We start from the raw sequence: 72,089 nt of genomic DNA on the forward strand, positions 1-72,089 counted from the left end.
CGGTCTGGCGCTGCCTGGGGCCTAGAGGAGATGCTGCCCTGACACAGGCCCACCTGGGTGGGAGCTGGACTGTCAGAGGCTGGACGGCCTTTCCGGCAGCACGTCTCCCCTCCCCTGCTCTTCCGAGTCTTTTCTTCCGAGTCGGGGAGGGGACAGTCCTTTTAAAGCATGGGGAATAAACATGATGCCCCAGGAAGCTGTGTTGCAGACACTCTTGTTTTGCCTCCCCCTGTGTGGAACTGGGCCGTGCATGCTCCAGTTAGAGACGCCAAGTGGTCCTTGGAATTAATCTGAGCAACTAAACGGAAAAAACTACCTGAGAAAATTATCACGTGACTCCCGACACAGCCACAGAGGGGAAAGGCTTGAGCTGCACTGCAGGACAGGAATACGGAAAGTGTGCTAGCTTCCTGCGCTCGTGTTCCAGAACATTTTCAGAAGGACTGAGGGGAGCTCCCAGGCCTTTACTAGCAAAACAGAGTCTGTGAACCAGGCTGCGTGGGCAGGTGGAGAAGGCGGCGTGGGCGTGGCCGTCCCTGCGCAGCTGTCTCCTGACCGTCGCGCAGAGGGCCTTTCCACGGCGAGTTCCCCTGTTTATAAGGGGCGGTGGAGCAGCCCCTCTGAGAGGCTGGACCATGGTGGGAGCTGCTGAGCAACTAAGGTCCTGGGGATGCTCCTGTGAGCCACATATCCCAGGGGGAGTCAGGAGGAGACACAGCAGCCCAGAAGTTTGAAGGCCAAGGAAAGGGCCTTTAAAAAGGTAAGTTCCAGATTGCCAGGAAGAGGTGTTTCCACTTTAGGTGGTGAGTCTGTGTGTCAGCTGTCTGTCCCCGCGCTTGCACATGGGCTCCTGGAAGCCCTGGGCGGCTGCACATGGCCCAGGCTCTGTGTGCCCGGCTGTCACCACGCAGTGACGCTGCCCACGGGTCCACACCGGACCAGTCGGACAGGGCCCTCCTCCAGGCCCTGAGGACGGGCTGGGAAGCAAGAGGAGGGCTGGGACGTGGTGGGGGCCCTGCTGTACCCCCTTGTCTTCCCAGTTCTGGTTTTCTTTGCGCTAAGCAGCCCAGTGTGCGGTTAACCAGTGCTGCACTCCTTGAAGTCTGTCCACAGCTCTCATCCCCTCCCCGTGAGTCCCAGTTCCTCACGGGGGTTTTGGGGTCCTCTGTGGCCGGCCCCTGCAGGCCCACCGTGCAGGTCCCAGTCCAGCTGGGAAGATGAGACGGACCCAGTGACAGTGCAGTCACCAGTCCAGGGACCCAGGAGGACACACAGCACAGTACGTGCTCCCTGCAGGGGTGGGGTCAGGGCAGCTGCTTGAAGGAAGTGGGTCCCCATGCATGGGTTTGACCACAGGGACTGGAGAATAGGCATCCGGGCAGGACGAAGCTGGAGTGTCCGGTGCACACAGGACTGAGGCCGGGGAGTGGGCGCTGGGCTGGCTCCCTCTCTTCCAGGACCACCCCAGCTGGCGCTTTGTGCTCTGTGTCTCCAAACTGAAACACCCCCCAGCTCAGGGCTGGAAGGCAGTCCCATGACAGACACTGGGCTCAGGAGACTGGCTGCTCTTCTGTGAGCCTTGGGCTGGGCTGGTGGGGCTGCGGCTGCCTCGGGTCACTCTCATTGTCCCCAGCTCCGTCCCACAGGGACTGAGGGAGCAGAGGAGCAAGGGGTGACACGGGGGCCTTCCACCGGACAGGACACCTCTGGCTGCCGATGCCCATGGGCTCTGCGGGGCTGGGGGAGCCTCCGTGTCAGTAACGCAGCCCTGCCAGCAATCTGTGATCAAAACTCACGAAAGGCACCCGCCAGCCCGTGATTTTCAATTGATTCCTAAATTATAAGTCACTTTATGCAATTGTATCTCTTATAAAACATGGCTTCCAGGTGGAGAGTGGTTGAGGGTGGAGGAACATTAGAAGGGTGGATCCCAGGGCACGGAACCCTGCCATTCAGCTGGCCATGTGCCTGACCTCCTCTGCAGCCAGGCTGGTTGTGCGAGCAAGCTCTTCTTCCAGAAGGGAAGGGCGTGGTTTGTACAAGCGCTAGAATCTGCCCTAGGAGAGAGAAGTAGACCCCTCTGCCCTGCCGCTGGGAAGGGGAGCTCTGAGGCTTGTCCGTCTGTGTGGACAAGGCACCTCCTTTGGGACGACAGGGCGTCAGGGACAGGAGCCTCCTGGTCCGACCCTAGGCTGTCCGCCTCTGGACCCAGCATGAGGGGTGCCAGCTTCCATCTGCCTGTCAGCTGTGGGACCTTGATCACCTCGCGGAGCCTTGTCCTGAGCAGGAGGGCAGTGCCAGGGGATAGTTCTCGTGGCTCCCTTGAGAGCACGGCTCCCAGGAGACAGCTGCCTGACCTTTCCAGCCCCCACATCCAGGGTGACTTCCATGGCTCCAGCCCACTACCCCTCGAGGAGGCAGTCTCCAGGCAGGCAGCTGGCAGTCCAGGCCCACGACCTCTCGGCTCCAGCCAGAGCCACCTGGGGGTGACGTGGACTCAGATCTGCAGCCTGGGCTCCCTGCGGCCTCGGCTTGTTCCCTCACACTGGGGGCCCCTGGCAGTTATTTATCCCAGTCATCCCCACTGGGAGCGCCAGCCCCAACCTACACCAGTGCTTTGGAGAGGGCATTCCCTGCACAGAGCAGGCAGAAGCCAAGGGGGCAACTGAGCCTTCACACCTGGACCCACTGTACAAACTGTGCACTCAACTCCCAGGAAGGGCAGGGTTTTGGAGGGAGTGGGGTGCCACCCTCCTTGTATCCTTGTTTGGATCAAACGAGGAGGGCCAGAATCAGACTGGCAGGTGCCCCAGGCCAGGGCAGCCCCTGGGGATGGGTACAAAGGTAGGAGAAAGTGCTGAGAGTTGGTGTTAGCACAGAAGGCCGCTAGAGGGGGCTGGAGCATGGTGGAGCGCCGCCCCACCCCCCCACCCCCGCCACCCCCCGCAAGGTTCCTTGGCCAGACCTCTGGGCCCAGAGAGAGATGGGGGTGGAGATGGAGTTGGTGGAACTCCAAGGACATGGACAGACGGCCAGTGTTGGTTTCGGGGAGCTGATCAATTTAAAGTAGTGGGGTGAGGTCGGGAGGGGAGCTGCACTGAACGACTATGAAAGAGAAACAGCCCTGGCTTAAACGTGTTGTACTTCATTGAGCTTAGAGAAAGAAGAGGCAAGAAATCAGGCTGGCAGGGGCCCCAGGCCAGAGCAATCCCTGGGACTGGAGATGAAGGCAGGAAAGCCCAGGGACCTGACCTCAGGCCCTGCGGGTGACGAGGGCCAAGTGGCCCTGTGCCTGCCACCCAGAATGGAGCCCCTCCCTGTTGCCCCCTGTTGTCCAGTTGCTCAGTGGAGTCTGACCCTCATGAACTGCAGCACGCCAGGCTTTCCTGTCCTTCACCATCTTCTGGAGCTTGCTCAAACTCTGTCCATTGAGTCGGTGATGCCATCCAACCATCTCATCCTCTGTCGTCCCCTTCTCCTCCTGCCTTCAGTCTTTCCCAGCATCAGGGGCTTTTCTAATGAGTCCACTGTTTGCACCAGGTAGCCAAAATATTGGAGTTTCAGCTTCAGCATCAGTCCTTCCAATGAATATTTAGGACTGATTTCCTTTAGGATGGCCTGGTTTGATCTCCTTGTGGTCCAAGGGACTCTCAAGAGTCTTCCCCAATGTAGAGTCCAGCCCGACCACACAGGTTCCTGAAAGTGTGGCTTGGCAAAAGAATGAGAAACACTCAAGAAAATTAAAGGGGGAATTAGGGGACCAACACCCCCACAAGGTGAAGGTGCCCAAACTGATCTCAAGTCTGCTTTATTATACTTTTTGAGACCTGCTTGTACGTGTTTCTGTGAGCATAGCAGGCCAGGTGGCCATCAGTGATAACCCTGTGCAGTTCACAGTTAACACTTTTGTTCCCTGTTTTTCTGCCTCAAGGACAAAGAGCCAGTCACTCTCTCTGTGCCTCATAAGTGCCAAAGATAGGAACAGTCTGTTGATGGCTTTCTATACCCAGGCATACATCCTGCTTTCAAGATGTTTTTGTTCCTTCTTGGATTCCTTCAGAAGTCACATGCTGAGTCAGGTCCTCTCAGTGAAATTGCTTAATTCTTTTGCCAGACCTTTTAATAGGCCTGTCTCCTACACCCCAACACCACAGTTCAAAAACATCAATTCTTCAGTGCTCAGCCTTCTCTATAGTCCAGCTCTCACATCCATACATGACCACTGGAAAAACCATAGCTTTGACTATATGGACCTTTTTTGGCAAAGTAATGTCTCTGCTCTTTAATATGCTGTCTAGGTTGGTCATAGGTTTTCTTCCAAGAAGCAAGTGTCTTTTAATTTCATGGCTGCAGTCACTGCCTGCCCCCCAAAATAAAATCTGTCACTGTTTCCGGTTTCCCCCTGTCTACTTGTCATGAAATGATGGGACTGGATGCCATGATCTTGGTTTTCTGAATGTTGAGTGTTAAGCCAGCTGTTTCACTTTCCTCTTTCTCCTTCCTCAAGAGTCTCTTTAGTTCCTCTTTGCTTTCTGCCATTAGGGTGGTGTCATCTGCATATCTGAGGTTGTTGAGATTTCTCCCAGCAATCTTGATTCCAGCTTTTGATTGATCAAGCCCAGCGTTTCACATGATGTACTCTACATATAAGTTAACTAAGCAGGGTGACAAAGTACAATGTACAATGGCATACTCCTTTCCCAATTTTGAACCAGGCCATTGTTCCATGTCTGGTTCTAACTGTTGCTTCTTGACCTGCATATAGGTTTCTCAGGGGGCAGGTAAGGTGGTCTGGTATTACCATCTCGTGAAGAATTGTCCACAGTTTGTTGTGATCCATACAGTCAAAGGCTTTAACGTGGTCAATGAAGTGGAAGTAGATGTTTTTCTGAAATTCTATTGCTTTTTCTATGACCCAGCAGATGCTGGCAATTTGATTTCTGGTTCCTCTGTGTTTTCTAAATCGAACTGTACATCTGGAAGATCTTGGTTCATTTACTGTTGAATCCTAGCTTGGAGAATTTTGAGCATTACCTAGCTAGTGAGTGAAATGACTACAATTATGTGGTAGTCTGAGCATTCTTTGGCATTGTTCTTCTTTGGGATTGGAATGAAAACTGACCTTTTCCAGTCCTGTGGCCACTGCTGCATTTTCCAAATTTGCTGACGTGTTGATTGCAGCACTTTCACAGCATCATCTTTTAGGATTTGAAAGAGCTCAGCAGGAATTCCATCCCCTCCACTAGCTTTGTTCGTAGTGATGCTTCCTAAGGCCCACTTGACTTCGCATTCCAGGATGTCTGGCTCTAGGTGAGTGAGCACACCAGCGTGGTTATCTGGGTCATGAAGACCTTTTCTTTGTGCAGTTCTTCTGTGTCCTTAGTGGCTCAGATAGTAAAGAACCTGCCTGCGATGCAGGAGACCCAGTTTTGATCCCTGGGTCTGGAAGATCCCTTGGAAAAGGGAATGACAACCCACTCCAGTATTCTTTTTTTTTTTTTGAAAGGACTTTATTTTTTAATTCAGTTTTAGGTTCACAGCAAAATTGAACCAAAAGTACAGAAGGTTCCTCGCCTGGTGCATGCACAGCCTCCCCACTGTCAACATCCTGCACAAAAGTAGTACATTTGTTATAATTAACTAAAGTACATCACCCACAGTCTACAGTTTACATTGCTGCTGCTAAGTCACTTCAGTCATGTCTGACTCTGTGCGACCCCATAGGTGGCAGCCCACCAGGCTCCCCCGTCCCTGGGATTCTCCAGGCAAGAGGACTGGAGTGGGGTGCCATTGCCTTCTCCACAGTTTACATTGGGCATCACTATTGGAATTATGCATTCTGTGATTTTGAACAAATGTGTGATGATGTGTATCAATCACTATAGTATCACACAGAATAGTTTCAATGCCCTAAGAATTCTCTGTGCTTTGCCTATTTATCCCTCTTCCACCCCTCACCTCACTCCTAGCAACCATTGATCTTTTCTCTTTTTAAAAAATATTTATTTATTTGGCTGTGCTGGTTCTGAGTTGCGGATGCGGGATCTAGCTCCCTGACCAGAGGCTGAGCCCGGACCCCCTGGACTGGGGCACAGAGTCTTGGCGCTGGACCACCATGGAAGTCCACAACCACTGGCCTTTGCTTTGTCTCCAGTTTCCCCTTTTCTAGTGATAGTTTATGGTGAACGACACCAGACTTGTGGTCTCTGAAGAAGAAGATTTAACTGCAGGACCAGGGATCATTCGAGATCACTCAAAAGCTTTTGTGGAGCAAAGTTTTATAAAAGTAAGAAAAGCAGCAGAGAAAGCTTCTGACACAGACTCAGAAGGGGGACGGGAGTGCCCCCCTTGCCAGTGTGAGCAAGGGCTTATATGCTGTTATCAGACTTACTCCCACAGCAGGCACCGTAAGACAGCAGGGTTAGTCAGAAGGCCTTGTTAAAGAGAAACATATCCTTCAGCAAGATACACTGCTGTTACATAATCCTTACTATGACTAAGGAATGTAGAAAAAAAAGTTTATCCTTTCCTCTTCCTTGAGAATTCCAGACCCCTATCTCCTCCTCAAGAACCCCAGACTCCTCTCTCCTCCTCAGAAACTCTGGACTTCTTATCAACCTGCCTAGGAATTGACTCTCTCATTCCCCCTTTTTCTTTTAGGAGAATTATGTTGCCAAGGGAAAGGGGCATTGTTTTCATTCCATAACTACTTCCTGCTGTTGAGTGGCATCATCCCTAAGTTGTTGAGACAACATGTTCTCCTAACCCTCATATTGAAGGTCTCTGATTCAGGGGCCCCAAGTAATAGTTGGAGGAGGTTGTGGCACTTGTAGGAGCCTGGACAACCATTTGTAACTTAAAAGCTTTCAGATGGTTGGAAAGAAATCCAGTTACACAGTTACAGATGCAGGTAGCAAACAGCAAAAACAGAACAACAAGCAAAGTTAACCATTAGGTCCATAGTTAAGGTTCAAATGGTTGCACTAGGTCCATTTTAGGAGTGTTAGATGTCATCAGATTAAGAAGAGACATCATGTATGGTTGTTGTTGTCAAAGGTGTTCACAGACTTGGAGAAAGTCCTTTCCTTAAAGTGGAGAAACCCACCATGGGAAGTCTTCAATTGATGAGGAGGTTGAAAAGCTGAAAGCTTGTCCTGAAGATCCCAGATGAGCTCCTAAGAAGATAGTTTATGGTGAACGATGTCAGATTGTGATCTCTGAAGAAGATTTAGCTTTGGGACCAGGGACCAGGCTTGATCACTCAAGAGCTTTTGAGTAGCAGAGTTTTATTAAAGTATAAAAGGGACAGAGAAAGCTTCTCACATAGACATCAGAAGAGGGATGGGAGTGCCCCCTATGCCAGTGTTCTTGCCTGGAAAATCCCATGGACAGAGGAGCTTGGTGGGCTACAATCCATGGGATCACAGAGAGTTGGGCATGACTGAGTGAGTAACACATCACTTTACTCTGTAGTACAGGAATAACCGAATAATCTGAAGTCTGACAAAACCTGACAAAACATGATCCACTGGAGGAAGGAATGGCTAAGCCACCCCAGTATACTTGCTGTGAGCACCTCATGAACTGTATAAAAGGAGAAAAAGCTATGACACCGAAAGATGAGTCCCCTAGGTCTGAAATATGCTACTGAGGAAGAGTGGAGGAGAACTACTAATAGCCCCAGAAAGAATGAAGTGGCTGAGCCAAAGCGGAAAAGACACTCAATTATGGATTGTCTGGTGATGAAAGTAAAATTCGATGCTTCAAAGAACAGTATTGCATAGGAACCTGGAATACTAGTCCACGAATCAAGGTAGATTGGATGGGGTCAAGCAGAAGATGGTAAGAGTGAACTAAAATGGATGAGAATGCGTGAATTTAACTCAGATGACCATTATATCTACTACTGTGGGCAAGAATCCCATTGGAGAAATGGAGTAGCCCTCATAATCAACAAAAGAGTCCAAAATGCAGTACTTAGGAGAAATTTCAAAAATGACAGAATGATCTTGGTTTGTTTCCAAGGCAAAGCATTCAGTATCACAGTAATCCAAGTCTATGCCCCAACCACTATTGCCAAAGAAACTGAAGTTGTTCAGTTCTATGAAGACCTAGAAGACCTAGAACAAACACCAAAAAACAGATGTTCCAGTCATCATTGGGGGTTGGAATGTAAAAGTAGGAAGTCAAGAGATACATGGAGTAACAGGCAAGTTTGGCCTTGGAGAACAAAACGAGGCAGGGCAAAGGCTAGCTGAATTCTGCCAAGAGAATGCACTGGTCATAGCAAATACACTTTTTCAACAACACAAGAGATGACTTTACACATGGACTTCACCAAGTGATCAATACTGAAATGAAATTGATTTCATTCTTTGTAGCCAAAGATGGAGAAGCTGTACACAGTCAGCAAAAACAAGACCTGGAGCTGACTGTGGCTCAGATCCTCAGCTTCTCATAGCAAAATTCAGGCTTAAAGTAAAGAAAGTGGGGAAAACCACTAGGCCAGCCAGGTACGACTCAAATCAAATCCCCTGTGAATATGCAGTGGAGGTGATGAATAGACTCAAGGGATTAGATCTAGTAAACGATATGCCTGAAGAACTATGGACAGAGATCCATAATACGTACAGGAAGCAGTGAACAACACCATCCCAGAGAAGAAGAAAAGCAAGGAGGCAAAGTGGTTATCAGAGGAGGCCTTCCAAACAGCTAAAGAAAGAAGAGGAGAGAAAAGCAAGGGAGAGGTATATCCACCTGAACTCAGATTTCCAAAGAAGAGTATGGAGAGACAAGAAGACCTTCCTCAATGAACAGTGTATGAAACTGGAAACCATCTGAAGGGGAAAGATTAGGGATCTCTTCAGGAAAATTTGAGATACCAAGGGAACATTTTGTCCAAAGATGAGCACAATAAAGGACAGAAATGGTAGACACATAGTAGATGCTGAAGAGATCAAGAAGAGATGGAAAGAATACAAGGAAGAACTGTACAAAGGAGAGCTTAATGAACCAGATTACTACAATGGTGTGGTCAGCCACCTAAAGCCAGACATTTTGGAGAGAGAAGTCAAGTGGGCCTTAGGAAGCACTGCTGTTAATAAAGCTAGTGGATGTGATGGAATTCCAGTAGAGCTATTCAAAACCCTAAAGGATGATGCCATCAAGGTGTTGCATTCAATGTGTCAGCAAATCTGGAAGACCCAGCAGTGGCCACAGGACTGGAAGAGGTCAATCCTCATTCCAGTTCCCGAAAAAGGTAGTACCAAAGAATGTGCTAACCACTGGACAATTGCAGTCATCTCCCATGCTAGTAAGGTCATGCTTAAAATATTGCACGTTAGCCTTCAGCATTTTTTGAATCAAGAACTTCCAATGTCCAAGCTGGGTTTAGAAAAGGAAAAGGAAACAGAGATCAAATTGCCAACATTCGCTGGATATAGAGAAAAATTGGGAATTCCAGAAAAACATCTATGTCTGTTTCTTCAACCACACCAAAGCCTTTGACTGTGTTCAGTTCAGTTCAGTTCAATTGCCCAGTCGTGTCCGACTCTTTGCGACCCCATGAATCACAGCACGCCAGGCCTCCCTGTCCATCACCAACTCCCAGAGTTTGTGTGGATCATGACAAACTGTGGAAAGCTCTTAAAGAGAAGGCAATACCAGACCATCTTACCTGTCTACTGAGAAACCTGTGTGTGGGTCAAGAAGCAACAGTTAGAACCATGCATGGTTTAAGATTAAGAAAGGAGTACAACAGGGCTGTCTGCTGTCACCCTGTTTGTTTAACTTATACACTGAGCACATCATGAGAAATGCTGGGCTGGATGAGTTACAAGCTGGGATCAAGATAGGCAGGAGAAACATCAACAACCTTAGTTACACAGATAATATCACTCTAATGGCAGAAAGCCAAGAGGAACTAAAGAGCCTCTTGATGAGGGTGAAGGAGGAGAGTGAAAGAGCTGGCTTAAATCTAAATATTAAAAAATCTAAGATCGTGGCATCTGGTCCTATTACTCATGGCAAATAGAAGGGAAAAGGTGGAAGTAGTGGCAAATTTCCTCTTCTTGGGCTCTAAAATCATTGTGGATGGTGACTGCAGCCATGAAATTAGAAGGTGATTGCTTCTTGGCAGGAAAGCTATGACAAACCTAGACAGTGTGTTGAAAAGCAGAGATGTTACACTGCTGACAAAGGTCCGTATAGTCAAGGCTATGGTCTTCCCAGTGGTCACATATGGTCGTGAGAGCTGAACTGGAAAGAAGGCAGAATGCCAAAGAATCGATGCCTTTGAACTCTGGTACTGGAGAAGACTCCTGAAAGTCCCTTGGATAGCAGGGAGATCAAACCAGTCAATCTTAAGGGAGATCGACCCTGAATATTCACTGGAAGGACTCATGCTAAAGCTGAAGATTTTAGTATTTACGTCATCTGATTAGAAGAGCTGACTCACTGGAAAAATCCCTGATGCTGGGAAAGATTGAGAGCAGAAGGAGAAGAGGATGTCCAAGGATGAGATGGCTGGACAGCATCACTCATGCAAGGGACATGAACTTGGGCAAACTTTGGGAGATAGTGAGGGACAGAGAAGCCTGGTATGCTCCAGTCCATGGGGTCACAAAGAGCTGGACACAACTGGGCGACTGAACAACAGCAACAACTGAAACCTAATAATCTGAGAGCATGTATGTATTTACACATACCTGTGTTATATTTGCTTACTCCTAGGAAGGAAAGTTATGACCAACCTAGACAGCATATTCAAAAGCAGAGACATTACTTTGCCAACAAAGTCCATCTAGTCAAGGCTATGGTTTTTCCAGTGGTCATGTATGGATGTGAGAGTTGGACTGTGAAGAAGGCTGAGCGCTGAAGAATTGATGCTTTTGAACTGTGGTGTTGGAGAAGACTCTTGAGAGTCCCTTGGACTGCAAGGAGATCCAACCTGTCCATTCTAAAGGAGATCAGCCCTGGGATTTCTTTGGAAGGAATGATGCTAAAGCTGAAACTCCAGTACTTTGGCCACTTCATGTGAATAGTTGACTCATTGGAAAAGACTCTGATGCTGGGAAGGATTTGGGGCAGGAGAAGGGGACGACAGAGGGTGAGATGGCTGGATGGCATCACCGACTCAATGGACATGAACTCTGGGAGATGGTGATGGACAGGGAGGCCTGGTGTGCTGTGATTCATGGGGTCGCAGAGTCGGACACAACCGAGCGACTGAACTAAACTGACCGATATATATAATGTATATTATATACTATATATATATATATATATATATATATATATATATATATATATATAACTGAATCCCTTTGCTAAACACCTGTAACTAACACAACGTAAAACACTACTCTTCAATTAGAAATACCCCAGTTTTCAATAGAAAAAAGAGTCCACATGTCCCTAGTACAAATATTTGGAGTTATAATTCAGTTTAACACACCATTACACAAAACTGGCTCTATGCGAGTAGAAGCCTTTGTCTTCATGGACACACACGCTCAGTGTCCGGGGCGCCTGCACTTAGAGGGGCTCTGTGCTTGGTTGAAGGCTGTGCTGTCAGCATGACAGTCTTAGTAATCCTAACAGAAGGATTCCTGCATTTTCATTCTGTCCTGATCCCTGCCAATGATGTAGCTCATCCAGTCTCTGGCAATTGTGCTGTTGTAAAACTGGGGAAGGGGCCTTGATGTCAGAACAGAAAAATCTGCAGAAACTCCCTTAGGCTCATGGTGTAACCCCTGTGTCCTGGTGTAACTTTAAAACATATTTTGCTGTTAGAGTGCGGGTAATCACGATGGTGTGATCACTCACCTAGAGCCAGACATCCTGGAATGTGAAGTCGAGTGTGCCTTAGAAAGCATCACTACGAACAAAGCTAGTGGAGATGATGGAATTCCAGTTGAGCTATTTCAAATCCTGAAAGATGATGCTGTGAAAGTGCTGCACTCAATATGCCAGCAAATTCGGAAAACTCAGCAGTGGCCACAGGACTGGAAAAGGTCAATTTTCATTCCAATCCCAAAGAAAGGCAATGCCAAAGAATGCTCAAACTACCGCACAATTGCACTCATCTCACACTCTAGTAAAGTAATGCTCAAAATTCTCCGAGCCAGGCTTCAGCAATATGTGAAGTGTGACCTTCATGATGTTCAAGCTGGTTTTAGAAAAGGCAGAGAAACCAGAGATCAAATTGCCAACATCCGCTGGATCATGGAAAAAGGAAGAGAGTTCCAGAAAAACATCTATTTCTGCTTTATTGACTATGCCAAAGACTTTGACTGTGTGGATCACAATAAACTGTGGAAAATTCTGAAAGAGATGGGAATACCAGACCACCTGACCTGCCTCTTGAGAAACCTATATGCAGGTCAGAAGCCACAGTTAGAACTGGACATGAAACAACAGACAGGTTCCAAATAGGAAAAGGAGTTCGTCAAGGCTGTATATTGTCACCCTGCTTATTTAACTTCTATGCAGAGTACATCATGAGAAACGCTGGGCTGGAAGAAAAGCACAAGCTGGAATCAAGATTGCCGGGAGAAATATCAATAACCTCAGATATGCAGATGACACCACCCTTATGGCAGAAAGGGAAGAGGAACTAAAAAGCCTCTTGATGAAAATGAAAGTGGAGAGTGAAAAAGTTGGCTTAAAAGCTCAACATTCAGAAAACGAAGATCATGGCATCCGGTCCCACCATTTCATGGGAAATAGATGGGAAAACAGTGGAAACACTGTCAGACTTTATTTTTCTGGGCTCTAAAATCACTGCAGATGGTGACTGAAGCCATGAAATTAAAAGACGCTTACTCCTTGGAAGGAAAGTTATGACCAACCTAGATAGCATATTCAAAAGCAGAGACATTACTTTGCCAACAAAGGTCCATCTAGTCAAGGCTATGGTTTTTCCAGTGGTCACGTATAGATGTGAGAGTTGGACTGTGAAGAAAGCTGAGTGCTGAAGAATGGATGCTTTTGAACTGTGGTGTTAGAGAAGACTCTTGAGAGTCCCTTGGACTGCAAGTTGATCCAACCGGTCCATTCTGAAGGAGATCAGCCCTGGGATTTCTTTGGAAGGAATGATGCTAAAGCTGAAACTCCAGTACTTTGGCCACCTCATGCAAATAGTTGACTCATTGGAAAAGACTCTGATGCTGGGAGGGATTGGGGGCAGGAGAGGAGAAGGGGACGACAGAGGATGAGATGGCTGGATGGCATCACCGACTTGATGGACATGAGTTTGAGTAAGCTCCGGGAGTTGGTAATGGACAGGGAGGCCTGGCATGCTGCAGTTTATGGGATCTCAAAGAGTCGGACACGACTGGGCGACTAAACTGAACTGAACTGAATCCTATAGAATCCTGAGTTTAATCCTAAATTATTAACAATTGACCTAGACATACAGAAAGAGTTCAAACTATATCACCAGGACAAACTGTTCAACCTCAGATGGGATGGTCAGACTGAGGCCTGAGATGCGGGAAGTGTCAGGTGATATGGTGGTCTCACCATTTACCCCCTGCACTGACTGAACTTGCTCAAGGAACAGCTTTCATTGGGAGGTGGACCTTAGTCCCAGCACAAGCCTTCCCTTTGAAGGGAGCAATGCACATCTTTAAAACTGCTCAGAGATGCATAACTGATGCATCATCTTGATTAACATGATAACTTATGTCCCTATAGTTAACTAAGAAGAAATGAAATAACTATTTAATAAATCCTTATCTGTGAAAAATTGTCACGTTGACATATTACACTTAATGGACTTCCCACATCTGACATTTAAAGAATCATCCTGTAATGCTCCTCATTGGTAATTATTTGAGAAATGCAAATAAAAACCACAATGAGGTACTACTTCACACTTGGTAGAATGGCCAGCACTAAGAAATCTACAAATAACATGTGTTGCAGATGGTGTGGAGAAAAGGGAACCCTCCCACATTGTTGGAGGGAATGTTAACTGGTGCAGTCCCTGTAGAGAACAAACAGCATGGTGATTCCTCAAAAAACTAGAGTTAAACCATATGATTCAGTAATCCCACTCCTAGCCATGTATCAATGGCACCCCACTCCAGTACTCTTGCCTGGCAAATCCCATGGATGGAGGAGCCTGGTAGGCTGCAGTCCATGGGGTCGCTAGGAGTCGGACATGACTGAGAGACTTCACTTTCACTTTTCACTTTCATGCATTGGAGAAGGAAATGGCAACCCAGTCCATTGTTCTTGCCTGGAGAATCCCAGGGACGGGGGAGCCTGGTGGGCTGCTGTCTCTGGGGTCACACAGAGTTGGACATGACTGAAGCGACTTAGCAGCAGCAGCAGCAATGTATCAAGACAAAGCTATAATTCTAAAAAATGCCTGCAGTATTCTAAAGAATCTGTGCATATCAGCTGCAGATCTGACAGAAAACCTTTACTCTCGCATCAGATCAGATCAGATCAGTCGCTCAGTCGTGTCTGACTCTTTGCAACCCCATGAATCGCAGCACGCCAGGCCTCCCTGTCCATCACCAACTCCCGGAGTTCACCCAGACTCACGTCCATTGAGTCAGTGATGCCATCCAGCCATCTCATCCTCTGTCGTCCCCTTCTCCTCTTGCCCCCAATCCCTCCTAGCATCAGAGTCTTTTCCAATGAGTCCACTCTTCGAATGAGGGGCCAAAGTTCTGGAGTTTCAGCTTTAGCATCATTCCTTCCAAAGAAATCCCAGGGCTGATCTCCTTCAGAATGGACTGGTTGGATCTCCTTGCAGTTCAAAGGACTCTCAAGAGTCTTCTCCAACACCACAGTTCAAAAGCATCAATTCTTCAGCGCTCAGCTTTCTTCACAGTCCAACTCTCACATCCATACATGACCACAGGAAAAACCATAGCCTTGACTAGATGGACTTTGTTGGCAAAGTAATCTCTCTGCTTTTGAATATGCTATCTAGGTTGGTCATAACTTTCCTTCCAAGGAGTAAGCATCTTTTAATTTCATGGTTGCAGTCACCATCTGCAGTGATTTTGGAGCCCAGAAAAATAAAGTCTGACAGTGTTTCCACTGTTTCCCCATCTATTTCCCATGAAATGGTGGGACCGGATGCCATGATCTTCGTTTTCTGAATGTTGAGCTTTAAGCCAACTTTTTCACTCTCCACTTTCATTTTCATCAAGAGGCTTTTTAGTTCCTCTTCCCTTTCTGCCATAAGGGTGGTGTCATCTGCATATCTGAGGTTATTGATATTTCTCCCAGCAATCTTGATTCCAGCTTGTGCTTTTCTTCCAGCCCAGCGTTTCTCATGATGTACTCTGCATAGAAGTTAAATAAGCAGGGTGACAATATACAGCCTTGACGAACTCCTTTTCCTATTTGGAACCAGTCTGTTGTTCCATGTCCAGTTCTAACTGTGGCTTCCTGACCTGCATACAAATTTCTCAAGAGGCAGGTCAGGTGGTCTGGTATTCCCATCTCTTTCAGAATTTTCCACAGTTTATTGTGATCCACACAGTCAAAGGCTTTGGCATAGTCAATAAAGCAGAAATAGATGTTTTTCTGGAACTCTCTTGCTTTTTCCATGATCCAGCAGATGTTGGCAATTTGATCTCTGGTTCCTCTGCCTTTTCTAAAACCAGCTTGAACATCATGAAGGTCACGGTTCACATATTGCTGAAGCCTGGTTTGGAGAATTTTGAGCATTACTTTACTAGCGTGTGAGATGAGTGCAATTGTGCGGTAGTTTGAGCATTCTTTGGCATTGCCTTTCTTTGGGATTGGAATGAAAACTGACCTTTTCCAGTCCTGTGGCCACTGCTGAGTTTTCCAAATTTGCTGGCATATTGAGTGCAGCACTTTCACAGCATCATCTTTCAGGATTTGGAATACTCAATTACTCTCACATAGGAGATATCAAATTTGCCTTCACATATTGCCTGCTATATGTAGACCCTTGATTCATACTCCATGTAACCACACACTGTTATAATTAAATCCAGTTTGAATTTTAGCCTTATTTTTTGGATGTGGTTTCCCTCCAGCAGTGTAGGAGCATTCCCTTTTCTCCAGACCCTGTCTCCCTGGTATGACATTTCAAACCTCAAAAACTGTTATTTGTTGATATGAATATCAATTTCATTTTAGCTCATTTTGAACAGAGAAGCAAAAAATTGGGGAGGGTGGCATTTTTTTCTGTTTTCTTCATGAAGAGAAATGAAACTGTTAGAAGAAAAAGTACCTGCGGCTCCTGTGCTCTTTGAGTCACTCATTGTTTGCAGGAATTTGCTTTTATTTTTTTTCAAGTGTGAAATAGTAACAAATAACAGAATTAGAAGAAACTAGTTTGAAATGATGGCTTGTTTCTACCTGGAAAATTTGAATCAATGGAACCAATGGGAACTGTAAAAATCAGGGTGCCACACTTTTAAGAATGTGTTAAGTTGCAAATAATAACTAGTATGGTTGAAATTTCAACAACACATTTTTATTCTGATAAAGAATATACTTTTCCAAAAGGTTTCCAGAGGGGCCACCTCCTGCTGGAAGGCTGGGATGCTGGAATCAGGCCACATCCTGTGTGTCTTTACACGACACTGGGCTGCACTCTAAAAAATTCCCGGCTCCTGGATCCTGAACAAAGGAAAAAGCAAACGAGCCAAGCTGGTGGTAATCAGGCTCTCTCGCCCACTGCCTCTCGCTCTGGCCCCACGTTTTTTAAATATACGGCTCTGTATCAGCTGAGCACGCTCACAGCACAGCGCACGCACTTCACAGGGTACCGCAGACCACTTTTGCTCTGTAAACATCAGTAAGTTCCAGGAGAAACACCCTTGCGGCTACGATACGGCTGCGCCCTCTGAATCTCCAGGAGACCAGAGGATACAGCGCGTCTGCTGTTACAGCCGCTGTGCCAGTCAGGAGAGAATGAACAAGTCTGTGGCTCCTACGCTCCCCAAGGTTTCTTCCAGCTTCCCTGCTCGTGCCTTGCCTGCCTTCAGTGCAACGAACGGTGAGAAACAGCGAGACACTGACCTTCACGTGGCCAAAGCAATTGGTAACTTTGTTTTGCCAGTTGGAATGTTCAATGACACAGATTCTTCCAGTTTCACCCTCCCCTGATGTGTGTGAAGGGTGGAGCTTGCTGATTATTTCTTGGTCAAGAAATGTGCATCCTAATTCACAGGCAAGGGTGAGCGCCCTTCAACAGTGAGAGACCCTGCATGTGTGTGACCTGTGCCTCCTGGGAGAGCAGCTTTAAGCTAGTGTAGAAAGCTGAGCGCCGCAGAATTGATGCTTTTGAACTGTGGTGTTGGAGAAGACTCTTGAGAGTCCCATGGACTGCAAGGAGATCCAACCAGTCCATTCTGAAGGCGATCAGCCCTGGGATTTCTTTGGAAGGAATGATGCTAAAGCTGAAACTCCAGTACTTTGGCCACCTCATGCGAAGAGTTGACTCATTGGAAAAGACCCTGATGCTGGGAGGGATTGGGGGCAGGAGGAGAAGGGGATGACAGAGGATGAGATGGCTGGATGGCATCACCAACTTGATGGAGGTGTTTGGGTGAACTGCAGGAGTTGGTGATGGACAGGGAGGCCTGGTGTGCTACGATGCATGGGGTCTCAGGGTCGGACACGACTGAGTGACTGAACTGAACTGAACCCTGACGAAGGTCTGTCTACGAGGTAGGTTCAGACCTGCCCAGGTGCTGTCCACACTGATGATGTTTAGATGAGACTGTGTGCTTCTACAGTGAGAGCATTTAGGCCTGGCCTTGTCCTGTGTGCGCTGGGAATGGAGACCTGGGTAGAGACCTGGCCTGGCCTCTGGCCTAGAAAATTCTGTGCCTGTGTCTGGATGTCAGTGCTCAGAGGTCCGGGGGCTGGGGCTGAGGTGGGCTTCTCTTGGTAACGTGCTCTTCTCTGAGTGGGTCGCATGGCCCTCCCAGGGGTCAGTGCTGCGGTAAGCTCTTGGTCTTTCCTCCTGCCAGACGTTGTTTGTGTGTGTTGGAGACAAATTCCTGTGGGTATCTTCCTTTGCCAGAATTTTTTTTCATCCTGAGGGTTGTCTTTTTCTCTCACTGCAGGTGTCCTTTGTTGTGCAGATGCTTTAAACGTTTATTAGGTCCCATTTGTTTATTTCTGTTTTATTTAAATAGTCCTGATTCTAAGAGGTGGATCAAAAAAGAACTTGCTGCATGTTATGTCAAAGTGTGTTCTGCTTTTTTCCTTAAGAGTTTCATTGTATCTGTCCATTTATTTAGACCCTTAATCTATTTGCAGTTAATTTTTGTATGTGGCATTAGGAGTATTGTAATTTCAGTCTGATTTTCTTTGCTAAGGATTCTGCCCGGTGTCCTCCACAGTAGCTGCTCCCATTGGCCATTCCCAGTATCAGTGTGGGAGGGCTCTCTTTCCTCCACACCCTCTCCAGTATTTATTGTTTGTAGAGTATCATCTGACTGTAGGCATTCTGACTGGTGTGAGGTGATAACTTGAAGTTTTCATTTGCATTTCTCTCATATTTAGCGATATTGACATGATTTTTGAAACTGTGTGAGTTTGAAATCCTGCCCTATTCTGAATATTTTTCCAGTGACCTCCCCTAAGACATTTCTTGAGGGCAGGTGTTTTTTACTTGCAGCCCTGCAGGCCCTGTTAATGTACATTAAGTGCCCATCCGCAATGGTTTCAAAGTTGTTGTTATGGGAAATGGCCACAAGGTGGCAGCATATCTTTATGCTCAACCCTGTCTGGGGGAACCAGAGCCTTAGGGAAAGTCCTGTTCCTGAACTGTCAGAATGGAAAGTGCTGGAAGAAACACCCAAGGCTTGTCTCCCATTCCTCCTGCCTTCCTCACCCCCATCCCCTGGACACATCCCAGTTCCTGCAACACCACTCTCTGGAGGGTGCTTTCACCACAGGTGGGGCAACCCCAAGGAAGGAGGCTGGAGGTGGGAACCCCAACACTGGGAGACATGGAGCCCAGGGGCCTTTTCATAGTTCTTCCAGCCCAGAGGCTCCACATCCTTTGGGTGCAGGAGGACCCCCTGGATCTGGAGGTTGTGGGCTGGTGCAGAGGGGAGCAGGCACGCAGGCCTGTGGGGCAGGGCTCATTGGCCAGCACATCTCTCCCAGCTCTGTCAGCCCCACAACAGTCCATCTGGGAACCCAGGCTTCAGGGATGTGCCAGCAGCCCAGGTCACCAAGGCCTGAGGGGAATAGAGTCGGCATGCTCTTTTTGTAATTTGTATTTCATATTGGTGTATAAGTGACTTACAATGTTGTAGGATGTGTGTGTGTGTGTGTGTGTGTGTGTGTGTTGTGTTTATCTTTGTTTTAGGTGTACATCAACATGATTCCCTTTGCAGAGATGTGGACATGTCCTTTTTTGGGTTCATTTCCCATATAGTTTATTATGCAGGGTTGATGAAGGGTCCTTACTGATTATTACACCTCATTTCTCATTGCCCACCACCTTTCCTTTTTGGTAACCATTAGGTGCTTTGAAGGTGATGGCACCCCACTCCAGTCCTCTTGCCTGGAAAAATCCCATGGGCGGAGGAGCCTGGTGGGCTGCAGTTCATGGGGTCATGAAGAGTCAGACATGACTGAGCGACTTCACTTTCACTTTTTACTTTCATGCATTGGAGAAGGCAATGGCAACCCACTCCAGTATTTTTGTCTGGAGAATCCCAGGGATGGAGGAGCCTGGCGGGCTGCTGTCTATGGGGTTGCACAGAGTCGGACACGACTGAAGCGCCTTTGCAGCAGCAGGTGCTTTGCTGTGTTGTGGAGCCCTTTCTATTTGGTGAAGAAGTTTATCTGTGTCTGTTTTTAGAATCTGCCTCTAAAGTGATGCCCTATGGTAGTTGTCCTTTGTCTGACTTCACGTTCTGTGATCATCTCTACTTCCTTCCTTGTTGCTGGACATGGCATGATACTATCCTTTCTACGGCTGAGTGATGCTGCTCTGCGTGTGTATCTCATCTTCTGTATCCATTCATCTGTCCTTCTCTGATTAGCTGCTTTATTGTCTTGCCTAGTGGAACCGAGATTGAAGATTACCCATGCTTTTAAATTTTAGGTTTTCTCTGGATTTATTTCCAGGTGTTGGATTGCTGGGTCCTAAGGTACTTCTGTGTTATTTTTCAAATGAACATCCGTACTGTGGTCCCAATTGGATGTACTTGTGTGATTGCAAAGAATGCTGCAGGAGGGTTCCCTTCTCTCCACACCCTCTCTATCATTGATTGTAGAGTGGCAATGGCCATTCTGACCAGTGTGATGTAATATTTCGCTGTAGCTTGGATTTGTATTTCTCTAGTGTTAAATGATGTTGACATTTTTCATGTGATTTTTAAAAAAAAAACTGAATTAAACTTACATCTTGAAATTGGCTTCTTTAATGCCTGCCTTCTCTTGGATTCCTTTTTGATGACAACCCCTAGGACATTTTCCGAGGGCAACTGTTTTTACTTACAGTCCCTGGGTACTTGTGAATATTAAATGCCCAACAGCAGAAGGAAATGGCAACACACTCCAGTGTTCTTGTCTGGAGAATCCCGTGGACAGAGGAGCCTGGCGGGCCACAGTCCATAGGGTCACAGAGAGTCAGACAAGACTGAGCACATCAACTGCACAGCTCTTCATGGTGTTATTACAGAAAATGGCCACAAGGCGGCAGCCCTTGTTCATGCCGCATGCTTTTTTTTTTTTCAATCTGTAAATTCCTTGCAATTTTCTATTGGAATAGAGTGGATTTCTGATGATGTGTTTGTTTCAGGTGTACAGGAACTTGATTCAGTTATACATAGATGCTTATTCTCTTTAGAGCTCTTTTTTTGCATATAGGTCATGGCAGTGTGTTCAGTAAACTTCCCTATGCTGTTCAGTAGATACTTTTATCCTCTATATGATAGATACAAATGTGCATATGTTACTTCCAATCTTTTCATTTATTCTGCCTGTATCTGGAGGTGGGGGGTCTCTCCAGAGGGAATCAGGAACTTCACTGCCTGCCACATGCTCCCAGCTTGCTCTGCCCCAGGACACTCCAGCCTTGGCACCCAAACCAGCTGGGCTCCAGGGATGTGGCACTGCAAGTCACCGTGCCCTGAGGGGAATAGCGTTGGGGTATCCTTTCTGCTTCATCTGCTTTCATCCCTTCATTTGATCTGGAGCATACAGGTGAATTACAGTCTCGTGTTTTGTTTTTTCCTTTTCCTTCTATGACAAATTGTTTCGCTTCTACACAGATGCATATATGATTTGTCCGGGTTTTTCCTTATAGGTAATGAAGGCGTGAGTATGTTTCCTTCTGTTACGTGGTGGTCCTGGTCGCTTGTTTTGTCAGTAGTAGTGTGCATATGTTGCTCTAAAGCAGCTCTCTTCTTCCTGCCCCACATCTTTATATTTTGATGACCAGAAGTTTCTTTTCTAAGTCTGTGAGCCTATGTCTCTGGGCAGTAAGTTCATTTGTATCCATCTTTATTTTACACCTGGAAGTGATGTCATATGATACTAGTCTATCCTAGTCTCTCTTACTTCAGTTGGAATGATCATCTCTGCTTTCCATCCTGACACTGGACTTGGCATTTATTCCTACTTCTTTATGACTGAGATGTATTCCATTATGTATGTGTACCCCATTGTGTATCCCTTCACCTGTGCTTCTACAATTAACTTTTTTTTTTTTTTTTTGGTCTTGGCTGTTGTACATGGAGAAGGAAATGGCAACCCACTCCAGTGTTCTTGCCTGGAGAATCCCATGGACGGAGAAGCCTGGTGGGCTGCAGTCCATGGGGTCGCACAGAGTCAGACACGACTGAAGCGACTTGGCGGCGGTGGCGTTGTACATAGTGCAGCCAAAATTTCAAGGTTGCCCGTCTCTTAAAATTTTGGTTGTCTCAACCCATCTGCCTCAACCCCAGATGAGTCCAGACATGAGACACAAGCCTGCTGAGGCTCCTGAAGGGGAGAGCTGCCCAAGTCAGGGAGCTTGGAGGGGATAAGCTAGGCATTGCTTTTCTATTCCTTTGCTCTAGTCTCCTGCCTGTGCTGTGTTGGAGTATAGTTGATGTGTAGTTTTGTGCTTGTCTTCAGGGCACAGCCACGTGAGTCACTAATGACATGTACATGCAGTTTATCAGGGCAGTCACGTGAGTCAGTAATGACATATACATGCAGCTTATCAGGGTGCAGACACGTGAGTCACTAATGACATATACACACAGCTTATCAGGGTGCAGACACATGAGTCAATAATGACATATACATGCAGCTTATCAGGGCAGTCACGTGAGTCAGTAATGACATATACACGCAGCTTATCAGGGTGCAGACACGCGAGTCACTTATGACATGTACACGCAGCTTATCAGGGCAGTCACGTGAGTCAGTAATGACATATACATGCAGCTTATCAGGGTGCAGACACGTGAGTCACTAATGGCATGTACATGGAGCTTACCTGCCGGGGTCCAGCCCCAGCGGATCCAGGGAATTCGAAGGGGAGACGGAGTCGGCGATCAGGAGACAATAGCTTACTTAAGTGTTAATTAGAGATATAAAGAGTGGTTAAATAGGGATAGCTCAGTGAGAAAATTCAGTGGAGAAAAGAGGCTGCATAACTTGGTTTACGTGGAAAACCAATAGAACTCCAAGACAAGGAGTTTGCACCACCCACGTAGGCCACAGGCGTCCTCTAGTTCTCCTGAAGGAGAGGAGACACTAAGGCCTCCCCGGTCAGATCTTAGAAGCCCAGGCAAAATTAGTAGGCTTGGCGAGCCTCTACGCTCCACATGGGAATTCAGCCAGAAGGTGAGAGAAAGAATGACATGGGGAGACCAAGCTTTGGTGAGCAAGGTCTGTAGCTTTATTTTCAACAGGGGCTTTTATACCGTAAGTTGCACATAGAGGATAATAGGGGGTGTGAAATCATGCAAAGTCAGCAGTCTTTGATCCTTATCGAAACCAGGGTTTCTTTTCTGCAAACTTATCGTATACAAATGGTTTAGGTGATTTACATCATCTTCTGGCCAGAAGGCCTGTTAACATTTTATGACTCTGACAAAGGTTTGTCAACCATAAGACTTATTTTCTCTAAGAGTAATTATTTTAAAGTTTGGCGCCATCCTCCAAAGGTGTTAGATAAAGTTGCATTCCTATAGGGCAGAGGTGCAGTGGGCTTACAACAAAGGAAAGAATTTATTACCTTAAGGGTCTGAAGTTGTTTACACCAAGGCCACTACTTATTTTTTCTCCATACCAACTATATTAATTAATACACTTCCAAGGATACAATACAGGGGATGTGGAAACTTGGCAGCAAGCATTGGCTCAACAATGAAATCTTCTACTATTTATATTCTGACAATTTCTAACTCTCTGAGAGGCTCTATACTATTTGAATATCTTAAGCTCCCCATGCCTCTCGTGGTTGGAAGACTGCAAACAACCGTATGCATAGCTATAGTAGTCTGGGTAAACCTGTCAGGCCAGTTAGAGAGCCATCTGAGGGGTTTGGATTTAAACACTCCTATTATGCCCAGGAGGCTAATTAGCTAGAGCTCTAAGTTGATTTCCTTCAGAGAAAAGGTGGTCGGGGATAGCCACCCCCGCTCCCCCCGCCCCGTGACTGTCAGAGGAGTAGGTGAGAGCACAAAGCAGTAAAGTAGGCAGACTCTGGTTTTGGGGGTAGATGCTCGAGAATTTCCAGGGGGACTCCTGAGGCTCGATCTCGCCTTTGCGTATGCCGAGCCCGCCTTTGCGTATGCCGAGTCTCCTTCCTCATGACCTTTGCCATGGGCGGAGTTCCTCACGCTGGCTCCCGGCACTTACCAGGGCACAGACACATGAGGCACTAATGGCATGTACACGCAGCTTCTCAGGGCACAGCCACGTGAGTCAAACATGACGTGTACATGCAACTTATCAGGGCACAGATACGTGAGTCACTAATGACATATACAGATGGCTTATCAGGGCAGCCACGTGAGTCACTAATGACATATACATGCAGCTTATCTGTTCTGTTTTGGATTCTTTTCCCATAGAGGTTATTGCAGAAGGTTGAGCAAAGTATCCTGTGTTGAATGAATATCAGGTTCTTCCTGAAAATCTATTAGAGATACTGATTTCTGTGTACATGTGATGAGAAGGAAGGAAATAATGATTTTGGATTATCCATTACAGATAGAGATTTCTCTGTATACGTTAGAAATACAAATTTCTGTGTCTGTTTGGAAGGAAGAAAGGAAAGAGAGAATCCTTCTGGATTGTCTATTACTGATACAGATTTCCGTGTATATGTTATCCCTGACCTCCTAATTCATCCTTGTTCTTTCACATTTTTTTTTTTTTTGGAAACTTCTGTTTCTGTTTGAATTCTGAGAGTCTCTTTTGTGGTGTAAATTTGTTCCTTTATTATTCTTATTTTGCCTAGAAGAGATGATATCATATGCTGTTTTCTTTCTTGGTCTGGCTGAGTTCGCCTAGACTATATTCCTCCAAGGTCCATCCTTGTGATTATTACTGGCATAATTTCATAATTTCAATGGCCATTTTTCATGGCTGAGCAATATTCCATTGTATATATGTACCACATCTTCTTTAACTTTTAATCTGTCCAGGTATATCTTGCTGGTTCTCTGTCTTGGCTATTGTAAGCAGTGCTGCAGTGTATGTGGGGTGCATGTGTGTTTTTGAATGGTGGTTTTCTTGGGATATAGGCCCAGGTGTGAGTATGGCAAATCATGGGCTGTGCTCTCTTGACATCTTGCTTTCTGGAGTGTGGACACACAGGCTTTCCAGCAGCTGTTGCTAATGTCCATTCCAACGAGCATGTAGGAGTTCACTCTTCCCCTAGCTCTCGCCTGTGTTTATTGTTTGTAGAATCGTGAGTATGGCCGTTCTGACAGGTGAGATTGGATCTCTTGTTGTCGCTTTGACTGGTCACCCTGTCCTATTTAGGGATATAGACCATCTTGTTCTCTGGCCATTTGGGGATTTTATTATTTTTGTTTTTACTTTAAATGGTGTGGGGAAAATTAACCTTGCAGTTGGCCTCTTCAAAGTTGGTTGTGTTTGCAGTTGATTTCTGCAGCACTCACCCCAGGTCCTTTCCTGAGGGCAGCTGTCATGAACAGCCCCACAGGCCTTGTGACTTGGAGGTGCCAGTAAGCACAGGTGCTAAAGCTGCAGTTATGGGAAATGTCCACAGGGGGGCAGAACTTCTTCATGCCCATCTTTGGCTCTACCTGTAACTGGAGCCTTAGGGAAAGTCAGCTTCCTGGGCTGTGAGTTAATGTGGAATGTGCTGAGCAAACACCCAAGGGCTTGGGTCTCACTACTTCTTCCCCCTGCAGCCTCACCCCTCCCCTCCAGAGGTATGTGTACCTGGGACACCCCTCCCTGCTGAGCAACCCAGGAGGCTGCACTCTCAGGATGGAGGCTTCAGTTGGGCACCACCTCCCCTGTGGATCTGGATACTTGGTGACTTGACCCTGGTCCTTGAGGCCAGACAGTCGTGTCACCATCAGGGTGCACAGGGCAGACGACACAGTTCAGGTTTAAGAGGAGTCTCAGTGCAGGGGGCCCTACCAGGTGTGTCAGCCCCAAACCAGTCCAGCCTCAGGAGTCAGCGCTGCTCTGGTCCCAGGGGTCGGCTAGCATCCCGTGTCAGGGACATTTGAGGGAATAAACTAGGCAACACTTTCCTTCTTTTTCTTTAATCTCATGCTAGATCATACACCTGGGTCTTCTTAGTCACGTGGGTCACACAGCCTGTGGCATAAGCCCTCTTGGAGGAGGTGGCCATTAGTCCCACCCATCACAAAGCTGCCAAGCAGATGGCCCACAGACTGCAGAACAATTACACCAAAGAAATTCTCACACTGTTAAAAAAGTTCTAGGGCCCACAAGAGACTTCCCAACCTGGAATCCGGCAAAGGGACTGAGAACCCCCAGGGAATTTGACTTTGGAGGCCAGTGGGATTTGATTACAGAACTTACACAGGACAGGGAAACAGACTCTTGGAGGGCACAAACAAAACCTTGTGTGACTAGAAACCAGGAGAAAGGAGCAGTGACCCCACAAGAGACTGACCCAGACTTTCCCGTGAGTGTCAAGGAGTCTCCGGCAGAGGCATGGGTTGGCAGTGGCCTGCTGCAGGCTTGGGGGCACTGAGTGCAGCAGTGCATCATGGGATCTTTTGAAGGAGGTCACGATTATCTTCATCACCTCCACCATAGTTTGGCCTCAGGTCAAACAACAGGGAGGGAACACAGCCCCGCCCATCAACAGAAATTTGAATTAAAGATTTACTGAGCATGGCCTCGCCCATCAGAACAGTTTCCTCCTCAGTCAGTCTCTCCCCGTAAGGAAGCTTCCATAAGCCTCTTAATCTTCTCCATCAGAGGTCAGACAGACTGAAAACCACAATCACAGAAAACTGACCAATCTGATCACACGGACCACAGCCTTGTCTAAGTCAATGAAACTATGAGCCATGCCATGTAAGGCCACCCAAGATGGACGAGTCATGGTGGAGAGTTCTGACAAAATGTGGTCTACGGAGAACGGAATGGCAAACCACTTCAGCATTCTTGTCGTGAGAACCCCATGAACAGTATGAAAGGCTAAAAGATATGACACTGAAAGATGAACTCCTCAGGTTGGTAGGTGCCCAATATGCTACTGGAGATCACTGGAGAAATAACTCCAGAAAGAATGAAGAGACAGAGCCAAAGCAAAAACAACACCCAGTTGTGGATGTGACTGGTGATGGAAGTAAAGTCCGATGCTGTAAAGAGCAATATTTCATAGGAACCTGGAATGTTAGGTCTGTGAATCAAGTTCATGTCCCTCTGAAACCTATGCAAGAAGGACCCTTCTTGACCTCTTTCTTTCTTCTGCTGATTCTCCAGTAATCTTGCTATTACTGTTTCATAGCTCATAGATACATTGCTCCAACCTTCTGTCTTCATATGATGTGTTCCCTGTGTGTCTTCCCATAACCTTTGTGTGCATGTCTATCTCAGTGTCCAAATTTCCCCTCTTTATAAGGACACCAGTCATATTTTATCAAGGGCCCATCCTAATGACCTCATTTGAACTTGATTACTTCCATAAAGATCCTATTTTCAAATAAGGTCCCATGATGAGGTGCTGGGCATTAGGACTCTACCATAGCTTTTCTGGAGGCTTCCCTAGTGGATCTCTTGGAGAAGAGAATGGCAGCACCCTCCAGTATTCTTGCCTGGAGAATCCCATGGACAGAAGAGCCTGGCGAGCCCCAGTCCATGAGAGTTGGACACAACTGAGTGACTAACATACACTTCACTTCCCTGGTGAATCAGATGGTAAAGAATCTGCCTGAAATGCAGGAGCTGCTGCTGCTAAGTCACTTCAGTCGTGTCCGACTCTGTGTGACCCCAGAGACGGCAGCCCACCAGGCTCCACCATCCCTGGGATTCTCCAGGCAAGAACACTGGAGTGGGTTGCCATTTCCTTCTCCAATACATAAAAGTGAAAAGGGAAAGTGAAGTCGCTCAGTCCTGTCCAACTCTTTGCAACCCCATGGACTGCAGCCTACCAGCCTCCTCTGTCCATGGGATTTTCCAGGCAAGAGTACTGGAGTGGGTGGCCATTGCCTTCTCCAGAAATGCAGGGGACCCGGGTTCAATTCCTAGGCCAGGAAGATCTGCTGGAGAAGGGAATGGCTACCCACTATAGTATTCTTGCCTGGGGAATTCCACAGACAGAGGAGTCTGGTGGGCTACAGTCCATGGAGTCACAAAGAGTCAGATATGACTGAGTGACTATCACTTTCCCTTTCTTCTTCATCGCTTTTATGAGAGATGCAATTCAGCCCATAGTAGCACCTCTTAGCAAGCTCTCAACTGATCTTTTGGGCTTAGGATATTGACTATATCTTCTGCTTTCAGAATGGACTCTCATCACCAATTCTTGGAAAATGGGAAGAACGCTACATAGCTCTAACATCATCATGCTGCAGTTATAATAAGAGCTAATAAATGATGACTAATAATTTACTGAGGGATTACCATAAACTAGGCACTGTTGTAAGTCCTTTTTTAATGATGTATTGTCATTAATCCTTGCATCTGCTCTGTGGTCCAGGGACTGTTACTTCTATTTGGTAAGTGCGTTAGTTGCTCAGTCATGTCCAACTCTCTGTGACCCCATGGGCTGTAGCCTGCCAGGCATCCGTGGAATTCTCCAGACAAGACTACTGGAGTGGGTTGCCTTTCCCTTCTCCAGGGGATCTTCCCGACCCAGGGATTGAACCCATGTTTCCTGCATTGCAAGCAGATTCTTTACCACCTGAGCCACCATGGGTGAGGAATAAAGACATAGTGTCTTGCTATTGCTACATCGACATCCTGCCTGCTTCCAAAGTTAGAGCCTCCGTCTTTTAGATGGAGTCCCTTCCCTCAGGCCAATCTCCTCCAATGTGAGATAAAGTGGGCATTCATAATCACTTTCCTATATTCCCCAGACTGACTTCATTTTTCCATGTCAACTCAGATTGGCTTTTATAAAAGGAACAGTCAACTTGTCATCAAATTGCATCCTTTATTGAAGAGGCAGGAAAATGGAGTACCAGAAAAGACTTCATTAGAATGCATTTTCCATGAGGTCTCTTGAAAAAAAAAATTATGGAGTTCTTCACTAATTCACAATTAATCTTTTCTTGACTGGAGTCACACTGGTTCTTTGGAAATTACGAAGACACAGAGGATTCAGACAGTGTGTAACCTGGGGTGAGTAGAGCGATAGCAGATTCCTCATTATTATACTGTAATATAATACATTATCCTTAGCCACTGAGTCAAAACAAGATAAAACAATAGCAATAACAAACATGTAAACCTGTGTGACCAGTGGAAAGCATACAAAGAGAACAGCATCTGCTCTGTCCTGGGGCCAAAGACACACTGGACCCATGGCCCATCAGAAACTGGTGGCTTCAGTGGATTACAAACCACCATGTTAAACTGAATTATGACTCTTTGCAAAACAACTTTCACCTTCAGCTGGACATTTATGGGTCTCAAGATTCCTTCTGGATCCTCTACTTCATGTTCTGGGTCAGAGAGAGAAATATCCTTCTGGAGTGGACAGCTATCTGGCTCAGATTACAGGATTTGGGGGAGTCACTGCAGCTGCAGAAGGCATTCTGATGCTAACAGTGTCATTCCCGTCCCCAGTAAAACTTTGGTTGGTCTTTTTGCATTTTAAGTTTGTAGCAGAATACTGTTACATTAACACAGACACAAAAAACTGAAAATAATGAACATTTTGAACAGTTTTATATTCAAGTGAAATACAGATCAGCATTTAAAGCTAAGCTCAACGGTTATTGAGTATTGGAATTACGACTAAACCATAAGCAGTTTATGTAACTAATCTACTACTTTTGTATCTACTAATTTTAGCTATTGAAAAACATTGAGTGTGAACCTAATACATGAAACATTGATAAAATTCCTAAATACCTTTCCAGTTTATCCTCTTTAATTCTCTATAGTTCAAATTTAGGAATTCATCATTTGGCTCTAACGTGGGCTCTGTTGAAGCAATCATCTAAGTGTCCTTGTCTCTAGGCTTGTTCTTCAATTCTATCTCTATTCTTCAGGTGAGTGACTTCTTCAAAATCACGCTCCTACACCTTTATCTAAATTCATCATGGCAATTCCATCCCCTTTGCCATTATTCAGTTCACAAAGGGGCTGGACTAAGGCAACTAGGCCAGTGTAAGGTAAAGAAAGGCTTCCCTTTGGCTTCTGAGAAAGAGAAACCATTTTCTTCTGCTGGATGTGAGCCAGGAAGTATGCATCTTACAACTTTAAAATTAAGATGAAGATTGCAGAGGGAGACAGAAAGAATCTGGGTCACTGATACCATCACTGAGCTGTGGAATCAGTTGATCCAGAAGTCCCTTACTTGGGAACTTGCTGTTATAAGATATGTTTTCTGATTAATTAAGCATTTTGAGTTGGGAGATCTGTAATTTGCTGCAGAAAATACTCTCATGGAAATAATGATATAACCATAAAGCTTGATAAAGAAACACTGCTGTGTAAAACCCTTTAATAGCATGCTGTTACTCACAGACTAAATTCCAAACTCTTTTATAAGCTGGTTTAGCTGTATTAGCAATTGGTCTCAATTTGCTTCTCTGCCTTCATTTTCCAATTATCTCCTCTGCACACTTATCCTGTGCATGTGTGTGTGCTCAGTCGTGTCTGACCCTTTATGACCTCATGGACTGTAACTCGCCAGGCTCCTCTGTCCATGGGATTCTCCAGGCAAGGATACTGAAGTGGGTTTCCATTCCCTCCTCCAGGGCATCTTCCCAACCCAGGGATCGAACCTGCATCTCTTGTGTCTCTTGCATTACAGGTGGATTCTTTACCATTGAGCCACCCTGGAAGCCCACATTATCCTATAGGAATCCCACAAGTATCTATTCTTCTGGATCCAGGCAGAGTTTTAGAATGCCTTATTAGTGTGCAGTTTTTTTGGAGGGATTAATGATTGATTTTTATTTTGAAAGAACTTAGAGGTAAGGAGATAATATCATCAGCCATTACAGCCTATTAATGTTTCCTTCTATCTATCTTTAGTGATCGTTTCTTTTATTCTATCAATACAGCTTACTATTAATATATTGCTTTTTTTCTATTTAAAAATTGTGCTAAAATATATGTAATATTTAACATCTTAATCACTTTAAAATTGATTTAAATTGTTTTGAAAGTGGTTTTAAATATGTACATTATATTGTGCAACCATCACCACTATTTATCTCCATAGTTTTTTCATTTTGTAAAACTGAAACTCTATACCCATTAAACAGTAACATCACGTGACCTGTTCGCCAGTCTCTAGCAACTATCCTTTCACTTTCTGCCTTATAATTTCAATTATTCTAAGTATCTCATATAAGTGGAATGATACAATATTTGTGTTTTGGGTCTTCTGTACTGCAGGTAGATTCATTACCATCTGAGCCACAAGGGAAACCATGGACATTGTACTCTACAGTTTTTTTGTTTTTTAAGTTATTTGATCAGCCTTTTGTATTCCCCAGCTGTCATCCTTGATTTAGGCAGACATGATGCTAAGTACCACTGTCTGTTCAAATACCCCATGGACGGATGATCCTGGTAGGCTACAGTCCATGGGGTCACAAAGAGTCAGACACGACTAAGCGACTTCACTTTCACTTTGATCAGCCTTTTGTATTCCCTGTCATCCTTGATTTAGTCAGACATGATGCTAAGTGCCACTGTCTGTTCAAACACCCCAGGGAGATAGCTGTTCACAGTGACTAAGCTTTGAGTGAGGTTAAATTAAGACGAGGCTTGCCAGTGGAGGTTTCTACGGAGCTGCCAGATAAGTTAATAAAAATTCTCTAGGAATAGGGCTTTTTTGGGAGAACTCCAATACTACCCCGGTTTTTGTAGTTCTTGCTGCTGCTGCTGCTGTCGCTTCAGTCGTGTCTGACCCTGTGCGACCCCATAGACGGCAGCCCACCAGGCTCCTCTGTCCCTGGGATTCTCCAGGCAAGAACACTGGAGTGTGTTGCCATTTCATTCTCCAATGCATGAAAGTGAAAAGTGAATCCCTCAGTCCTGTCCGACTCTTAGCGACCTCATGGACTGCAGCCTACCAGGCTCCTCCGTCCATGGGATTTTCCAGGCAAGAGTACTGGAGTGGGCTGCCATTGCCTTCTCCGTTGTAGTTGTTAGGCTGGTGTTTTTCACAAGTTCTGTGGTTGCCAGCAGGGTTGTGTACATGCCAAAGGAAAACCAGAGAATGCCCTGGTCTTCCACCTCTGGTTACCTAAGGCTGTCTGCAAGCAAGGAGCGATGGCTAAGGCAGAGTTGCCAACTGTGTCCCAGAGCTTTAAAGACTTACCCCCAAAGGCTACTATGGAGATGGGGCAAGGAGGATGGGAATGTGACAAGTTAAAGCACCACGGGCCTCACTGTTCTTGCCAAGACACAGCCATTTTTCTTGAATAATTGCTTCTTGGATTATTGCAAGTTTTTAACTAATTTCCAGATTTCTGAAAAAGTTGATTTTGACAACTTTTTGCCAATGTTCTCATGTATTTTATGGAAGAATGGGTTTTAGAGATCCTTATTCTTTTATTCCAGAAGTATTCTCTGAAGTGGCCTCTAAAATCTTCATTTTCTGAAGGCATTTGTGCTTCTGTGTGCTCAGTCATGTCTGACTCTTTGCGACCCCATGGACTGTAGCCCACCAGGCTCCTCTGTCCATGGAATTTTCCAGGCAAAAATACTGAAGTGGGTTGCCATTTCCTTCTCCAGGGGATCTTCTCCAACCCAGGGATTGAATGAAACTGCATCTCCTGCATTGTAGACAGATTCTTTACCTGCTGAGCCATCTGAGAGGGCATTTGAAGATCCCAAATTTTAGAAGCCAGCATTTCATAACTAAATTTGAACCTCTGAGTCTATAGCATTCAGTGTTCCTATATTTGGTATGACCTGTGAAACCTCTGCAGTGTATGTTTGCTTTATGAATCTCCTGGGAGATGCCAGTTCTAAAAAACATAATTCTCCTAAAACTTTTCCCAAGACAAGCAGTTCAGGTTCAGTTTTTCACAGTACCAAGCAAATGACATTTTAGCATATTTTCTGCTGCCACTGACCTCAGTTTAGAAGCAACACTTCTGTTCCTCGAGTCTAGCTAAACTTTGGTCCCTCAGAGAGAGGTTTTAGCAGAAGTTGTTTTATTTTGATCTGTCAGCCAGAAACAAAGCTACTTACTTTCTTTTTTGGGTTCTGACTGTTTCAGTGCTCGCACAATCCAACACAAGAGGATGCTTACAACGATCAGTTCTGTGACACTGCTGAAGAGTAAGTACTGTAGAAGCATACCACCAGCTAACTGAATTAAAAAGAAGAGAAATATTCCTCCTGTTAATTAACCATTTAAAAACTATACAGGAACAACATTCAGAAAATAGGGTAAAAATCATTCATCCCAACAGTCTCACACACCTATGATGATTCGGGTGGGTGGGGGGTAGTTCTCATAACAATATAATGTTTCAAATTTTACTGAGTACTTATATATATGGCACACATTATGCTAAGCACTCTCATTTAAGAACAATCCTACAAGTAGGCTGCTTTTATTTCTATTTTACATGTGAAAAGTAGACTGAGTAGTGGAGAGTGGCCTGCGGGACCATATGCCATACTGGTGGCCATCCTCTTCTCTTTGTAGTCCCTCGCTTAATGAGAGCGACTAGTGACCTCTGTTTTATGCTTTCCCCCAGCACACGTGTAGTTTGCATGTTCTGTTTTTTTCTAACTCATGTATCATGAGCATTGTGGCACGTGTCAGGTGGAATCGTTCTCCCTCTACTTCCACATTTCTACCATGCCCCCAAGTAGGAGTTTTCTTTCTTAGAAATAGGTAAAGAATGGCTTCTGGTGCTTTTTCATGCTCTTCACTTACAATTCCCCATGTGAGAAGCAGGGATTTATCTAATTGTTGATTTTTGATAGGAGGAAGCCAGCTCCTTCCAGAACAATCTGTGCTTACAGCTACGAGTTCTTCTCAACATCTGGAAGTTGTCTACGGCCACTGTAGGGAGACTGGTGGTCTATTCATAACTAGCAGGATGAGTTTAATTCATAAGGGGAGGTATCAGTACATTAGCCGGTTAATTTTGGCCAAAGATTTAAAACTTTTTCTCCAACTATGGTGGTGATGGTGGTATTGGTATTGTTCAGTCACTAAGTCGTGTCCGACTCTTTGCAACCCCCTGAACCACAGTACATCAGGCTCCCATTTCCTCCACGATGTCCCAGAGTGTGCTCAAATTCATGTCCCTGGAGTCAGTGATGCCACCTAACCATCTCATCCTCTGTCATCTCCTTCTCCTCATGCCTTCAATCTTGCCCAGCATCATCTTTTCTAAGGAGTCAGTTCTTCACATCAGGTGGCCAAAGTATTGGAGTTTCAGCTTCAGCATCAGTCCTTCCAGTGAATATTCAGGACTGATTTCCTTTAGGATGGACTGGTTTGATCTTGCAGTCCAAGGGACTCTCAAGAGTCTTCTCCATACCACAGTTGGAAAGTATCAATTCTTCGGCACTCAACTATGGTAATCAACAATAAAGCTGATAGTTTCTACTGTATCTGCTTGATTCTGTCTTTGCTCCTTTGGTTCGGAACATGAGAGCAGAAGAGTGGATGGCTGCTTACTGGGCTCCCATGCTGGCTTCTTAGGGCTGCTGTAATAAAGTATCACAATTCAGTGGCTTAACACAACTGAAATATATTTTCTCACAGGACTGGAAGGTAAAAGTCCAAAAGGAATGTATTGGTCTGACACTGTTCCTTCCAAAGCCCCCTCGGGGGGAGGATTCTTCCTTGCCTCTTCCAGCCCTGGTAGCCCCAGATGTTCCTCTTTTTCTGAGGTTTCTACTGTTTACAAATACTAAAGGAAAACTGATTTTAAAATATTTCCATGACAAAAATTTGGAGGAAATACAGGCTTTTTTTTTTTTTTAATATTTCTCTGCCAAAGATGTTTGATAACTTTGGTTGTCTTTTCCATACCTTGCTCATTGCAAACATACACCATTCATCATAGTTTTTTTCAGTTATATCTAAAGTTTTGATACAGTAATTATTCAATTTGGTACCTACCTGTGACCAAACATAGTCTTCCATTTCTGCAACATAAGACAGACATGCAATACATAATATAATTGTACCAAATGCAGAAAAGCAGGCGCTAAAGATGTTCATGACGATGGCAGATGTAAGCTGTAACAAACACACGAGAAAGCTGATCAGGAGCAGCAGAAGCAGATTCTGATGAAGCAACCAGTCTAGCCATCAGCTAGAGAACATTCCAGCTAAAATTTTAATCTGATTTTCTGGAATTTTACTGCACTTACTAGCAAGACTCTGAATTAAATTTGTCTAGTACCCAATTAGGATAAATTTTTTTTTCCAGAAGATATATTTATTTATTCAACAAATAATTATACAGTGCCTACAACGTGCTAAATATTGTGTTAAGGATAAACTCAGACTTCAACTGAAGAATCTTATAATCAAATGGGGGAGGCAAAATGATACTTCATGTGGTAAAAATTCAATAAACAATGAGCTTAAGTCTGCTGCTGCTGCTGCTGCTAAGTCGCTTCAGTCGTGTCCGACTCTGTGCAACCCCATAGATGGCAGCCCACCAGGATCCTCCCTCCATGGTATTTTCCAGGCAAGAGGACTGGAGTGGGGTGCCACTGCCTTCTCTGGAGCTTAAGTCTAGCATCTGCCAATGTCATCCTCCTTCAGTAATGCCACTTCAGTACTTAAAACCTTTCCATAGTCCCAGCATCCTTCCAGACAGCATGGAGGGCCCTACATGAGCTGTGAAGAGAGGCTGTATCCCTTTTCAAAGATGCTGCATGTATTTTTGTATATGTGAGGATAGTTACATTTTAAAGAGAATTTTTAAAAAACTAATAATGGAAAGAAGGATGTGCTTTGATGCTGGTTAACAAAAGGAAAGGATGATAGTGGCAACATTAATTTTGCTTGTCCAGTCAGCAACCCCCTTCCTACTTTAAGGGCTCTTCTCATCGTTCTAGTCCTTATGAGAGATGCTTATCAAACTTCTATGAAAGTCAGAGGGAGGTCCTTCCTGTCGTCAATCTCTAGAGCCAGAGTCAGACCACAGCTAATAAAATGCTCCTCTTAAGGACTGTAAACCTTGAGCAAGTAACTTAAAGATGAACAAAAGACTAGGATTCATTCCTAGAAGAGACAGCTGTGATGTTATGCGGGAGGTGGCGGGGGAGTAGTGGGAAACTGGACTGCTGCTGCTGCTGCTGCTAAGTCGCTTCAGTCGTGTCCAACTCTGTGCGACCCCATACACGGCAGCCCACCAGGCCCCACCGTCCCTGGGATTCTCCAGGCAAGAACACTGGAGTGGGTTGCCATTTCCTCCTCCAATGCGTGAAAGTGAAAAGTGAAAGTGAAGCCGCTCAGTCGTGTCCGACTCTTAGCGACCCCATGGACTGCAGCCTACCAGGCCCCTCTGTCCACGGGATTTTCCAGGCAAGAGTACTGGAGTGGGGTGCCATTGTACTACTGTGCTTTCTGTTTCTGGGTCTCTGGGACTCCCTCAGATCCTGTTTATTTTCTAAGACTAGTCCTTCATTTCCTGTAGATGCTACAAGCCTGGCATCTTCTCAATATTTCTTATTTTCCCTTGGATAGCCAGACTCAGTTCACAGTGGCAAACAAAGTTGAGAAAGTGTATTATGGGAAAGAGAGCAGTGTATATGCAGTTTCAGAAATATGGGGAAGCAGGAGTTCCAGAAAACTCCTGGCATTTGATGTGGCTGAAAAGTGAAATGCTAAAGGGGAGTTGGGTTACATGTGATCAGAGAAGTGGGTGAGGGATGGATTATGAAGAATCTAGTTTCTGTGCTGAGGATTTTTAAATTTTATCTTTATGTACATGTAGAGCTGCTGGAGTATCAGCCAGAGGGCCTCTTCCTTAGTAAAGACCCAGGCTGTGGCACGCTCCACAAAGTGCCCACTACTCCTGCCTCTGCACACTTACCCTGTACCCATTTATGAGGTCCCTCATCCCATGAGTGGGGGCTGGACAGATGAAGAGAGCCCCCTTCTCTAGGTTGGGGGGAAAGAGAACAGTGATTCATCCTTATGAACCAGGATCACCTAAAGAAAGATATGTATGTTCCAAAAAAGCCTAGTTGAACATTTGAATTAAATACACAACATCATTACTTTTGAGGGATCCTGTTTCTAGTGTGAGAGTCTGAGGAACAAGGACCAACTCCCCACTGAAACTTGTGAATGTTACTAAAAATAAACCCAATCACTTAAAAATCTGTGGAAAGAGTCCTCAGGGCATACAGCAAATGAAGAAACATTTATTCAAGAAAATCTACTAAAACTCAGTACAAACTGTGAATCTATGGTATATGAACTGAGGTCTGCAGCCTCTTGTCTCTTCTCAGCAGGGTAAGACCACTCCAAATCTTTCCCCTCATCCCCTAGTCAGAGTTTCATCTAGTGCTACCTTCCCTGGAGGCACGGGTCATTTAATTAGCATGTCTAATCCTGTGCCCAGCCACCTGTTGCTCAGGCTACGTCCCATGCATGCAACCTAGAGAAGGGGGCTCTCTTTATTTGCCCAGCCCCCCACTTATGGGATAGGGGAATACCTTGGATGTGGTATCAGTGAGTCCTGGGCCCTGATCACCCCTGCCCTGGCTTATGGGGTCAGGGTTCCACATCATAAGAGGCAAACATAGGAGACCTGGGCTGCTGCCAGCCTTCATCAAGCCCTCAGCTCTTAAAGTGGAGGTGTCACTCAGAAGCACCTCATTGTCCTTGACACCCAGCACATTCTAGCACCAGAGCCCTGGCTTAGAGAATTTGTCCAGAGAAGGAAACTATAGCAGGAGGGCTTCAGTCTTCCCAAGGGAGATGACTTCATTTGCAAGAGTATGGAGAAATCTGGGCCTAAGAGTATTCTCAAAAACAGTTGAAGTGTTAAGGGAAACGCTGACTGAAACCACCCACCCTAGCTAGATAAGGTAGTAGCCACTTGAATGAGTTATCTTAACAACAGGAGGTCCTGGTAAGGCATGTGGAACAAGCCACCACCAACCAGAAGAATTTGGGAAAAGTCAAAAGGAGAGAGGAGACCCCAGTCCATAAGTCCTATCAACCTCCCAGAATCCTCCTTGTTGGAACATCTTGGGTGAGTGATGTGTGCACCATCAGAAAGGACCCTGAGTCAGAATGATTGGCCAGAGACCATCTGGAAACTAACCCCATTACCATGAAAGCCAAGACTGTGAGCCATATGGCAGAGCAGTCCTCCTGGGTTCCCTTACCCTCCTGCTCTCCACCTGGGTGCCCCTTCCCAGTAAAGTCTCTTGCTAACATTTGTTAGCATGTGTGTATCCTTGGACAATTCATTTCTGAATGTTAGACAAGAGTCCACTCTCAGGCCCTAGAAGGGGTCCCCCTTCCTACAACAGAAGCTGTGGTGAAAGACAATTTGAAGGAATTGATAAGATGCATAGGAGATCTAGGCTTTAACTGTAGGGAAGTTAATTTACTAGAGAAATGGGGAAACAAACAGTTAGGAAGAGCCTTCCTGGGTTCAGAACAAATCTCTCCCTCAGGCTTTTCTCAGATGCCATCTTCTCAATGAGATGAATTTGGATCATCTTATTTAAGCACACAAGCTCTCCCTGATGCCGGGAAAGACTGAGGGAAGGAGAAGAGGGCGTCAGAGGGTAAGATGGCTGGATGGCATCACCAATGCAATGGATATGGACTTGGGCAAACTTTGGGAGATGGTGAGGGGCTTCAGTGAGGCCTGGGGTGCTGCAGTCCATGGAATTGTGAAGAGTCATACACAACTGAGCGGCTGAACAACAACAGCACTTAAACACTCAGACTCCCAAGGGCAGCCCTGTAAGTGTTTACCCCACTCCCACGGTGGTTCTCACCTTCTCACATGTTACTATTTCCTTATCTGTCATGTTTAATTTCTTTATCCTCCTATTACAATATAAGTGCCACAGGGACAATAAATCTTTGTCTGTTTGTTCACCAAGGCATCCTACATACCAGAACATGCCTGATGCTCAAGCTGTTTTTTTTGAACCGAATTATTGGAATTTATAAAGAAAGTTGAGCACTGAAGAATTCATGCTTTCGAACTGTGGTGTTGGAGAAGACTCTTGAGAGTCCCTTGGACTGCAAGGGGATCCAACCAGTCCATTCTGAAGGAGATCAGCCCTGAGTATTCACTGGAAGGACTGATGTTGAAGCTGAAACTCCAATACTTTGGCCACGTGATGCGAATAACTGACTCATTTGAAAAGACCCTCATGCTGGGCAAGATTGCAGGCAGGAGAAGGGGATGACAGAGGATGAGATGGCTGGTTGGCATCACTGACTCAATGGACATGAGTCTGAGTAAACTCCGGGAATTGGTGATGGACAGAGAGGCCTGGTGTGCTGCAGTCCATGGGGTCACAAAGAGTCGGACACAACTGAGCAACTGAACTGAACCGACTGGAGTTTAGAAATGGTAAAGGCCCACGAGGTGCAGTATAGCACCCAAGAATAGTAGCACATGGTGCTGCCACTTGAGTACATTTTCCAAGGCATTTCCCTGACTTGATAAGTATGAATTCTACAGAATAAATGTATAATTCTACAGAATGAAATTATAATTGATTTCATTCTGTGGAATTGAGCCACACTAATTTGGAAAATTCCTGGACTAGCATCCTTGGGGCAGAGGAGTCTTTGTGTTTCTGTGAAGAATGACATCATATGTTTCTAGAGAAGGAACTGGAACTACACTGGATGAGACGAGAAGAGATGTTTACTTTTGCTTCTTGAGGTTGGGGGAAGAATGACAAGGGGAGCCAGACTGTGGCTAGAACTTGGGTGTTATAACCATCATCCTCTCCCACCATCCTTCTGGTAAAAAGCAAAAGCAAAAACACTTTTGGTGAGTTTTTGTGACAACCAGTCAAGTATAGTGAAAGTCGCTTAGTCATGTCCGACTGTTTGTGACCCCCTGGACTAAAGTCCATGCCAGATTCTCCAGGCCAGAATACTGGAGTGGGTAACCATTCCCTTCTCCAGGGGGATCTTCCAAACCCAGGCCTCCCGCATTGCAAATTTATTCACACCTGTTTCCTTGGATGTGGTGAAGAAAAATGGAAACAGTCTGTGCAAATATGAAACTGAACTAGGATAATGTCAGTTGCCAATTAAAAATGGGCAATTGCTGGTTGCCTCTGACAAGGATTAAAGCACAAGCTGGTTCGACCCTTAACCTTCAACATCCACCTGAAAGGAGTTCAGGGTGGAGATCAGGAATGAGACACTCTGTGCTCTGGGAAAAACTAGCCAAACAGGTCTTCAGATACTTAGATATTTTCAGAAGATTTTATGAGTCCAATTCTTGCATCTCCTCATATCTAGAAAAATACTAAAATCCTTCATGGTGACATCTGCTCCTTGTGAGTAATAGTATCTTTCATGAAACTAGCAGCAACCTTTGTGAAGCTAGCAGTAACCTTCATGAAACTAGCAGCAAGCTTCTGCAAAAAAATGCTTGCCTGCATGTACTCCCCCTTCACCAAAATCACATATACACTGACTGTTCCTCCTGCCTGTTTGGAGCAGTTTCTCAGAGCTGTCTGAAATGCTGTCTCCTGGGCTATACTCTTCACTTTGTCCCCAAATAAAGCCTCAGTTGGGGCTTTCCAGGTGGCGCTAGTGGTAAAGAACCCTCTTGCCAATGTAGGAAACATAAGAGATGCGGGTTCAGTCTCTGGGTTGGGACGATCCCCTGGGGGAAGCATGGCAACCCACTCCAGTCTTCCCACCCAGAGAGCCCCATGGATGGAGGAGCCCGGTGGGCTGTGGTCTATGGGGCCACAGAATCAGACATGACCGAGCGACTGAGCACAAAGCTTTCAACTCTAGTGTTGCACTTTTTTTTTTTTTTCCCCCCAGCCAACACAGTTTCAGGGATTTGAAAAATCACGAGGGCATTCATAGACTTCAAGGCCAACTCTACTTGTATCTTTGGGGCAAAAGTAACACCAGATCACATCTGGGTCACATGTACATGCTGTGTGTAACTGTCCTTTATGCTGCGTGCATGCTGTGCCAAGTCGCTCAGCTGTGTCTGACTCTTTGCAACCCTGTGGACTGTAGCCCTCCAGGCTTCTCTCTCCATGGGATTCTCCAGGCCAGAAGACTGGAGTAGGTTGCCATGCCCTCCTCCAGGGGATCTTTCAGACCAAGGGTTGAATCTGCATCACCTGTGTCTCCTGCGTTGGCAGGCAGGTTCTTTACCACTACTGCCACTTGGGAAGCCTCAGCCTTCATGCTTATTTACTCTTGTAACCCTCACAACCATCTTTTGAGGTAGGTAACTTTATGGGTCTTTTTTTTTTTTTTAGATGAGGACAGTGAAGCACAGTAATTTTCCCAAGTTCATGCAGCCAGTTGGACAATCCACCTCCAGCGCTGTGATCCCAATCACAGTGGGGGAGGTTCTACAGGGGAAAATGACTGTCCTTTGTTGGATGTACTTTAATGGAATCTGATTCATAGTCCAATGTTATTCTCTAGATCTGAGTTTGCTGAAGGCAATTCTCTTTTCAAACATCATTTTGTCTTATCCCCTTCCCACTACTTTGACTCTTAGGTCAGAGTTCTATTTGGTTATATATTCCCTTCTGGGCATCCCTGGTGGCTCAGTGGTAAAGAATCTGCCTGTCAGTGCAGGAGACGTAGGTTTGATCCCTGGATCGGGAAGATTCCCTGGAGAAGAAAAAGGCAACTCATTCCAGTATTCTTGGCTGGGAAATCCCATGGACAGGGGAACCTGGAGGTTACAGTCCATGGGGTTGCAAAAACATCAGACACAACCTAGCAAGTAAACAACGACAGCATACTCCACTAGATAGCTTGAATTTATTTTCCCATCAGAACCCTCTAATCTGACATCTTATAAAACTAACTCCTTGCACTGCACCCTCCTCAACACCCAGACACCCCACACACAGAGATGCACTGGAGGGCATCCTGATAACAAGTGGTTGTTTTTTCCTATACAAACATTTGGAAAAGTATTTTTTCCTCCTAGAGAAATTGACTGAAAAGCAATAATTTCTTCTCCATTTGTTCCAGGCACAAACCTTTTATTCTTGGCATTGCCCCAAACGTCCCACGTACCTGATATCGCGTGGGCTTCTTCTGTGCAATGATGGCCACGCACCCTGAGATGAGGAACTGGGGGCAGAAACACGGGTCTGTAAACACCCATTCCTGGTGATGGGCCCCCAAACACTTTCCCTAATGCCAGTGGCATTCCTGAGCTCTAACGTATCACTGAATTCTCTGAAGAAGGTGGTTTTAACTACGTATTTCAGTTCTGCAGTGACCACTGGTAGACTCTAAGAAATGGATTCACCCTTTCTCCGTTACAGAGAAGAAACGACATTTTAAAGTCTTTGGTCATTAACGAAACCTTTGTACTGGTATTGGTGCTTAGGGATCTCACTAAGACTATGAGGGACAAGGAGGATGTACTTCACTTGTTTTGATTGCCATTTATTTGAGAGAACATTGCCCCACACCCATCACGCTGTAGAAAAAAAGATTTCATCAACTGAAAATAGTTTCAGAAAGCATTTGATCTGAAGAATTAGAGGGTGACTTCCACGTAGTCTGTCTGTTTGTTGCTCCTGGCAATTAGGACTTTTTTTTTTTTGAAATGGTTTGTCTTATACCTGATCTGCATCTGTTCACAGCAGTTACAAAAGATGACTTATTTGAAGGGGGCTGGGGACCTTGCAGTCCGGGAAAATGAGACCCTGTCATGAAAGCAGAAGTATTCTTAGCTTGGTAAAAAAAAAAAACAAAAAAAAACAAAAAAACAAAAACCCTCTGATACTTTTCCTGGGTCACTCTGTAAAATTTACTTACACTTTCTAAATCTTGGTTTCCTTATTCATTAAATGGGAATTAGTAACATTCTCTCATGGGGTTGGTTTTTCCATCATATAAAACAGACCTGAAGTACTTTTGGGAACATGCCTGATATGCAGCAGATATAAAATTGAATAATTACTACCTGTGACTAATTTCTTCTGTAAGCTTCTCTTCTACATCATGGACTTGGGAATCCTTCTGGATGCCTTGTATTGGGCAATTCACTTTCACTGTATTCTGTCAGTGTAAAGCATTTCTCCTTATGACATATGGCCCTTTCCAGAAAGTTCTGGTGCTGGTAAATGCCCTTCACTTGAGGACCAACCCTAAAGGAAAGTCTCTGAGGGAATATCTCTCATCTGGGGCACTGGTGACTAGACCCCCCAGGGTTAAAACTGCTGTAGTACCATGTTTCAAGGGGCTTTCTTGGAAGCCCTAATGGTAAAGAATCTGCCTGCCAATGCAGGAGGTATCAGTTCAGTTCAGTCACTCAGTTGTGTCTGACTCTTTGCAACCCCATGGACTGCAGCACGTGAGGCTTCCCTGTCCAGCACCAACTCCTGGAGCTTACTCAAACTCGTGTCCATCGAGTCAGTGATGCCATCCAACCATCTCATCCTCTGTCGTCCCCTTCTCCTCCTGCTTTCAGTCTTGCCCAGCATCAGGGTCTTTTCCAATGAGTCAATTCTTTGCATCGGGTGGCCAAAGTATTGGAGTTTCAGCTTCAGCATCAGTCCTTCCAATGAATATTCAGGACTGATTTCCTTTAGGATGGACTGGTTGGATTTCCTTGCAGTCCAAGGAACTCTCAAGAGTCTTCTCCAACACCATAGTTCAAAAGCATCAATTCTTTGGTGCTAAGCTTTCTTTATAGTCCAACTCTCACATCCATACATGACTACTGGAAAAATCATAGTTTTGACTAGATGGACCTTTGTTGGAAAAGTAATGTCTCTGCTTTTTTATATGCTGTCTAGATTGGTCATAGCTTTTCTTCCAAGGAGCAAGTTTCTTTTAATTTCATGGCCATAGTCACCATCTGTAGTGATTTTGGAGCCCAAGAACATAAAGTCTGACACTGTTTCCATTGTTTCCCCATCTATTTGCCATGAAGTGATGGGACCAGATGCTATGATGTTTGTTTTTTGAATGTTGAGTTTTAAGCCAGCTTTTTCATTCTTCTCTTTCACTTTCATCAAGAGGCTCTTTGGCTCCTCTTCTCTTCCTGCCATAAGGGTGGTGTCATCTGTGTATCTGATGACATATCTCCTGCATATGGTAGGAGGCATAAAAGATGCATGTTTGATCCCTGGGTTGGGAAGATCCCCTTGAGAAGGGGAATGCAACCCACTCCAGTATTCTTGTCTGGAGAATCCCATGGACAGAGGAAACTGGTGGGCTACAAGGGTTGCAAAGAGTTGGACATGACTGAAGAGACTTAGCATGCATGCAGCATGTTTCAGAGTCCTTTTCACAAAGCACAGGGACTGTGTTACATTCAAATCTCCTCTTCCACAGCCTTGTTTTTGGTTGAGGAGTACAAAGGGAATTGGTCAGAGGCTAATAAAACCTTTTGCCCTCTAAGGAGAAATTTGGCCTTGGGTCAGCTTTGATGGAGAAGGAAATGGCAACCCACTCCATTATTCTTGCCTGGAGAATCCCATGGAGGGAGGAGCCTGGTAGGCTACAGTCAATGGGGTCTCAAAGAGTCGGACATAACTGAGCGACTTCACTTTCTTTCACTTTCTTTCAGCTTTGATACACTAGGAATATTAGTTGTGTTACTATGCCACATCACTTATGAATAAAACCCCTGATTGATGAGTTGTTTCTGGATTGGTTGTAGCTATGAGCCTAAATTAACCTGTGGGAGACCACAGCTTTGGGTTTCCCTGAATACAGTGTCTTGTAGTTAATCATGCATGTCTCTGGCAGGTACCTTGGCAACTATGCTTATGGAATTACTACAATATCCTTCCTTACTCAAAATATCCACTTTAGAAATCTGTTTTAATTTATTCTCCACCCCATGTTTCTTCTTTTCTCTTTCCTTGTGTAGTCTCTCTAAAAATCTCCAAAAATCATTAAGCTCAGGCCTTTGGATTTTCACTCTGCCAAAGAAGGGCATCATAGTTTTCCAAACAGCCACTCTCTTTATTACTCTTCAAACATACCCTTCAATATCATTTATGCATGCACATGCCATTCTCTTAAAGGATTTATCAAACATACAACAAACATAAAAATGCTTTCCGTAAGTATACACTCCCCACCCCAGCCCAAATCCTACCCTCCACTTTGTTAAGGCTGTTTCCACAGTAAAATTTGCTGTTTAGAGTCAGATACTGGGTCTTTAGTCCATTTCTTGATCTCATAAGTAATTCACTTGATACATTAGAAAAAAGATGAAAGAAAAAATACCATAAAATGGTTTACTCACAAATGGTGATGACCATATGATGTACCCTAGTGTGAGTAATACAGGGACACTGCCAGTGACTTTTACATCCTCTTCACCGAGAAACAAGACAGCACAGAGAAAACCCAGTGTATAGTGAAACAGGGCAAGAACTATTTGCACAGCCTGTGAGGAGAGAGAGTCATCATCATTACTCAAGTCAAGTCTGTCACAGATGCATACAATCTGAGTGACTGAAAGGTCGTGGAAATGTTCACCTTACCCTGGTATTTCCGAAGCAGTGATGAAAGACTTAACATGTCAGGGAGGAACCAAGGTGGATAAAGGGGCCACATTTGGGGTTATTTAATGAAACTGGGAGTATTTGTCTTTGTTTTATAATAATCTTTGGAGGTAATTAATTTAAATCTAGTTGGTTCTAGCTTAGTGAAAAGCAGAGACCTATTTGTTTGGTTCAGGCAGACACACAACAGAAAGGAGATGTCTGGCTCTGGGGATGTCTCAGGCTCTGCCTTGACACTGGTCTCCTTTCTGCGGTTGCTTCTCTGAGGCCACCTCCAGTGCACACTTGGTCCTTTTGGACTTGCCTCCTTTCTGTCGTCCTCTCTTGCCTGGGACTTGGACTTGGGTTTCCCTTTGCTCTTCACCATTCCCATACCCTGTGCTGACTTTTGTAACTACAGGCTGGACCAGAGCCCTAGGCTTTGTTCAAGAAAAACCATGAGGAGGGATGCTCTCTAATGACCCCTGGTTTTCTATACTCTCATGTGAAATGTGCTCATGTGCTGGGACTTGTCTGCCAGCTTGTGTGGAGCCTCACTCACACATGAGCCCAGAGCATCCTTGTCAGGCAGCGAGGGAGGCACATGGGGAAGGTCAGTCTTCTGTTTTAGCCAGGCCTTCAACTGACTGGATGTGGCCCACCCACACATGGAGGGCAATCCGCCTTACTCAGTGTTCACTGATTTAATTGTTAATCTCATCCAAAAGACATCCTCACAGACATACCCAAAACAATGAGGGCAAATATCTGGGCACCCTGTGGCCCAGGTAAGCTGACGTATTCAATTAACTGTCACAGAACCTTGACCTTGAGATAACACATAATCACGCATTTATTGGTGACTTGTGCCTCTATCTCCCACATGAAGGATGCCAATTCGGGTTGGGATCAGATGGAATTGCCCACTGATGACTCACTCTTCAATTTTAGTGTCTTTCTGGGTTATAAATCCACTGACTTCCTTTGATTTCAGTGAAGGACCCATGAGAGTTTAGTAGAAGAATCTAAATAGAAGATCCTAACCCTCATCCTCTCTTGAGGTGACAGATAATACTAGTGGGTCAGGGGGTGGGCACAACAGGCTTATAGCTTCTCCACATTGTGATTCCTGCCTTCCTGTCCAGATAAGGAGATAAGGAACAAGCAATCCAGACCTAAAACACCATGGTAATGCAGGATGGGGGTAGAGAAAACACATTTCCCCCCTTACCCCGGCCCATGTGAGACTTTGCTGCAGTAAGGTACATTTCCATTCTGGAGGCGGGTCAAGTAGCTACCAACCAGCTGAAGGTGGTCACTGACTTGATATGGTGGAAATTTTCCTGGCACAAACTTCACTCTTGCTGCCTTCGATCAAAATGTGCTTCAAGCCCCCACAAATATTGGTGGATAATAGAAAAGGTTATAACCTTTTGTTAACATTAAAGAAAAAAACCTAAAGCATTCTAAGGTTGAGGACAGGTGAGAGGGAGGACACAGTGCAGAATATGACCTACCTGACTGGACTGTATGGGGAGCATAGTGAGAGCACAGTGTCATCAAGCAACCACAGGCCCCAGAGCCCCATTGTCTACCGGCCCTTCTGGTTTGGAGCCCATTGCTGGACCACCTCATCTATGATCTATAAGCTTGTTTCAAATTGTTTACAGACAAAGGCAGGAAATGGACCGTCTCAGGGCTGATGAGATTTACAAGCAATCTCAGAGTATATTTTCTAGAACCCTGGATAGGTTGTGATGACATTGAACTATTCAAAAATGGATTGTGGATTCATAATTTGTGCCCAGTTAGCTCTAGCCTGATTGGCACCACTCCACAACACTGTCGTCAACTTTCCTTCCTTAGGGAAGCTCATTGTAGATATGGTCAACGCCGCTCACCTTTTCTATTAGGCAGACACAACACATCATTTATTAACCCAAGTAGCACTTAGTCCTTACCGCTAATGCTCTGGCCTCCGTTCTTAAAGGAAATCTTCTTGTCATTTTAATTAAGATATGGTCTAGAAATTATAGAGAATAAATTGACTCCTTTTCTGTAGAGAAATACAGAGAAAAAAAATACTAATTATTTTTGAGATAAGGCACTTAATATTGCAGCCTGTGGTTTTCTACTACTTTCCTTGAGGGAAGCTTCTTTGATCAACCTACATATGTTACTCTTTGCCATGTGGCTAATAACTTCCTGTCAAAACCCAAGAGCTACTGCTCAGATTTTATGCTTTCATCATGGTCTCTAAATGAGACTGAGTAAATGCCTTTTGAGGTAGGTACCTCCGCTCCTATTCTTACCTTTTCTGAGACGTGCTCACTACCCTAAATGCCCAGGGTTATCCAGGTTTGAGCTCCTGGTTGCTATCTTTGGTCTTAACACAAATATCTCTCAATCAAGCTATAGATGATTGGACAAGGTGTGATCATGTGAATTTAACTGAGTCAGTCAAAATTTCCTTTCCAGAGAACTATACAGGCATGCCTTAGAGATACTGCAGGTTATTTATAGACCACTGCAATAAAGCAAATAATATGAATTTTTTGACTTCCAATGTAAAGTTATGTTTATGCTATATTGTAGTCTATTGTGTGCAATAGCATTGTCTAAAAAATGTACACACTTTAATGAAAAAGTAGATGACATACAGATGGCCAAGAAGCATGTGAAAAGATGCTCAACATCACTAATTATTAGAGAGATGCAAGTCAAAACTACAATGAGATACCACCTCACACCAGTCAGAATGGCCATCAAAAAGTCTACAAACAAATGCTGGAGAGGGTGTGTAGAAAAGGGAACCTTCCTACACTGTTGGTGAGAATGTGTACAGCCACTATGAAGAACAGTATGGAGGTTCCTTAAGAAACTAAAAACAGAGCTAACATATGATTCTGGAATTCCACTCCTGGGCATAGGTCTAGAGAAAAACATGGTTTGACGGGATACATGCACCCCAGTGTTCACTGCAGATCTACGATAGCCAAGACATGGAAGTAGCCTAAATATCCATCAAAAGAGGAATGGATAAGGAAGTGGTATGTATATACAACAGAATATTACTCAGCCATTAAAAAAACTGAAATGATGCCATTTGCAGCAATGTAGAAGACCTAGGGATTATCAGAGTAAGGACAGTAAGTCAGACAAAGACAAATATCATAGGATATTGCTTATATGTGGAATCTAAAAAAAATGATACAAATGAACTTATTTATAAAACAGACTCACAGAGTTACAGAACAAACTCATGGCTACCAGGAGGTAAGAGTCAGAGGAGAGATAGGTTGGGAGTTTGGGATTGTTAGGTACACACTGTTATATCTATTCAACAAAGATATGGTTATATTTTGTTGTTATATCTAATAAACTAAGACAATCAACAAAGACCTACTGTACCGCACAGGGAACTCTGCTAAATACTCTGTAATAACTTAAACAGGAAAAAAATTTGAAAATAATAGATACATGTACATGTATAACTAAATCTAAAGGCAAAGGAGAAAAGGAAAGATATACCCATCTGAATGCAGAATTCCAAAGAATAGCAAGGAGAGATAAGAAAGCCTTCCTTAATGATAAATACAAAGAAATAGAGGAAAACAATAGAATGGAAAAGACTAGAGATCTCCTCAAGAAAATTAGAGATACCAAGGGAACATTTCATGAAAAGTTGGGTACAATAAAGGATAGAAATGATACAGACCTAACAGAACCAGAAGATATTAAGAAGAGGTGGCAAGAATACATAAAAACACTATACAAAAAAAGATCTTCATGACCTAGATCACATGATGGTGTGATCACTCACCTAGAGCAAGACATCCTGGAATGCAAAGTCAGGCGGGCCTTAGGAAGCATCAGGACAAACAAAGCTAGTGGATGTGATGGGATTCCAGCTGAACTATTTCAAATCCTAAAAGATGATGCTGTGAAAGTGCTGCATTCAATATGCCAGCTAATTTGGAAAGCTCAGCAGTGGCCACAGAACTGGAAAAGGTCAGCTTTCATTCCAATCCCAAAGAAAGGCAATGCCAAAGCATGTTCAAACTACTGCACAATTGCACTCATCTTAGAAAGCTGAGCACCAAAAAATTGATGCTATTGAACTGTGGTGTTGGAGAAGACTCTTGAGAGTCCCTTGGACTGCAAGGAGATCCAACCAGTCCATCCTAAAGGGAATCAGCCCTGAATATTCATTGGAAGGACTGATGCTGTATCTGAAGCTCCAATACTTTGGCCACCTGATGTGAAGAATTGACTCATTTAAAAAGACCCTGATGCTGGGAAAGATTGAAGGCAGGAGGAGAAGGGGATGACAGAGGGTAAGATGGTTGGATGGCATCACAATTCAATGGACATGAGTTTGAGTAAGCTCCGGGAGTTGGTGATGGACAGGGAGGCCTGGAGTGCTGCAGTCCATGGGGTCGCAAAGAGTCAGACATGACTGAGTGACTGAACTGAACTACAGGCTATTAAAGTAATGCTCAAAATTCTCCAAGCCAGGCTTCAACAGTACGTGAGCTGTGAGCTTCCAGATGTTCAAGCTGGATGTAGAAAAGGCAGAGGGACCAGATCAAATTGCCAACATCCGCTGGATCATGGAAAAAGCAAGAGAGTTCCAGAAAAACATTTACTTCTGCTTTATTGACTATGCCAAAGCTTTTGACTGTGTGGATCACAATGAACTGTGGAAAATTCTTCAAGAGATGGGAATACCAGACCACTGTACCTGCCTCCTGAGAAATCTGTATGCAGGTCAAGAAGCAACAGTTAGAACCAGACATGAAACAATGGAGTGTTTCCAAATTGGGAAAGGAGTACATCAAGCATGTATATTGTCACCCTGCTTATTTAACTTATATGCAGAGTACATCATGTGACATGCTGGGCTGGATGACTCACAAGGGGAATCAAGATTGCCAGGAGAAATATCAGTAACGTCAGATGTGCAGATGACACCATCCTTGGTTTGATCCCTGGGTTGGGAAGATCCTCTGGAGAAGGAAATGGCAACCTACTCCAGTACTGTTGCCTGGAAAATCCCATGGACAGAGGAGCGTGGTAGGCTAAAGTCCATGGGGTCGCAAAGAGTTGGATGTGACTGAGCGACTTCACTTTTTTCACTTATGGCAGAAAGAGAAGAGGAACTAAAGAGCCTCTTGATGAAAGTGAAAGAGGAGAGTTTAAAAGCTGGCTTAAAGCCCAGTCTTCAAAAAACTTAAGATCATGGCATCCAGTCCCAACATTCATGGCAAATAGATGGGGAAACAATGGAAACAGTGACAGACTTTATTTTCTTGCGCTCCAAATCACTGAAGATGGTGACTGCAGCCGTGAAATTAAAAGACGCTTGCTCCTTGTAAGAAAGTCACGACCAGTCTAGATAGCATGTTAAAAAATAGAGACATTACTTTTTTGACAAAGGTCCGTCTAGTCAAAAGTTCAGTTTTTCCAATAGTCATGTAAGGATGTAAGAGTTGGACCATAAAGAAAGCTGAGCACCAAAGAATTGATGCTTTTGAACTGTGGTGATGGTCTGAAGGACTGATGCTGAATCTGAAGCTCCAATACTTTGGCCACCTGATGTGAAGAATTGACTCATTTAAAAAGACCCTGATGCTGGGCAAGATTGAAGGCAGGAGGAGAAGGGGATGACAGAGGGTGAGATGGTTGGATGGCATCATCAATTTGATGGATATGAGTTTGAGTAAACTCTGGGAGTTAGTGATGGACAGGAAGCCTGGTGTGCTGCAGTCTACAGGGTCTCAAAGATTTGGATATGACCGAGTGACTGAACTGAATTGATATGTATAACTGAACCACTTTGCATATATCTGAATTCAGGGCAACATTGCTAATCAAGTCTACTCCAATACAAAATAAAATTTAAAAAATTAAAAAAATAAAAGTGTTAAAATGAAAAAGCACTTAATAGCCAAGAATGCTAACCATCATCTATGACTTCAATAAGTCATAATCATTTTGCAGTAGTGACATCAAGGATTATTTTGATCACTATAATAAATACGGCACAATAAAATAGTTTGAAATAGTGTGAGAATTAACCAACATGTGACACAGAGGCATCAAGTGAGCAACCACTGCTGGAAAAATGACAATGGTAGACTTGCTCTACGCAAGGTTGCCAGAAACCTTCAACCTGTATGTTTAAAAATGCAGTATTGGGAAGCAGAATAGAGTGAAGTGCATCTGGGCTTGTCTTGTGTCCCGTGCAGTGGCTGCACAAAGTCTAAACCAGTTTCCCACCAGGTAAGTCCCACACTAGTATGTTTAAAAATACTGTCTATTCAGATTGCTGTTACCCTTGGAAATATAAAGAGAAAGGGAAGCTAGAATTTACTGAGTGCTTACTCCTTTAAGTACTGTTCTAAATTCTGTACAAATACTATTTCATACAGATTACTCAATAAGATAGATACTCTGAAATGGTTAAAAATCCTAGAACTATACAACCTACCAAGATTGAATCATGAAGAAATAGAAAAGCTTAACAGATTAGTGATAAGCAAGGATATTGAATAAGAAATGAAAAATCTAACAAGAAAATAAAAACCCAAGACCACACAACCTCACTGGTGAGTCTACCAAACATTCAAAGAATACCAGTTCTTTGTAAACTCTTAAAAAAAGATTTAAGAGAGAACACTTCCAAATTCATTCTATGAGGCCAGTATTACTCTGTTGCCAGAGCCAGACAAGGACATTGCAAGAAAGAAAATTACAACAAATATTAGCAAACAAAATTCAACAGCACACTAAAAGAACCACACACCATGATAAAGCGGGATTTATCCCTAGGATGCAAAGGCAGGATAACATATACATCTCATTAATAAAATGAAAGACAAAAAACACCTGAAGCGATGTAGGAAAAAAAACATCTGACAAATGTTCAAGGTTGTTTAGCAATGATGAAACTGTTAGTTGCTCAGTCGTGTCTGACTCTTTGCAATTCCACGAACTGTAGCCTGCCAGGCTCCTCTGTCCTTGGGATTTTCCAGACAAGGATGCTGGAGTGGGTTGACATTTCCTTCTCCAGGGGATCTTCTCAACCCAGGGATCGAACCCTTGTCTCCTGCATTACAGGCACATTCTTTACCATCTGGCCACCAGGAAGGAATGTATCTCAATGTAATAGAGACCATATATGACACATACAGAGCAAACATCATATTAGTGAGAAGCTGAACACTTTTGCTTAAGATCAAGCATAAGATATGGGTGCCATCTGTTGTCAATTCTATTTAACATAATATTAGAAGTTCTAATCAGAGGAATTAGGCAAGAAAAAGAAAGAAAATATGTCCAAATAGGAAGGAAGGTGTGAAATAGTTTCTGTTGGTAAATAATATGATCTTACATATAGTAAACCCTAAAGAAACCCTAAAGAAAGTTTGAACTGATAAATGAATTCAATAAAGTTGTAGGATTCAAAATTAACACAAAAATCAGCTGTGTTTCTGTACACTAACAGAAACTATCTGAAAATGAAACAAAACCATCCCATTTACAGTAGCATCAAAAAATACTTAAGCATTAATCAAGAAGGTGAAAGATTTGTATATTGAAAATTACAAGACAGTGATGAAGGAAATTGAAGAAGTCACAAATAAAAGATATCCTGTGTTCATGAAATAGAAGAATTAATATTATTATAATTCCATACTGCTCAAGGTCATCTATAGATTCAGTCCAATTCCTATCAAAATTCCTGTATTTTTCACAGAAATAAAAAAATTCCTAAAATTTATATGAGACAACGAAAGTCTCTGAACAGTTAAAACAATATTAAGCAAGAAGAGCAAAACTGGAGGCATCACACTTCCTTGTATCAAACTATATCACAAAGCTATAGTAATAAAAATATTATGGTATTGGCATAAAAACAGATATATAGATTGATGGGACAGAATAGAGAGCCTAGAAATAAACTCACATGCTTATGGTGAACAAGATTCAACACCAGGAACGTTCAATGGGGGAAGGACAGTCTCTTCAATAAATGGTTTGGGGAAGTTGGATATTCCTATAAAAGAATTAAATTGAAACTTTATCTTACACCATATGCAAAAGTCAAATAAAGATAAATCAAAGATTTAAATATAAGACCTGAAATCACAAAACTTCTGGAAGAAAACATAGTGGGAATGTTCCTGCCCTTTACCTTTCTTCCCTCCAAGTCAAGTCAGCCAACCAAGTAAAACATGGGGAAGCCAAAAGTCAAATCTGTTGTATTGCTCTACTGAGGAGTAGGGGCAGAGGTAGAAATGGGAGGCCAAGCTAAGATCGGTAGCTGAGCTGACGTGGGATTCTTTTTTTACTTGGATTATTGCTAAAGTTTCCAGTTTGGTCTTCTTTCCTCCAATGTCTCATTAATCCTTTTCTTGCCCCTTTAAGTCCATCTCAATCCAGCAGCAATCTTTTGAATCGGATCAGATCATTCAAAAGGCTCCCCACTGCCTTCAAAATAGCATCCACACATACATCAGCCTTTCATGAGGTGCCCTCTAGTTCCCTTTGCAGCTTAATTTCTCAAACCACTCCCGGCATTTCTGCTTAGAAATATTCTAATCATTAGATTAGAAATATCCCACCAGTAGTCCTCATCTTTTGGTATGTTTGTGCCATACTCATCTTGTAACTGTCGATGTTGAGCCTGTGCATGGCACATTTTTGGAGCTCAGTGAGTATTCCTGTAGCCTGAAAACATAACTGGCTTTCATTTCATGATATTTGAGATGGTAAGTCTTAGTGTATGAGCTCATGCCATTCACAAAATTAACACTGAAGGAAAAAAACATTATCAGAGTGTTTGCTGTGTAACAGGTGGGCCGAAAACATAGCCACAGTTGTCTTATAACTACCATTGTCCCAAGGAGCAAGCTGAAATTCCAGATAACTTTTCATCAGATGTGAATGATATGCTGGGAATGGAGTGAGTTAAGTCTAAATGCTGTGAAGATACAAAAATTCCTTTTAGGGACCCTGGAGACACACCTTAAGGTGATAAGATAGCTGAAAACCAGACTTAAGAGGCTCTCCTATGGAGATCTGAAGTGTTAGTTTGAAAAGAGAAAGCAAACAGTGGTTTCAAAGTGACCCCAATGCCATTCTCCTAAATCATCCCACCCTTGCCCTCTCCCACAGAGTCCAAAAGACTGTTCTATACATCTGTGTCTCTTTTGCTGTCTTGCATACAGGGCTATCATTACCATCTTTCTAAATTCCATATATATGCATTAGTATACTGTATTGGTATTGATTTGGGAGAATGGCATTGAAACATGTATAATATATGTGAAACGAATCGCCAGTCCAGGTTCAATGCATAATACAGGATGCTCCGGGCTGGTGCACTGGGATGACCCAGAGGGTTGGTATGGGGAGGGAGGTGGGAGGGGGGTTCAGGATGGGGAACACGTGTACACCCGTGGCGGATTCATGTTGATGTATGGCAAAACCAAGACAATATTGTAAAGTAATTAGCCTCCAATTAAATAAATTTATATTAAAATAATTTTTATAAAGAATATTAAATATATCAATCTAAATATCTAATGGGAATCTAATCTCAGCTAGAAGCTGTAGTGAATTTGTTTTGTGAATTTAAAATTAGTGAATTAAAAAATAAATTATCAAAAGCCCCCCCACCAAAAAAAACAAACACCAAAGTGACCCCAAGCGGTAGCCCTTAATTGTAGTAGGGCTGCAACTCACGGAGTGAGCTCTCCCACGGATATTCTTACTTAAAACGGTGGAAGATTCTCCCAGGCAATGTTTGGTAAACCACCTAGCAGTCTGAATGGTGCTGAGATGCGTAGGACGAGCATGGATCTTCCCGACTCAAGGCTTGTTACCATTCCTAGCAGCTGGACAGCCAGGCCGAGGGAGGCCCAGGGCGCCAGGGTCCTGCGGCCTCTGATCTCCGTGTGATTCGCACCGCCTCGGCTCACGTCAGGCCCTGCGAGCCGGGTCAGAGGGGCGCGATCCCCAGAGCGGAGCCCTCGGCGCAGGGCCTCCCAGCCCGGGGAGCCCGGTGGGCGCTGCCTCCTCTGCCCAGCCCCTCATCGCCCCTCGCGCGGGTCCAACGCTGCGGTTGCGGCAGAGAGCGCGAGCGCGGGTGACGGGGGTGGGGGGACGCCATTCAGGGAGCCCCGTGGGGGGAGAACGCGAGTGCGGGGGGCCGCGCGGGGAGCCCCACCGGTCCGAGAACGCGAGTGCGGAGGGCCACGCGGGGAGCCCCACGGGGCGAGAGCGCGAGTGCTGGGGCGGGGCGCCGCACGGGAGCGAACACCCGTGGCGAGGCCTGCGCGGACACCCCGCAGTTCCTCTGCGCCTGCAGGCTCCCAGGAGGAGGAGGGGGAGATAGAGGTATGATGGAGAGATGCCGCCCTTTCCTGCCTGTGGACATCACACTCTGTTGGTGGATCCGGGTACACACAGGCGGAAGTGGGTGTGCTTGACGCCACCGCCCTGGCTGGTAACTCCGCAGAGAAATCCCCTTGAAGAAGCATCATCGTGGAAAGATAGAAAGAGCTGATAAAAAAATCTGCTGGAAAGAAGAGGGGGAATATTACTGTGGAAAGTAATGATGGTACAGATGCTCGTCTTGGTTTTAGGGAATTTGCAGTACATTTTGCAGTGAAAGAAGGACTGAGGAATAAACCAGGGTCGACGTAAAGTCTGGTACAAAAGTATTGGAAGGGTACAGGTGTTGGCATACCCACAGGGGCATCATCCTGAAGCTTGTTGGCTTATTGAGCACCCTGATTCACAGTGTGAATGCGATCCACTTAGTGCTTCTTTCCGAGTTATGTGACTAGTCTAAAATACACATTGAAAAAACCTTTTCTGGAACCAAATAGTCTTGCTAGGTAGTTAGAATAGGAAAAAGGAGTCCAGAATGGCGGTGGCTAAAAGACAAAGAAGGGAAAAGCCCTGAAGATAGAACAAAGGAAGGTCCGAGGACCAGAGTGAGGACCTCAGGTAAAACAAACAGCCCTCCTGGCTACCCCAGTTTACATAGGGCAGGCTCAGGGGGAGAAGAAAAATCATATAGAGGAGCCAAAACTGAGCCAGGGGCTTCTCTTCTCTCAGCTTCTTTAGGGTCGGCCAGCCCTCACACCTGGAGGATGTATTTTCCTTTACTTTCTAAATAAACCAGCTGTAACATGGAGCTGTAACACTGGTCCATCCATGGTGTCAAAGTTTTGCTGCGGTGAGACTGAACCAAGGAAATTATGACCTCCCCTGACAGTTTGATCACTGACCTAGAGCCAGACATCCTGGAATGTGAAGTCAAGTGGGCCTTAGAAAGCATCACTACGAACAAAGCTAGTGGAGGTGACAGAATTCCAGTTGTGCTATTCCAAATCCTGAAAGATGATGCTGTGAAAGTGCTGCACTCAATATGCCAGCAAATTTGGAAAACTCAGCAGCGGCCACAGGATTGGAAAAGGTCAGTTTTCATTCCAATCCCAAAGAAAGGCAATGCCAAAGAATGCTCAAACTACCGCACAATTGCACTCATCTCACACGCTAGTAAAGTAATGCTCAAAATTCTCCGAGCCAGGCTTCAGCAATACGTGAACCGTGAACTTCCTGATGTTCAAGCTGGTTTTAGAAAAGGCAGAGGAACCAGAGATCAAATTGCCAACATATGCTGGATCATGGAAAAAGCAAGAGAGTTCCAGAAAAACATCCATTTCTGCTTTATTGACTATGCCAAAGCCTTTGACTGTGTGGATCACAATAAACTGTGGAAAATTCTGAAAGAGATGGGAATACCACCAGACCAACTGATCTACCTCTTGAGAAATCTGTATGCAGGTCAGGAAGCACCAGTTAGAACTGGACATGGAACAACAGACTGGTTCCAAATAGGAAAAGGAGTATGTCAAGGCTGTATATTGTCACCTTGTTTATTTAACTTATATGCAGAGTACATCATGAGAAATGCCAGACTGGAAGAAACACAAGCTGGAATCAAGATTGCCAGGAGAAATATCAATAACCTCAGATATGCAGATGACACCACCCTTGTGGCAGTAAGTGAAGAGGAACTCAAAAGCCTCTTGATGAAAGTGAAAGTGGAGAGTGAAAAAGTTGGCTTAAAAGCTCAACATTCAGAAAACGAAGATCAGGGCACCCGGTCCCATCACTTCATGGGAAGTAGATGGCAAAACAGTGAAAACAGTGTCAGACTTTATTTTTCTGGGCTCTAAAATCACTGCAGATGGTGACTGCAGCCATGAAATTAAAAGATGCTTACTCCTTGGAAGGAAAGTTATGACCAATCTAGATAGCATATTCAAAAGCAGAGACATTACTTTGCCAACAAAGGTTCGTCTAGTCAAGGCTATGGTTTTTCCTGTGGTCATGTATGGATGTGAGAGTTGAACTGTGAAGAAGGCTGAGCGCCAAAGAATTGATGCTCTTGAACCGTGGTGTTGGAGAAGACTCTTGAGAGTCCCATGGACTGCAAGGAGATCCAACCAGTCCATTCTGAAGGCGATCAGCCCTGGGATTTCTTTGGAAGGAATGATGCTAAAGCTGAAACTCCAGTACTTTGGCCACCTCACATGAAGAGTTCTCATTGGAAAAGACTCTGATGCTGGGAGGGATTGGGGGCAAGAGGAGAAGGGGACGACAGAGGATGAGATGGCTGGATGGCATCACTGACTCGATGGACGTGCGTCTGAGTGAACTCCAGGAGTTGGTGATGGACAGGGAGGCCTGGCATGCTGCGATTCATGGGGTCGCAAAGAGTCGGACACGACTGAGCAACTGATCTGATCTGATCTGGACTGAAAAACCCAAAAGAATGAGTTTCATCACCCTGGTAATATTCTTTTCAGTCTTGTGTTCTAGTCTCTCAACTGTTGAAAAGAGACAAAGACAGTTAAGTTATCAGGAGTAAGGAATTGTCATCAGATGCCAAAACATGTATGTTTTAACTTGAGAAATTATTGCTCTTTGAAGCAGAATAAGTGAAGTCGCTCAGTCGTGTCTGACCCTTTGTGATCCCATGGAATTTTCCAGGCAAGAGTACTGGAGTGGGTTCCCATTTCCTTCTCCAGGGGATCTTCCTGACCCAGGGATTGAACCCAGGTCTCCTGCATTGCAGGCAGATGCTTTACCATCTGAGACACCAGGGAAGTTCCCCAGAAGTTCTGATGCAGAATATCAGAACAAATAAATATACCGCCTCTCAAACTCTCCTGTCTGACTATTTATAATTTTCTGAAGCCAAAAATTGATGTTTAATAAAAATAATGTTTATAAATATATGCAATATTTTAGGTTTAGATTATTTTTAGTCATATTAAGTAATAGAGAGAACATATTTTAAAATATCCTGCTCCCATATTTACTTCTCAGTGGAGTAAAACTTTAATATGTAATATTTTATTTGTTTTAATAGACATTTATTTTAACAAATGTTCATTATGCTAAATATTGCTTGCTAGTGCTAGGTCGCTTCAGTCGTGTCCGACTCTGTGCGACCCCATAGACGGCAGCCCACCAGGCTCCCCTGTCCCTGGGATTCTCCAGGCAAGAACACTGGAGTGGGTTGCCATTTCCTTCTCCAATGCATGAAAGTGAAAAGTGAAAGTGAAGTTGCTCAGTTGTGTCTGACTCCTAGCGACCCCATAGACTGCAGCCTACCAGGCTCCTCCATCCATGGGACTTTCCAGGCAAGAGTACTGGAGTGGGGTGCCATCGCCTTCTCTGTACACTAAATATAACACAAAGTTAAACAGGATATTCCATGGATAGAAACATGGAGGGAATTAAATATTTCTATTTGTGAATTAGGCAAATTTTGGATTCATATGTAATTTATTCATTTTCAAATTCTACTTTCTAAAAGTGAAAAAGTACACTGGTAGTTAGAATACACATCTGTTAAAAAGTAGAGTCCTTTATAATCATTTACTCAATGGACTTGAGTTTGAGCAATCTCCGGGGGACAGTGAAGGACAGGAAGGCTGGCATGCTGCAGCACATGGGGTCACAAAGAGGCAGACGCGACCGAGTGAGTGAACAGCAACAAATGGTTTTACAGTAATTATTTTCAACACATAATCAGGAATACTTTCTAAATTATTGGTGAAACATTATTGGTGTTACAAATTTTTAGTGATTTTTTGCCTGGGGAGCCTTAATGTGGGGCGGCCCAGCAACTGCTTGCAAAGGCCTCCCGTGGCTGTTTGCTTCCTTCTACCAGAGCTAGCTGTGCTCTCCGCTTCGGTTTTTTGCAAGCCAGGGCTGCGCCTGCCACTCTTCGCCAGGGGCCCATGGAAAGTGCCAGGTGCCCTCAGCTAGGTGACCCCAGCATGGCACGCCCATGGGAGGTGCCAGGTGCCTTCAGCTAGGTGACCGAAGCATGGCACCCCGCTGTGGTGTTGATACACTCCGGAAGCCTCCTTCCCCATGGGCAGTACTGCGCTGACCTAGAAATGTGTTTGCAAGGCTCAGAAAGTGTAGGGTGACACACGGCCCTGACTTGGGAATTGAGGCCCTTGAAGCAGGCTTGGTGGTCTGACCCCCGAGGAGCCAAACCCCAGCTGCGAGGAGAGCCCTGAAAACACATTCTCTTGCCTGCCTTTCCTTCCTCCAAGATAGATAGCTTTCCCAGTCTCTTGTGTGCTGAGAGTCACACAGGGCTGGGATGCACTTGTTTTAATGTCATTATTCAGTAGCAATTGCCCCTGAGGCCCTGCACCTAGGTTGGGCTCCGAACACTCACAGGCAAATCAAAATGACCTCCAAATGAGTAAGCTCTTTGCATCAAGTGGCCAAAGTATTGGAGTTTCAGGTTCATATTTGTCCTTCCAATGTATATTCAGGCCTGATTTCCTTTAGGATGGAGTGGTTGGGTCTCCACAGTTCAAAAGCATCAAGTCTTTGGTGGTCAACTTTCTTTATAGTCCAACTTTCACATCCATACATGACACATGGATAAACCATAGCCTTGACTAGACAGATCTTTGTTGGCAAAGTAACGTCTCTGCTTTTTAGCATGCTGTCTAGTTTGGTCATCACTTTCTTTCCAAGTTGTAAGCGTCTTTTTGGAAAAGACAGTGGCACCCCACTCTAGTACTCTTGCCTGGAAAGTCCCATGGACGGACGAGCCTGGTAGGCTGCAGTCCATGGGGTGGCTAAGAGTCAGACACGACTGAGTGACTTCACTTTCACTTTTCACTTTCATGCATTGGAGGAGGACATGGCAACCCACTCCAGTGTTCTTGTCTGGAGAATCCAAGGGACAGGGGAGCCTGATGGGCTGCCGTCTACGGGGTCGCACAGAGTCAGACACGACTGAAGTGACTTAGCAGCAGCAGTAGCAAGCCTCTTTTAATTTCATGGCTGCAGTCACCATCTGCAGTGATTTCCGAGCCCCCCAAAATAAAGTCTGCTGCTGTTTCCACTGTTTTCCCATCTATTTGCCATGAAGTGATGAGGCCAGATGCCATGATCTTAGTTTTCTGAATGTTGAGCTTTAAGATAGCTCTTACACTCTCCTTTTTCACTTTTATCAAGAGGCTCTTTAGTTCTTCCCTTTCTGCCATAAGGGTGGTGTCATCTGCATATCTGAGGTTATTGATACTTCTGGCAATCTTGATTCCAGCTTGTGCTTCATCCAACCCAGCGTTTCTCACGATGTACTCTGCGTATAAGTTAAATAAGCAGGGTGACAATATACAGCCTTGACATATTCCTTTTCCTATTTGGTACCAGTCTGTTGTTCCATGTCCAGTTCTAACTGTGGCTTCCTGACCTGCATACAAATTTCTCAAGAGGCAGGTCAGGTGGTGTGATATTCCCATCTCTTTCAGAATTTTCCCCACTTTATTGTGATCCACACAGTCAAAGGCTTTGGCATAGTCAATAAAGCAGAAATATATGTTTCTCTGCAACTCTCTTGCTATTTCCTTGATCCAGTAGATGTTGGCAATTTGGTCTGTGGTTCCTCTGCCTTTTCTAAATCCAGCTTGAACATCTGGAAGTTCACGGTTCACGTATTGTTGAAGCCTGGCTTGGAGAATTTTGAGCATTACTTTACTAGCGTGTGAGATGAGTGCAACTGCGAGGCAGTTTGAACATTCTTTGTCATTGCCTTTTTTTGGGACTGGAATGAAAACTGACCTTACAACCTAGAGGTTTTCAATTGCAAATGCTAAAAGAACCAGCTTTGCAGTTTCCAAGAAAAAAAAAAAAGTTTTATTTTAACCAATTTTCTCTGAAATCCAAGGAATATCATGGCCATCCTGCATCGAAAATTCATCTTTCCTTTATGTAGTCATAGTTTCATGCCTAAATTATAGACCAAATAATGCTCAAATTGACTCTGATATCAGGGACAGATCAGCTGATAAAAAGCTTGGATTGTCCCTCTGGAGGGAAGTGAGACCTTGGTCCCATCAGAAGAATCTGAGGGGTTAAGGGAATTTGCAGGAGTGGGGAAAGCTTGCTCCATCCTACATGTACCATAATCTTAAATAATGCTTATTTACTTTACTGAAGTAAAAAAAAAATATATATATATATAATATATATATATATATATATAATATAAATCACTGAAAGGAAAAGAAATTCATAATCTGTGATCGAAAGCTTCATTCTAAGCAAACTGTGTTCTCTTAATCTAGAGAGTAGACTAAATTCCAGTCTTACCAGCTTACCAGATAACAAACAAACAAAAAAAATGTTTATGGGTAAGCTTAGAAAAGTCTTTTCCATATATCTTGAAGGAGCAGTATTTTTGCAAAGGCATCAGTGTGAAACCATAGAAGGCATCTGGCCACAGGGCAGATGCTTCATCATTTTTATTGAACAAGTTGAATTTCACACAATTATATCCATAGTGTCAGCAACACTATGAGGTATATTAGAACAGTGATCATTATAGTTGGTACTTCATGGATCAGTAAAGAAAGAAAACTTTTTCTTAGGAAGGCTGTAACAGTTGCTAAGTTTTATGTTTACCCCACAAGGATATTAAAACAAAAAGTGAAACAAATCTCTCCCATCATCACCAAGGCCATTGGAGGTCTGTTGAGGACCCCACACAAGGGAGGGTCTACCTCTTGGGATACCCCTGCTTCAGCATCTCCCTAAGCCAGCAACCTGGGACAGCTGAGTACACTTGAAGTTCCTTCCTTGACCTCGGGAGTTTTTTTGGAAGACAATTTTTTTTTTGACAGGCAGGGTGGGGGAAGGTTTTGGGATGTTTCAAGTGCAGTCCATTTATTGTGCACTCTTTCTGTTCCCTGGTGGCTCAGTCGGTAGTCTACCTGCATTGCAGGAGACCCGGGTTCAATCCCTGGGTCGGGAAAATCTCCTGGAGAAGGAAATGACAGCCCACTCCAGTATTCTTGCCTGAAGAATTCAATGGACTGAGGAGTCTTGTGGGCTACAGTCCATAGGGTCACAAAGGGTTGGACATGGCTGAGTGACCGAACACTTATTTCTATTATTTGATCAGCTCCACCTCAGATCATCAGGCATTAGATCCTAGAGGTTGGGGGCCCCTGCTTTAGTTCCCTCTTTCATCTTCTACACAGCTCCAGCCTGCTTCCTCCTCCTCTTCCACCTGCAGAACTACCTGCAGGGCTTCTCTGAATGTGGCTAAGAATCTCCTTCCCTCACTTCCTTGTCTCTGAGTCCGTTCTCCTAACTGGGTTTCCCTGATCTCCATTTAGGCACTTTTGCCCCAGGTGGTGCTAGTGGTAAATAACCTATCTACCAATGCAGGAATTCGATCCCTGGATTGGGAAGATCCCCTGGAGGAGGGCACGGCAACCCACTCCAGTATTCTTGCCTGGAAAATTCCCATGGACAGAGGAGCCTGGCAGGCTCGGACAGTCAGACGTGACTGAAGCGACTTAGCACAGCATACCAAAGGACATTTGAACTGCAGACTCATGTGATTGTTTTGGCTCCTTGGAGTCCCTTGTCATTGCACGTGTATGTTAGGGTCAGCTTGTGTATTGCTTCCTACAGGCCTGGAGAGGGTTACAGGCAGGAAGGCCAGGGGTCTCCAGACAGAAAATAGGCTGCAAGTGTCAGACATTTTTTTTATCTCTCTCTTAAGAGAAGGCAATGGCAACCCACTCCAGTACTCTTGCCTGGAAAATCCCATGGACAGAGGAGCCTGGTAGGCTGCAGTCCAAGGGATCACTAAGAGTTGGATACGACTGAGCGTCGTCACTTTCACTTTTCACTTTCATGCATTGGAGAAGGAAATGGCAACCCACTCCAGTGTTCTTGCCTGGAGAATCCCAGGGACGGGGGAGCCTGGTGGTCTGCCTTCTATGGGGTTGCACAGAGTCGGACACGACTGAAGCAACTTAGCAGCAGTGAAATGATTAGATGAATTTTATACTTAATATCACGTAAAAAGCAATGGCAACCCACTCCAGTACTCTTGCCTGGAAAATCCCATGGACGGAGGAGCCTGGTAGGCTGCAGTCCATTAGGTCGCTAAGAGTCGGACGCGACTGAGCGACTTCACTTCACTAAGAGACAGGAGGAAAGAAACTAGTGTTGCAATTTTTCTCCATCTCGATACAAATTTAAAAGGAGGTTGCTCTGAAAATTGTGTTGCCATGACGACTCCTGGCTCCACCTGAATTTAACTTTTGTCAAACCTTGAGCTAAGCAATGCACTTTTCTTATGGAAATGTTTGTCTTAAGCTATGTTAATGTACTATGTATTTACCCAAGACTCTGTCTTCAGGTTGGTTCCCCATAAAGGCTCAGAACTGACTCGACAAAACCAGTGTGTTTTACCTTATTCTCCTAATCTATGTTAATGAAACTATATATTTGCTTGGAAATCTGCCTTTCTTCAAGATTCATGTCAATCATTTTATGGCCTGGGATGACTCACCTGCTGCCAGTGTTATCTCAATGCATGTTGTGGGTGAGGAGCCTGGTGCCATTCTCTGAGACATTGTCTTTCTTTCATTAGCAGACTGCTAGTGGCTGTATAACATCTGGCTAAAGGCTAGCAGGGGGTACTCTTTCTTCCCCCTTCTGATGTCTACGTCAGCAGCTTTCTCTATCTCTTTTGTAGTTTTATAAAACTTTATAACACAAAACCTCTGAGCGATCAAGCTTCGTCACTGGCCCTGGATTGAACTCTTCTCCTCTGGAGGCCAAGAATATTGGCATCGTTGGTGGTTTAGCAACAACCTTTCAGCCTTTTATAATTCATATTGAATCTTCATTTCAGATTGAAGATGCATTCCATGGTATTGCCAACTTAAGTCTTTGCATCGCTATGGAATATCTGTACATGTATTTAGGGTATTTTCAGCCATCATGTATAATTTCCAATGTGCCAGTCTTGTCATCCTCATTACATCCATGGCAAAGTATTTTATTCATGTTGACAAATTTCCTTTCAGATTGTTATTTGCTAGTATATACAGATAAAACTGTGTAATGATTCATTTTTATCAGTTTGGACAGCTTGATAGTTGTCTTTACTTTCTCATAATTTAAGATTACCCTGACTCATATATTTACAGTCTCACCCCCTGTCTCAGTCATTTCTTCAAAGAACTGTCCTTTTTTTAACATTAAATTATTTTTGACTATGCTGGGTCTTTATTGCTAGTTTGTCTAGTTGTAGTGAGCGGAGGCTGCCCTCTAGTGGCCGTGAATTACTTTTGACTGTGCTGGGTCTTTATTGCTAGTCTGTCTAGTTGTAGTGAGCGGAGGTTGCCCTCTAGTGGCCGTGAATTACTTTTGACTATGCTGGGTCTGTATTGCCAGTTTGTCTAGTTGTAGTGAGCGGAGGCTGCCCTCTAGTGGCTGTGAATTGCTTTTGACTGTGCTGGGTCTGTATTGCTAGTTTGTCTAGTTGTAGTGAGCGGAGGCTGCCCTCTAGTGGCCGTGAATTACTTTTGACTATGCTGGGTCTGTATTGCTAGTTTGTCTAGGTGTAGTGAGCAGAGGCTACCCTCTAGTTGCCGTGCCGTGGCTTCTCATTGCAGTGCTTTCTCTGGTTGCAGAACTTGGGCTCTGGAGCATGCAAACTTCAATAGTTATTCAGGGGCTTAGTTGCCTCTGGGCATGTGGAATCTTCTAGGACCAGGGATTGAACCCGTGTTCCCTGCATTGGTAGGCAGATTCTTTACTGTTAGGTAGGTAGAATAGGGAAAAGGAGTCCAAAATGGTGGTGGCTAAAAGACAAGGAAGGGAAAAGCCCGCGAAAATAGAACAAAGGAAGGTCAGAGGATGGTCCGAGGAACCGAGTGAAGACCTCAGGTAGAACTAACCCTGGCTAAGCCCAATTTGCATAGGGCAGGCCCAGGTGGAGGAACAAACGTATAAAAGGAGGAGCCAAAGTACTTTCTCGCTCTTTCTCTCCCACATGTGTATGCTCTTTCTCTCTCTCTCACTCTCTCCCTCACTCTCTCACTCTCTCCCTCCCCTGCGTGCTCCTCCACTCTCTTCTATTCGAGTCTTTGGGTTGGCATGCCCTCACGCTTCGAGGATGGATTCTCCTGCTATCTTCTAAATAAAATAGAGCTGTAACACTGATTTGCCTAAGAGCTATAACACAGTTTGTCCAAGACCCGAGAGCTGTGACGCGCCGAGGGCTTTAATGTCCATCGCTCTAAATCTTTGTTGCGACAAAACAAAGAACTGAGGAATATACACTCGTGTGACAGCTATGGTGCCATGACTCGGGTTTAACCTGGCTGAAACAACCTCCGCGCGGAAGAGGCCAAGCACAGCAGGATCCCAACTCAGTGAAGCTCCCGTGCTAGAAGCGGAAGGTTAAGAAACCCAGTGCAGGGAAAGGAAACCATCATGCTGGAAACCGGGACAGTGAAAAACGAACTCAGCAGAAAGCTCATGCGGCCCAGTCTCAGATTCCAGAAGACCTTCGGTTAAGGTAAGCAGTCCTCATTCCTATAGCTGGAGGGACGTTTACAATCTCTTGTTTCTTGTTTCCTCGAACCTCCCGCAAACAGGCGGGTGGCAGGGGGCACAATTAGGGACTCTGGAGAGGCTACTCCTCAGCATGTCCCAAAGGCGCTATCTGCTGAGCCCCAGTAGCTGTTACACAAGCCAGTGGGGGTTCTTCTGTCTTTTCTGTTCTCTGTGCCAAGGATCAGACCAATGAAACTGTGAGCACCGGTCAGATATTTAGTAAATTTTCCAGCGGGCTATGAAGGGGATTCCTTTGCACGTTTTTCCCACTGCTTTTTCCTCCTGTCCTTCAGCTCTCTCGTGGGACTCAAGCCCCGCCAAAACTAATGAAACTCAGGCTCTGATATCTCATTGCAAAAATTCATTGAGAGACAAAGCGATAAGAGGCGGATTTGTTAGGATCCAGAGAGAAGCCACTCTTCAGGGTGTGAACCATTGCCGAGGGCAAGGGCTGGGGCCCTGGAATTAGGCCTGGCTAGGTTTTGTGAGGGGGTGGAATTCATATGCTAATGAGCGGGAGGATCATCCCAGCCTTTGGGGAACCACCCACTCCTCCCTCTTCTGACCTTGTGCCTTGGAGCTGTCCTGCCGCCTCTGGGTGTGTCTGTTGGCTTATAGATTGGGGATTAAGGTTTACTTGAATTTGACTTGTCATCTTGGACCCAATTGATTTTAATTGGTTTACATTATACCCTTGTGCTTTGTCATTCTTTCAAAGGTTGTGCTCTGCCCCCTTCCCTCCTGTTTCATGCTCTTTTCCTGAGCTCCATCTAGACCCACAAGGTTGCCTCTACAATCTTCTGGAGAGACAACCAGAAAATAGCTGGCCTTGGGAGGGAAATACTCTATAATATCCGACCCCCTATTCCTACCCAGTACTGGTCACACGGGAGATCTTGGGGATGCCCAACTCCAGTCCGGGGGTCCCAGGAGGTCATCACGCCTTGACCAGCCTAGGGATCAGTCTTTGAAAGGTTGTCACGCCTCAACCTGTTCGGGGATCCACTAGTCCCAGGGGTCCCAGGAGGTCATCACGCCTCGACCTGCCCAGGGATCCAATTCTCAGGAGGCCGTCATGCCTCAACCTGCCTGTGGATTCCATCTCTAGGAGGCTGTCATGCCTTAGCCTGCCTGGGAATCTGCACCCTGACCCGGGGACGCCTGGCTCTCAGGTTGCAACAGTTCTGGGTAGGATAAGCTTCAGAAAGACTCACCCCTAAGGAAATCCACCCATGAAAACAAAAAAGCCTATTACTTGTGGGACTGTGCCCAGTCTCAGCAATAACTCAGGAGCCCAATGAGAACCCCATTGCCTTTCTGGAAAGGCTAAAATAGGCACTCCAAAAGTCTACCAATCTGGACTTAGACTCTTATGAGGGACGGGTGATTTTAAAGGACAAATTCCTGTCCCAATGTGCATCAGATATCAGAATTAAGTTACAACAGCTACAACAGCAGGACCCTGCTGCCTCTTTAGATGAGATGGTTCAGACAGCCACCAATACCTTTTATAACGGAGAACAGGAGAAGGAGGCCAAGGCCCAGGAGAAGGAGACAAATAAAGAGACAAGGCATGCCCAGATGCTGGCCACCCACCAGAGAAGCCCTATGGCAAACCCCAAGTCCTTGAAGGACAAGGCTTGAGACATGCCTGATCTGTAGACAGGCGGGGCATAGGGCCAAAGAGTGTCCAAACTGTGACAAGTCTCCTAGAACGGCTTGCCACAAATGCCATCAACTGGGACATTGGGTGGCACTCTGCCCTCAGGACCCAAGAGACTCAAGGTCAAGCACCAATCCTACCCTCACGATGGTTCAAGAGGACCGAAGCGGCCCACTCCAGGCAGCCCGCCTGTCACAGATAACCATCACAGGGCTGGAGCCAAGGGTGCAACTGGATGTGGCAGGTAGGTCCCAGAATTTCTCGGTTGACACAGGGGCTACCTACTCTGTCTTGATCTCCTACTCCGGAACCTTCTCCTCCCAAATCTGTACCATTTTGGGTGCTACAGGAAAAGCAACTACTAAAAGATTCACCCGAGCACTTCTTTGTTGCTGGGATGGACAAACATTTTCCCACCAGTTTCTGGTGGTCCCTGAGTGTCCTACTCCCTTATTGGGAAGAGAGATACTCACTAAACTGGGGACCACCCTTGTGATGGGAAGTTTTTCAGCCCCTAGAGCTCTACAGCTCCTGGTTCCTACTGAAGAACCCATTATACATTCAATAGAGAGGGACCAAAAACTATGGGAAGACAAAATTAACCCCCAGGTGTGGGACCAGGGGATTCCTGGACGAGCCTACCAAGCTGAACCAGTCATCATTGTCCTCCGAGATCCCACTCGGTTTCCTAACCGGAAACAATATCCTCTCAAAAGAGGCTCAGGAGGAACTACAGCCTTTAATAAATAAATTCCTTGTGGGCTATTGGTCCCCACCAGTTCGCCATGTAACACCCCAATCCTCTCAGTAAAGAAAAAAGACAGAACCTGGTGAATGGTCCAAGCTCTCCAGATCATAAATCAAGCTGTAGTCCCCCTCTATCCCATAGTACCCAATCCCTATGTAATCTTGGGAGAAATCCCACCCAGTGCCAAGTGGTTTATAGTGTTGGCATAAAGATGCGTATTTTGCATACCACTGGCTAAAAAATCCCAATATCTTTTTGCCTTTGAGTGGGAGGCCCCAGGAGAAAAACACCAACAGATGACTTGGACAGTATTACCTCAGGGGTTCAGAGATAGCCCCCACCTGTTTGGACAGGCCTTTAGCTGGGATCTCCTAGATCTGGACCTGGGACCTAATGGGAAAATATTACAATACATAGATGACCTACTAATGTGCTCTCCAGATGAGAAAAGTGCCCAACAACATGCAATTCAGGTTCTAAACTTCTTGGCAGAAAGGGGATATAAAGTCTCCCGTGCTAAGGCATAGACGATTGAGACAAAGGTCACTTACCTGGGAGTTCAGATTACACGCGGGTCCAGGAGGCTGTCCTCTGATCGGGTACAAGGAATCCTCCAGTTGCCCTCCCCCACGACTCGAAAACAATTGGGAGCTTTCCTGGGGCTAACTGGATATTGTAGAATCTGGACACCCAACTATGGTTTAATTGCCCAGCCCTTATATGAAAGCTTAAAGGGATGAGATGATTCAATCCCACTGATGGGGGGAACTCCTCAAAAGAAGGCAGAGGCTGCACTAAAACAGGCGTTAACTTAGGCACCTGCCTTGAGGTTGCCAGACCCAGAAAAAGCGTTTGAACATTATGTCCATGAAAGAGAGGGAATAGCCTTGGGAGTGTTAACTCAAAAGTTGGGATCTGAGCCCCAGCCTGTAGCTTACTTATCCAAGAGGCTCCATCCAACTGCCCGAGACTGCCCCCCGCTGCCTTTGAAATCTTGCAGCTATTGCAATCATGATAGAAGATGCTTTAAAACTCTCCTTTGGGGGCAAACTATTTTTACCAGTCACAAAGTAAAACAACTCCTAAACGGGAGAGGCCATTTATGGATGTCCGATCAAAGACTCCTCAGATATCAAGTAATGCTGATGGAAAATCCAAGCCTCACTATATCCCCTTGTGAGGTTCTTAACCCAGCCACCCTCCTGCCTACCCCCAGGGGCTCTCTCCCCTTTCACTCTTGTCTAGAAACCTTGGAGCACTGGGCAAAACCCTGAGAGGGATTGTCAGAATATCCCCTGACCAATTCTGAGGAAATCTGGTACACTGATGGAAGCAGCTTTGTCTTGGATGGAAAAAGAAGAGCCGGGGATGCAGTAGTCTCCAATTTTGAGACCATAGAGGCTAAGCCTTTGCCACCAGGTCAACAAGCTACAACGTGCAGTGCCAGTTCAACAAAGACATAAAACTACAGCCGACCACGGAAAATATCACACACCCTTAGATGGACACCGCTATAAGGACTCCGAGGCTTGAGACTAGCAAGAGGGGGAGGCCCAAAACCCCTTGCCGTCCCAGTTCAGCAGGAAGTAGCCAGAAAGACCTCTATGCCCCTATTCCCAAAGAATTGGGCCTCCTATCTCTTGAGGGGGGAATGTTAGGTAGGTAGAATAGGAAAAAGGAGTCCAAAATGGCAGTGGCTAAAAGACAAGGAAGGGAAAAGCCCATGAAAATAGAACAAAGAAAGGTCAAAGGAAGATCCAAGGAACAGAGTGAAGACTTCAGGTAGAACAAACAGCACTCCTGGCTAAGCCCAGTTTGCATAGGGCAGGCCCAGGTGGAGGAAAAAACATATAAAAGGAGGAGCCAAAGTGCTTTCTCACTCTCTTTCTCTCCCGCGTGCGTGCGCTCTTTCTTTCTCTCTCTCTCTCTCTCCCCCCCCTCCCCCGTGCGCTCCTCCACTCTCTTCTCTTTGAGTCTTTGGGTTGGCATGCCCTCACACTTTGAGGATGGATTCTTCTGCTATCTTCTAAATAAAATAGAGCTGTAACACTGATTTGCCTAAGAGCTATAACATGGTTTGTCCAAGACCAGAGAGCTGTGATGTGACAAGGGCTTTAATGTCCGTCGCTCCAAATCTTTGTTGGGATGAGACAAAGAACCGAGGAACATAAACTCGCATGACATTTACCACCGGGCCATCAGGGACGTTTCCTGTTCCCTTTTATTAGAGAATGATATTTAAAACATACATGTAGGAGCTAAATATGCTCAGCTGACAATACATGGATATATATATATTCCAGCTTACCTTTGAACATATTCAGTTAAAGGTAACTTGTGATGATGTCTCTCACCGGATCCACCAGGACATGGATATTGTAACCTTTCCTTTTGTTTATCTGTAACTTCCCATTCCAAGGGTAAGATGCCTGGCTTCCACCACATGTCATGTATAGAATTCAATGCTTGTCCCATGTGGTTACTGAAAAAAAACCTGTCAGACTGTCTTCTAAAGGGGGCTCTGCATGCATAACCAGTTCTGGAGTGTGTTTTGGTTGATAGTTTCTATTAGTATACCCTCAATGGACCCGGGTGTCTATTTTAATCATTACCATTATGAATGGGTTTGTTTTCTCAAAGCGTTCCTTGACAATTCCCTGTTCAGATCTTTTTCGATATGCAATTTTTAAGGAGAGAAACGAAATTAGTTGGCCTGGTGAGTTGCTCTATCATGTTGACCCCTTCTCTAGTTACTGGTGAGATCTGGGAGCCCAACTCCAGTGGGGTCCGGGCTTCCTTCACTGCAGGGATGGCTCCTCTTGTGGGCGTCACAGGCTCAGGGGCTCTTCAAGAGTCTGCAGTTCTGCTCGCTGACAGCCCCGCAGATTGTTGCGTCGACCTGCCCAGGTTCTAGAGCACAGGCTGGGCATTCTGCACACGGGGACTCCGTGCATGTGGGGAACTTCCCATAGCAGGGATCACACCTGTATCTCCAGCACCGGCAGGTGGATTCTTTACTACGGAGCCACCAGGGCATATTTTAGATTTTAGTTTTCCACACATGTATCTAGTGAAAGAGGCCAGGATCAAGAGGCCTGGCAGCTGGGAATCCTCAGCCACAGTTCTGGCTGTGCTATAAAAAACTCTCGGGCTTTTGGTGAGTGCCTCAACTTTCCTGGGACTGTTTCCTCCCCTGAGAAATGCCCTGCTGTTGGACTGTAGCCCACCAAGCTCCTCTGTCCCTGGGATTTCTGAGGCCAGAATACTGGAGGTGGTGGCATTTCCTTCTCTGCTTCTAAGTCGCTTCAGCCGTGTCTGACTGTGTGACCCCATACACGGCGGCCTACCAGGCTCCTCTGTCCCTGGGATTCTCCAGGTAAGAACATTGGAGTGGGTTGCCATGTC

General features: G+C 45.0%; 1 protein-coding gene across 5 annotated transcripts; it reads right to left on the minus strand.

The window, feature by feature from the left end:
* Nucleotides 1-28,571: 28,571 nt before the first annotated feature.
* LOC100271685 (membrane-spanning 4-domains, subfamily A-like) lies at nt 28,572-55,423 on the minus strand. Of its 5 annotated transcripts, none has more exons than XM_025002028.2 (8): nt 55,033-55,423; nt 53,252-53,341; nt 47,241-47,335; nt 45,039-45,182; nt 41,840-41,896; nt 34,718-34,837; nt 32,821-32,941; nt 28,572-28,774 (listed from the first exon to the last, which is right to left on the minus strand). In XM_025002028.2, exons 3-8 carry the CDS (start codon nt 47,283-47,285, stop codon nt 28,740-28,742), a joined length of 522 nt encoding a protein of 173 aa, XP_024857796.1. In that variant the 5' UTR covers nt 47,286-47,335; nt 53,252-53,341; nt 55,033-55,423; the 3' UTR covers nt 28,572-28,739.
* Between the last annotated feature and the right edge of the window lie 16,666 nt (nt 55,424-72,089).

Source organism: Bos taurus, chromosome 15 (genome assembly GCF_002263795.3).
Source record: "Bos taurus isolate L1 Dominette 01449 registration number 42190680 breed Hereford chromosome 15, ARS-UCD2.0, whole genome shotgun sequence".
NCBI lineage: Eukaryota > Metazoa > Chordata > Mammalia > Artiodactyla > Bovidae > Bos > Bos taurus.

Bases quoted from the DNA above. Each gene is read 5' to 3' on its own strand.
- LOC100271685 (XM_025002029.2), bottom strand. From the start codon at position 47,285: ATGACAAGAAGATTTCCTTTAAGAACGGAGGCCAGAGCATTAGCG. The intron at 45,183-47,240 runs GTAAGGACTAAG...CTCTCCTCACAG, and splicing joins CGGAGGCCAGAGCATTAGCG to GCTGTGCAAATAGTTCTTGC. The intron at 32,942-34,717 runs GTAGGTACCAAA...TTTTTAATTCAG, and splicing joins AAGACTATGTTTGGTCACAG to TTAGCTGGTGGTATGCTTCT.